Genomic DNA, 69963 nt, shown 5'->3' with positions numbered 1-69963 from the left:
CAAGCCACATAGGATAGACCCACCTTTCCTGCTGGGATACAGCCCAGGCGGAATCCCCCTTTCCTCCTCACCCAGCTCGGATGTGAGTCAGGGAAGGTCCTGTTGACATTTTTCCTCTGTCCTCCTCCCGGGCTTATGAGGGCATGGGGCAGGCGCAGCCCTACATGGTGGAGAGGAGGGGAGGAGTCAGCTGCAGCAAATGCACCCCCTGCCTTGCCTGGTAAGGTCATCCAGGAGCCTCAAACAGATGGGCATTCCTTCCTTCTGTCCCCAGGGCTCTGGCGCGATGCTGGCCCCAGACTCAGGATATAGGCCTCATAGTTAACCCCAGGGTGATCCCCGCCTCACTCGGGGCCAAGTTCAGACAAGAGGCAATCAGGGGTTTAAGTGGCTGCCAGAGCAGGCCAGCCACCTGGTTATTAAATATTAAGTGGCAGGAGCCTGGGAACATATAATTGTAAATGAGACTTTGGAGCAGATGTTGCCAACAGCTTGGACCAGGGCTCACAGTTGGGACCAATGGGGGATTTCAAGTCACCAAGCTGGGCTGCTGGCAACTGCTCTGCATTTACTGGGCACCTGCTGGGTGCCAGGCTCTGAACTGGACGCTGTATGTAGAAAGATTGATCAGGCATGGTGCTAACTTCAAGGGGTTCCTGGTCTGGTAAAGAAGACAAACACAGTAAGCAAAGACTCATGACCTAGGGCGGTAAGTTCTGGGCCAGACGTAATCCTAGCAGAGGTGTGGGCCCCAGGGAGACACCTATGAGGGGCTGGGGACTAGAAGCCTCAGAGGGGAAATTCTGAAGGATGCCTTCGATCAGTTAGTCGTTCAACAAACATTGATTGAGACCCTACGGTGTGCCAAACACTGTTGTCGATTCTGGGAAATAAAATAGTCAATAAGTCAAACTCTTTCTCTTGTGACACTTAATGTTGAGTGAGACCTTGCATTCCACGGATGGATAAGAGTTTGCATCACAACGGAGAGGTAGAGGGGAACAAGCCCGTGCAGATTTGGAGGCATGAGGAAGTTCAATAGATTCAAGGTGAGTAGGGAGTTCAGTTGGCTGGACAGGTGTGATGGGAGAGATGGGACTGTTAGCAGTCAGGGCCTGAAACTCTGCCATGCTCCGAAGCTTGGGTGAGTCCCGGAGGAGGTCAAAGTACGGTGCAGTGACCTCCCTCAGAGACAGCCCATGGCTCCCAGGATCCCTGCACTAGGACTAGCCTTTTAAGTGGCCGTCCTGGGAAGCCGTGAGAGGAAGGAGATACCCAAGTGGGCATCCTGGGGCATGTGGCTGGCTGGTAACCCCCAGGCTGGGTTACTGAGCCTCCATAGCTGAGGACCTCAGAGAAGCCCCGCCCTGGCTCTCCTCTACCTGTGGGCTGTTACATCAGCTCCCGCCTGGCTGAAAACACATCCTGGGAACACAGGCGCCTTTGTCTCTGAGGGGAACGCAGTCCTAGCAGAAGGTAAGGGTAATATGAGAGCCCAGGCCATTCCGGAGACAAGTCCTTGTCAAGGAAGATTGCAGTTCAATATCCCCAAGAATGTCCTAGCTGAGTGGGCCAGCTTCTCTCCACTGCCCGGCCCAGGGCCAGGGGGTGGACAGGATGAACATTCAAGGTCATTCCTTGGCCATGGTTCTCTACAAAAAAGGCCAAAGAACAGGGAGAAAGAGAAGGTCTGTGTTTGAAGATCCTAAGATCCCAGGAGGATTAGAGTCCCTGAACATGGTTCTAAGAGTCTGGAGTTACATGACGCTGAGATTCGAGAATCCTGTAGATCTAAAATTCTAGAATTCTAGAGTCCTGTGACTCTAACACTCTAGCTTGACTAGAAGGAAAATATCATAGACATCACATGCTCATGATAAAATCCGTGCTTCTGGAGAGAACCCTCCACCCCTAATTCCAAAGCCAAGCGGGAGTGTTTTTCCCTTTCTGCCTTTAAATTGTCTTCTCGCTCCTTGGTGTCTGCTCATCTGCACACCCCCTCCACAGTCCCTCCTCCCAGCCTGGCAGCCACACATTTGCCATCTGCATATAAGCCAGTGATTAGCACAGCCTCCGAGCAGGAGAGGAGGGGTGTGGAGCCCTTGAGGCCTGCCAGTCAGACGGCCTTCAGTCGACCAGGCTGCAGGGGAGTCACTCCTGGCTCCCCAGTAGGGCTGAGTAGGGGAGGGGAGGCATACTCATGCAGACACATACACACACAGAGGCAGACACACAAAGACACAGAGAGACTTGCACATCACACATGGACATCTGCAGACAGCATACACTCACAAACATTCAAACAAATCAAAGCAGACACACGCCCCTCCGGTGACACCCCACCCAACACACATATATACAAAGACCTAGAGAAAGACATGCACAGCACACATGGATATTTGCAGTGCAACACACACACACACGTCCATGGAGACAAAGCCACACGGAGGAACACAATAGCATGCACACAAACGTATAGACAAACACATGCAAACAAACCCATAGACACATATTACATAGACTGAGACCCTCCCAGAGGGACACAGCACTGAGTTGTTAGTGTACCCTCCAAAGGAGAATTGGCAAGAACGTCATCCTTCCCATCCCCCTCTCATCCCTCTGCCACCCCACTCATTCATGGGACATTTTTGAAGGCCTACTGTGCACACAGCCTGGCTTTTGGCTCTCGGGAGGGAGATCCCAGAGCTGTGACACAGAGGAGCAGAGCTCAGAAGCAGCTGAAACACATGTAGGCATTGAGTTCAGGAAATCATTCCCAAAGCTGAACAAAATGGATTGCCCAAAAAGGTAATGAGCTCCCTGTTGCTGGAGGCAATCTAGTATAACAGAGAGGTTTATACATCAGATAGGAGGAGGAGTGCTGGGGGGGGGGGACTGAAGGCCTTTAAAATACCTTCCAGCTCTAATATTCTCTGTTTCTATCAATTCCATTGGGTTTCAAAATAGTGATCTCCAACATTTTTACATTCCTTATCTGCAAAAACATTTTATTTTATTTTTCAGTAAAAACATTTTAAACATACACCCCCCATGTATGTTTATTTATAAATGTTTATATCCTTTTTGGATAATACGCTATATACTTCATAGACACACAGACACAAAAATAGAAAAACTTGAAATAATGAGATGAAAACACATAGATCTCTACCTGAAAGGACAGGTAGGGACTGGTGGGAAAGTGATAGAACATTTATTGCGTGCCTCCTGTGTGCTAGACTTCTGATATATATTATTTCTTTGACTCTTCAGAATCGCCCTGTAAAGAGGCTATCATGTCGTGGGGTTTTTGTTTTTTTTTTCCCCCCTTTTTACAGATGAGAAACTGAAGCACAGAGAGGCGAAGTCTCTTACCCAAAGTCACGCCACCTGTAGCTGGCAGGCCTGCAATCTGGACCCAGGCAGGCTGACCCTGAAGCCTACTGCTTCCCACGGAAGCTTGGGCATCAAGCAGTGGAGGGGTGGGACTTGTGTGGGTGGGGGAAAGATCCACTTGGTTCTTATACAAACGGTGGCAAGTGTGAGGCCCTCAGGCTGGGAGGAAGAGGCTGTAAAATGGGGCAAGGGCCTCACGTGGATTTGGGCTTGAACCTGGGCAGCAGGCAGGATTCCCAGACCAGCAGAACACCTGGGCAAAACACATAGCTTTGCTACTCAAAGTGCAGTCCGCGGACCAGCCTCTTGGGCCTCACCCGGGAGTTTGTTAGAAATGGTAGAATCTCGGGCCCCACCCCGGACCTGCTGAGTCAGAATCCGCATTTAACAAGGTTAAAGTTTGAGAAGCCCTGGGTTACATTAAATTCATCTGGTCTGTGATCCCGTCTCACCTCGACGAAGGCAAGCCAGCCCAGCCTTGGTCATTCTGAGGATTTCCTCCTCTCCAGCGTTGGCTCGGTTCTGGAGTCGTAGAGAGTCCCAGAAAATCTGAGGTGGCTTCCAGGAATCTGTCTACGCTGCTTTCCCTGTCGCTCCTGGGCCCCATCTTGCTCTAAATCAAAGCCGAAAGGCTGTTCCTATTGCCCATATTCGGGTGTGATTCTCCTTCTCACTTCCTTCTGGAAACTCTATTCCCAGAGCAAAACCCTCCCGGAGCAAGACCCTCCCGGCCACGCTTCTCCTCAGCAGCTATCACGGCCTACAGAGTCCGGGGTGTATTTCAGCCCCGCGTTTACCTTCACGCTCCCGCTCCAACGGGAATGCCCCCGGCCTGCGGTAGGTGCTCAGTCCTGCTCTGTGACTGAAGGTTGGCCCAACCACCGGCCCGCTCAAGGGGCCCCACTGGCCCAGCAGTGCTGTGCGGCCCTGGGGTCTGTGGTGAGGCCTGAGGCCTTGCAATTCAGGTCTGGCTTCCTGGGGCCACCCTGACGCTTGCCCCAAGGCCCTGGCCCTGGCCCCCAGGCCCGCTCAGCAAGGGGCAGCGTTCGCCAGGCTGGGAGCCCCCACTTCTCCACCATGTTCTTCCTCTCCCCCAACCCCGCCCCAGCTGCTCCTGATTCTCTTTGGTAATTTCTTCCGTCTGAGACTGACCAGAACACAGAGGGTCTTAAATATGGGCCACCCTTCTGCCCAAACCCTGGCAGTACCTAGTGGCTAAACCCAGTTATTGGCTTGAAGCTGGGGAGAGGAAAGCCTAGGGACACCAACTCAGGCTAACATTGCCGAATTTGGCCTGTCTCCCTCTCTGTGCCTCAGTATCCCCTGCTGATGGGGGGATACTACTTTCTCGGCTGGACAAGGGAAGACACTCAGAGAGAGAGGAAACTCGGGAGGTGGATTTCAGGCACCTGAGAGTGGGGCGGGGCGGGGGGGGGTTGGGGGTAAAGAAGACATGTAAGGGATTTGGTACCAAAGAGTCTGGTTCATGACCTCACCCCGTATCACCCAGGTGGTCTCTGCCCTTCACAGAGCCTCTGTTTGCTCAGCTGTACAAGTGGGGAGGCGTGAAAGGGGCCAACTCTGGCCAGGCGAGGCTGCTTCCAAGTCCAGCCTTCACCCTGCATGGCTGCGAGGCTCCCGTGACTTACCGAGCTCGGGGCGGGGGGGGGAGGGCCTCCCATCCCACCTTCATCCTTGCTCCAGAGGCAGTGGTGATGTGGAGGCTGGCATGGCCACCTGCTACCCTGAGACCACAGAAGCTGAGCAGAGAAAGTGGTGTGTGTCCCTTTGGCTTTCCCTGAGAGCCAGGCCAGTTCCTGCCCAGGGACAGATACTTCCTCTCGGGAACAGGAATGAGGCCAACCGGAGTCCTGGCCTCCCTGCCTGGGAAGGAAACCCAAGTTCAGTGAGGACATCTGTTCCTCGAGGAATCCCAGGCCAAGCAGGGCTGTCGGGGTAGAAGAGCCCACACCTCTCGGTCAAACGACCAGTGCCTCGTGGGCAGAGCCGCTGGCTGATCGGTGCCCTCTTTCACTCTGTCTACGTCATTTACTGAGGCCCTGCTCTGTGGGGGCACAGCTCCAGGCACTGGAGAAACAGACACAAAGACCCTGCATGGAGCTCAAATTTGAGATGGGGGAAAGCCAGAGCAACCAAGGAGTATATAATATTTACATGCTATCAAGAAAAAGAAAGTAGGGTAAGGGCATAAGAAATGAGGGGACACTCGTAGAGTGATTGGGACAGGCTTCTTCGTAGCGGGGACATGGGAGTAGAGACCCAAAGGAAAAGACAGAGCGAGACAGGTAGCTAGCTGGGGAGAGAGGGTTCTGGGCCCAGGGAGCAGCAAGTGCAAAGGCCCTGAGGTGGGCACCTGCTGAGCATGTTCGAGGAATGCGGAGGAGATGAGCATGGCTGGAGTGGAGGTGAGCCAGGGCAAGAGAAGGGGTAGTGGGTGAGATCATGCAGGGCCTTGGGGGCCCCACTGAGTCCTGGGTTTTACTGCAAGTGACAGGGACAGGGAAGGCTACTGAGATGTTTGGACTGTAGGCGGGACAAGATGGGGAGGCCAGAGAGCAAGCAGGAAACCAGGGAGGAGGCAACTGCTCGAATCCAGGTGAGAGCAGGAGGTGATGGGGCCAGAGGGTGACACAGGTTTACCGGTGGTCAGATTCTGAGTCTGTCTCAAAGGTAGAGCCAAGAGGATGCAACAGCAGCAACTGTGAGTGGGGAGGAAGAGAGAGAGAGAGAGGGCTTGAGGAGGACACCTGAGCAAGCGCATGAGCAGAGCTGAGATGGAGAAGTCGGGACAGAATCTGGCACCAAACACGGGTCTCCGAGGCCATTCCTCCCACTTTCTCTCTCTCTCTCTTTCATACACACCCCTGACCTTTCTATCTATTAATCCTGCCCTCAACCTGTTATCAGATAAGGACACTGAGGCTGGGAGGCACCCCAGATCACACAGCTGGTGCCGGCCGGAGCCTAGAGTTGAACGCACACCCCAGCCTGATCTATACTGTCCCATCACCACTGGGAAGAGTGATGCCTCTCTTCATTCATTATTTCATTCATCATTCAGATGCTCGTGTGCCAACAGGCCCGGGGCTAGGCGCCATAGAGGGGCCTGGAAACCACGGAGCCAGCCCTGCAGCGGTGAGGGAGACCCCGAGATAGCAGCACCGTGGGGCCCCAAGGCTCTCAGCAAAGTAGAAGCCAGAACATGCAGAGGTTGGGAGCAGGGCCTGGGGAATGAGAACTCCTGGATTCAGAGTCTAATGCTGTAGCTCACAGGCTTACCCTTAACCTCCCTATGGCTCAGTTTTCTCATCTGTGAAATGGGGATAAGAATCGTGGTCATGTGAGTCAGAGTGAAGAGCACGAGAGAATCTGCTGAAGTCCTTCAAGCCTGGGGCTCAGTAGGTGCTCCTACACTTTAGCTGTATGAGTATGATTATCGGGCAGAGTCCGCACTTGAACTCAGGTCTCTCGGCGAGCGCCAAAGCAATCAGCTCTCTGTCCTGACGCCAGCCCTTGCATCACCAGCTTGCAGGGCACCCCCACCCAGAGGTGTTGGGGGAGGCTTGGCTCCACACAGCTGGGCTCAGCTCCTGGCACAGCCAGAGCCCCAGAGCCTGAGAACAGTGTTTAGGGCCTGACAGCTTGGTCCCACCCCTAAGGAGCTCAGGCGAGCTGCCTGCCTGCTTGCCTGCCAAGATACTTAGTTGCTGACTTCCCTTGGAAAGCACTAATTACAGCATGGCTCCCCCAGGCCCTGGCTCCGTGATCTGTCACAGCCCCTCAGCTCCAGGGCACTGGCTGCAATCTCTGAGCCATGCTGTTGCCCTCTCTGCTCTCCCCTGGGCAGGGAGGACAGGAAACAGAAAGGTAGACAGGACCCACCAACGGGAACGCTGGGACTGGGCTCAGTGGTCCCCGGACCGCAGCATCAGCATCGCCTGGGACCTTGTTAGAAATGCAAATTCTCAGGCCTTACCTAAGACCCACTGAATCAGAAACTCTGGGGCTGGAGCCCTGGGATCAACGTATGAACAATCCTTCCAGATGACGACGATGCCTGCTCACCAGGAAAACCACAGTTCTGATTCCTGTGCAGCTGTGGTGGAAAAGTGGGGTGCTGCGGAGAGGTGATTATAAGTGGGGCGGTTTGAAGCACAGGTTCAGAGAAACCCCCCAGATCCAGGCTCTGCCGATTTCTTACCCCACCATCTTGGGCAGGTCACTTTTTTTAACTGAATACATATTTACTGACAACCTACTGTTTACTGTTGAAGGCCCTGGGGTTGCAGAAGGAAGAGAAAACAACAGCAATCAGCAATATCTTCTCCTATATTAACTCATCCCTTGCAAGAGACGTTTTAGGTATGCTTCTATTAATCCCCAGTCGGGGCAAGTGAGGCGCAGATGATTGAAGTAATTTGCCCCATGGCGAGTCTGAGCCACACAGGATGTGCCTCCAGAGCCAGGCACTGAGCCCACCCGGCTGGGCTGACCTGTGGCTCGTCAAGGAGACGGACTAGATGCCATAAAGACCCCCATCCCTGGCAGGTCATGCTGTGTGCCAGGAAGACAAAATAAAGCTAGGAAGGGGGTAGAGTGCTTTGGGGTTTGGAGAGGCGACTCTTTCAACAGGGTGGTCTGGCCAGGTCATCTGTGAGCAGAGACCTCTCTAAGGCAGCTTTTCTTTCTGTAAAAAGAAGGCACCATCCGAACCCCTCCTCGGTGTGGTCTGAATATGTCACAAGAACATGCCTGTAAGGCAGAGTAGCTTCTGGACAAAGGGGACCAGTTACCATCCAGAGCACTGAGTTCGAATCTTAACAGGCCCGGCCACTCACTAGCTGCAAGTCACTCCATTCCTGTGAGCTTGGTTTGGGGGCTATGAAATGGCTGCCGGGTGGGGCACCTGGGTGGCTCAGTCATCAAGCGTCTGCCTTCGGCTCAGGTCATGATCCCAGGGTCCTGGGATCGAGCCCCGCATCGGGCTACCTGCTCGGCGGGAAGTCTGCTTCTCCCTCTCCCTCTGCCTGCCGCTCCCCCTGCTTGTGTTCTCTCTCTCTCTCTGACAAATAAATAAATAAAATCTTTAAAAAATAAAAAAATAAAATAAAATGGCTGCCGGGAGCCTTGCCCACAGCCCCACACAGGTCATGGAGCAGAGCAGGTGCGGTGAGGACACTCCGACTCCCTGCCCCCACCACGCTTGCTCGCCTGCTCACCAGGAGCTCCTCTCTCCTGGGCAGTCGGTTCCGGGGGCCAGGTTGCCCTGGAGTCCTCCCTCTTTTTATTTTTATTTTCCTGGCTCTCCAGCGGAGGCCTCTCTCTCCAAATGGTTCCTGTTGCTCCGAAAACAAGGTGGTTGGCAGCGCAGTCTCCTGACGGGCCCCATACAAAGGCAGCCTGGCAGGCCTGCCTGCTGATGCCAGCCCAGGGCTCCGGGAAAGAGCTGGGTCCCTGCAGTTTCTGGCATGCCCCGGCCGGTGGAGTGACCCTGTCCCGGTTGCTTTCTGCCTCTGGGGACACAGTGTTATTGCTGGGGCCTCGGTGAGATGACACATGACGCACATGGAGGGACCTGGCGCACACACGCAGGGTGTCCCGGGCACCTGCAGAGGCGAACTCCAGATTCACTCCCACCATGAGACTGTGACCCCTCATGCCAGCGTGGGCCTGGTTATTCCCATTTCACAGATGGAGAGACTGAGGCTCACCAAAAAAAAAAAAAAAAAGTTTCCCCGAGTCACACCAGTCAAATTGGCAAAGTCTTGGCTTCGAAGCCCCTGATTCCCCCCCCACCGCAACCCCACCCCATGCTCCCTGGAGTCTTCTTTCCAGTGGACCATGGACAACAAGGGTAGGATGTCACCTAACTTCCAAAAAGGATCCCTCTGGCTGCTGAGCGGAGAATGGAGGGGAGAAGGGGGGCCGAGGGTGGCAGGAAGGTGCCCAGGTGGAGGCGCTGAGAAGTGGTTTGGTTCTGGATGTGCCGGGAAGGTAGAGCCAGGGATTGCAGACAGGATGCCGGTGGGGAGTGACGGAGAAGAGCAGAGCAGGTACCACTCGCAGGTGCCTGAAATCTGCCTCCCGAGTTTCCAGAGCAGGGAGGCTGCCTCTGGCTTCCCTTCTCAAATCTTACAGTCTTCCCTCAAATATCATGTCCTCAGAGGCCTTCCCTGACCTGTCTCCTCTCATGGGCACTCCTGGGCCCCTTCCCTGCTTATTTTCCCCTGTAGCCTTACCCCCACCTTACTCGCTGAGCTGTTGGTTTGCCCCTGCTAGCAACTGTCAGCTCCTTGCAGACAGGGGTTTTTGTTTGGCTTTTTTTTCTCCCACTGCTGTATCCCCAGGGCCTAGCACAGTGCCTGGCACATGGTAGGTGCTTAATAAATATTGTTGCGTGCGTGAATGAAGGGTGGTTCGATTTTGATCCAGGGCAACCCGGGATGTCTCCTCTGGAGGTTGCTGATTCACCTCAATTATCTGCCATAATCTCTCCGTGTGACCTCGGGCAAACTGTCCCCCAACCTCAGCATACCCAGCTGCCTATTGGTCTCAATGACCTCCCAGCCCTGACAGTGAAGGGCGATTTTTCTGTGGTGGCTGGACCAGGAGAACAGGGCCAGACCCCCTCCTGGGGCAGAAGGGAGGATGAAGCCCCCCCACCCCACGCCCACCCCGGGGCAGCCCTGCTGGCTGCCTTTGCCAAAGGTGCACTATATAAATAGCAGGTGGTTCAATTATTATCCTTCCTAATCCGAGGCTTTCTAATCCTGGGCAGGTCTGTGTGTGTATGTGCTGGGGAACGGTGAATGGCAGAGCCTTCTGGAAGCCCAGGCCAGGAGACGGCCTGGTCTCTGACCTTCAGCAGCAGTTCTTGCCCTCTCCTTGCACCCCAGAAGGATTCGAATGATGGATTTTCCCAGGAGCCTCAGCTGGTCACCTTCATGGTCTTGGCCAGATGTGGCCTGCAGAGTCGGAGATTCCCTACTGCCTACCTCAGATATGAGGAGGACCCCAAAACCACCTCCTCGTTGGTGTTCTGATTCCATGCTCCCCTCCCTCAAGCCCACCCTCCAGTCTCCACCAGAGTGGCCTCTTAAAACACATAAAACAGACCATGGCGCCTCCCTGCTTAACACCCTCCCATGATTTCCTAGCTGTAGGATACATGCAGGCTTTTTACTAAGGTCTGCAAGGCCCCGGGGCTGGACCAGCATCTCCCATCTTCGCTTATTCCTCTCTGGCCAGGCCTTTATGCGTGCTGCTCCCTCCTCCTGGAATGGCAAGTCTTCACCTTGTTGCCCCATCTGGCTCTCAGCTCCCAGCGTCTCAGGAAGGCCCCGTGCTTATCTGAATGAGCCCTCATTTCTCCCTGTCTACGCTCAGTCTTCTGTTGTTCACAAATTATTTCTACTTGTCTACTTACCTGTCTCCCCACTAGCATGTAAATTCCTAGCCTAGGTCACTGCTGTACCTCCCACACCCAAAGAAAAGAAAATCCCCCTGCACTTCAAATACTGCTCAGAACCTTGTGGGCTCCCAAGGACCATTGTCAAGCAGTTTACTTACTTATCAAAGTGCCGTGTAGCACTTGGTACATGCTAGGCACTTTTTGAAGTGCCGTACAAATGTGAATTCATCTAATCCTCGCACCAGCCTTTTTAGGTTGATCCTCCTGTTAGCCTCATTAATGGCAGGTGAGGAAGCTGGGGCACAGAAATGGTAAGGTATTTTCTCAAGTCTATACAATCAGAAGAGATGGGTGGCAGGATTAGAACCCAGGGAGCCTGGTCCATGCTCTCAACAGGTGTACCCGGCCTGCTTCTCTGTCTTAGCACAATGCCAGGACCCGGCATTGACAGGGAGGCTGGGGTGGGGTCGCTCTGCAAAGTTCTTCAGCCTGGAAATCAGGGATTAAAATCTTTTTTTTACCCCAGGACTTGCTGTGTGGCCTTAGGCAAGTCCACTCCCTCTCTGGGCCTCAACTCCCTCTGTATTTACAGGGCTGGCCCTTCCTCCACCTTGCTTCATTCATATCCTCCTATAGGCCTTGTGAAGCAAAATTGGTTATAGCTTATTTCCAAGCCCCAATCCCTCCATTTAGCAGAGGGTCTTGGACTCTTCTGCCGCCTACTGTCTGGTACCTCCCTTTGCCAGGTGACCAGGGCATCCCCACTCCCTATCACTGATCTGGCTGCTGTTGAGGACACAGCTTTCTTTCAAGGAAAAAGAGTGACAGAGACCGAGAGGCGGGGAGAGTGGTTTCACCAGGAGGCTCTGTCCTCTGTCTCTAAGCCCCTTGCCCCTGCTCTCCTTTCCCCTCATCTTCCCCCCTGCCTGTCATTTTCTGAGAGCCCAGGCCTTCAAGCCCCACCTCTTCCCCGCACCCCTGCCTGGGCCTTCTGCACCCCCTGAATCGCCCCTGCCTGACACAGAGGCACCTGGCCAAGAGCCCACTGCCCCCAGGGGATGCCCGGACCCTTCCCCTCTGGTTTCTCGGCCACAACCCCCCCTTCTCCCTCCCTCTCCTCCCTGCTTCCCTGCGCCTCTTTTCCAGGCAGTACTGAAGTCCTTCCTACACACACGCTATTTTTGTACCATCACTCTCTCCTTCCTCTCCCCCTTCCCCCTACATTCACTTACTTCCTGCTTTTCCTTCACCTCGGCCCAGCTCTGAAAGAACCGGGCCCCTCGGGCGCGCGCGTCCACCCCCCCACCCCCGCCAGAGGGGCCTTAAGCTTTGGGGCCCAGGGGCAGGGCCACTCAGGGAGGGGCAGAAGGCAGACACCCCCGCCCCGTGCCCCCTCTCCGGTGCCGCCTCCAGCCGCTCGCCAGCCGGCGGGAAGCCGGGACTAACCGCGGCCCCGAGTCCGGAGGCGGGGGGGGAAGGAGGCCGGCCGCAACTTCCCCAGTCCACCTTAAGAGGACGATGTAGCCGGCTCGCCGCGCTGACCTTAGAAAAACAAGTTTGCGCAAAGTGGAGCGGGGGCCCCGGCCTCTGGGCAGCCCCGGCGGCGCTCCCACTGCCTCCCAGCCCTCGCCGGCGGCGCAGGTCCGAACGCGGCGGGCGAGCGGAGCGGAGCTGGGGCCTGGGGCCCGGGGCCCGGGGAGCGGAGAGGGAGCGGCGCGGGCGCGCGAACTGGCACATTGTTGCAGCCGGCGGCCCGTCCGGTCCCGGGCGCTCGCGGGGCGCGCGGGCGGCGGGGATCGCGGGGCCGCTCCCCGGGCTGCAGCCGCGGGCCTCGGCTGGGGAGCTGGGCCCGCCGCGCGGGCTAGGGGGCGACGCAGCCCTCTGCCTCCCCCCTCCTTCCCCCCCACCCTCCCCGGGCGCGCGGCTGGCGGGCTACAGTGGGCTGGCGGGCCCGAGCCCAGCAGCCTCCCCGGGCTGGCTGGAAGGAGGGAGGCGGGGAGGGCAGGCGGGAGGGGGGCCGGGCTACCAGGAGGGCGGGGGCAGCGGCCGGGACTGCGGGCAGGGAGAGAGCCGAGCTGAGCCGCCGGCGCCGCGAGGAGCCCGGGCGGGGCAGGTGGGCAGCGGCGGGGGCGGCGCGGCGGGGCTCGGCGGGCTGCCCCTCGCCCCTGCGCGCGCGGTCCTGCTCTCTCCCGCGCTGGCGGCCGCGATCTGCGCGCTGCCTCGCTCACTCCTCTCCCGCTCGCTCTCTCCCTCGCTCTCTCTCCCTCTTTCTCTCTTTCCCCCTCTTCCCCTCTCCCCCTCTCTCGCCTCTCCGTGTGTCTGGCTCTCCGCCTGGCTCCCTCGGGTCTGTTTCTCTCTCCTGCCGCCTCTCCCTGGCCGTTCCCTGGCTTTATCTCTCGCGCGCTTGGGGTCTCTCCCCCTCTCCGTCTCTCGATCTCTCGGGGTGGGGGGGTCCCTCCGAAAATCGCGGCGGTGACGGCGGCTACTAAGCCGCTCCAGGCGCCTGTTCCGGGGAGGTGGGGGGGTAGGGAAGCCCGGCCGGGAGGGGAGGTTGGGGGGGAGAGAAGGGGGGAGCCTTAGTCATTTCCCCGCTCCAGCCTGCGCCCGCCCGAGCGCGCACTCACCGCCGCTCTCCCTCCTCGCTCCGCAGCCGCGGCCCATGGAGCCCGCCGGCCCGGCCCCTGGCCGCCTCGGGCCGCTGCTCTGCCTGCTGCTCGCCGCGTCCTGCGCCTGGACAGGTAAGCACCCCTGTCCCCCGCCGCTGCCGTCCCCCAGCTGCGGGCCCAGACCTGTCAGAGCGCCACTGGGAGCCACTGGGCTAATGTCCAGCAGTAGTAAGGGGAGACACGTCTGTAACCGGGGTTACAGATGCGGAAACTGAGGCCCAGAGAGGGCCAGCCACTTGCCCAAGGTCACACAGCCATGGATAGGACCCACTCTCCCTCTCTCCGTTGACTCTGATTGTGTGCTGGGCACCTTGCTGGGCACTGGGACATACCCAGATGAGTTGGTCCACCCAGCCCCTGCCCAATCTGATGGGGGAGGCAGGCTGTCAGCAGGTTTCAGAGCTAGGTGCCCCTGGCTTCTCTGGAAGCTCTTTTCCTGGACTTACGCTTTTCGCTTGTCTGACTTCAAGGTTTGAGAGGAGGGGGTCGGGGCAGAGGTCCCCCAGGTACTGCCTGGAAGGGAACAGAAACAGGCTGTTGCAATTAGGGAAGAGTGAGCTCTCCCTCTGGTGCCCAAGCAACACGGTGTTGGTGTGTGTATGGGAGAGAGAGAGAGAGGAAGGGAGGCCGCAGTAACTCTGGGGTGAGCTGCTGTGATCAACAGATCCTGATGCGAAAGCACGAAAGCATGGGTGGATTGTCCCTGTGCTTGCCAAAGCCTCTGGCTGGATGATCTGCTCCTTGCTGTTCTCCGGCTCCCCCACTTCCTCCTGCCTGCCTTCCCTGGGCTTCCAGGCAGCTCCCTGCAGTTCAGGTGCTCTGTGGGGCTGTTACCTGTGGCTCTGAGCATGTCTTTTTGTTGGCCTACATCAAACACCTGGCTGTCTCCAGCAGGCAGGCTCTGAAGGCTACCTTGTGTGTTCGCCAAGGGGTGAGGTCACCATTCAGGAGTCCTGCTTCTTAAGGGGTTTTGCAAAACCATGGGTCTCCTGGGAGGGCACAGGCGGCAGGGTAAGGGCTTTAAAGAAGTTGGGATGGGGGAGAAGAATGGGGAATCTTGTTTTTTGTCTCCTTGAAGCTGTGTTGTAGGCCGAGGGGTCTGCGCTATCCTCCTCAAGGAGGAAGGTAAAGATGAGCTCAGTACCCACTCCCCCCCCCCCCCCCGCCTTTTGCATTTGCCTAGAGACTGGTAACCATCTGATAGCAGTGAGGAAGGGAGAACTAGCAAAGAGTGGGTGGAGGGAGAAGTGGGGGTGGACAACAGCTTCTCTCTGCCCTGCAGTTTCCCCAGAACCCCAGGAATCTACGTAGGCATCCCCCACCCCACCCCGGGTCTTCCCATTAGGTTTGGGTCCTGGCTGGATGGAAATAAGCACTGATACATTTCATGTCTGCCTGGTGAGTGGCATCTCCAATCTGATCTGCTCCTTCCTGCCCGAGCCAGCCATTTACACCCCGCAAAAGTCCTAGTTCCTGCCCCACATCCTTCCTGGATCTGGCCTGGAAATGCACAAGTGTCTCTCACAAGTACTTCATTTTCCTGAAACAGGGAACTGGGCCCAAGTTAATTTCTAAATGTCTATTCCAGACCCTTCTCCAACCAGGACCCTGTAGTTCAGTATCTGGCAAATGACCGGTGACGCTGACTAACAAGTATTCGGATGGGCAGCCTGCCTTTCCTGGGGCGCTGGCTGGGAACAGCGACACCCTTCTTGTGAGCAAATCTCCCCTTTTTGCCTATAAAAACAATCTATAAAACGGTAAAGATTAGGCCATAAAACTTCCGTTCCAATCCATTCAGCATCAATAGGCTGAAAAAGTGGGAGCAGCAGAGGGGCCAAGATTAACTTTGAAATAAATAAATCTTAGGAGGTGAGAATACATTTCTTGGCTGAGGACGGTGGGGCAGGGGTGGGGTGTCGCCTTCATAGCTGAAGCCTGCCAGCATTCTTCACTCTGTGTCCTCCGGACTCCCGGTCACACTCTGGACCCTGGCATGGGATTCACCTGGTCTGGCTGCAGGATGGGGCTTCGGGGCCCCCCCTCCCTCGGCTGCTCCCAGCATGGAGTTTATGACAAAGCAGAAGAGAGGCAGGACAGAAGGGCAGGAAGGTAGAAGGAGGCAGTTGTCCAATTTTCCAAGAAAATAGATTTGTTCGAGTGAGAAACTCAAATGTCAGGCTTAGGAAGGCGGCGTTAGATTGAATGACTACTAACGTCTTTCTGAGACTGTCAGCCTGGGAGGTGTCACATGATTGCTGGGGCTCCACATGATTGCTGTTTGCAGGGGGCTGGTCATGTGAGTTATCTGGGTTGGGGAAGGCAGGAGAAGAAGTTTCTAAAGATTGCCTTTAGCACAAATGCTGCCAAAGGGAAATTCTAAAAAGATGCCAGTGAAGTCACCAACCTGTGTTCTTGGAGCCAACGTGAGGCCTGTTTCCTAAAACAACCTCACGGAGGGAGATTCAGAGGCTGGGAGAGCAGGGCAAGGGGCCCAGGGACACCTGGGCAGCCTGACTGCGGAGTAGCCCGCAGCCCCTGCCATGGAAACTGCAGGCTCCTTGCTTGGCCCCACCGAGGTCATGGACCTCCCGGGCCCCCACTGGGCGGACCTTGGTGAGCTCCCGCTGGCTCCTCAGTCTGGCCTGGAGGAGGCCAGGCCAAGTTGGGGTTCAGGTGTTCGTGGCCAGCTGGGCTCTCTAGGGACCTTCTGACGCTTGGTAGAGGGGGACATGCTGGTCTGTGTACTTTCCTAAATGGTGAAGTTAATCTCACTTCCTCTTTCTCAAGAAGACAAAGAGGGTGGGGGGCACTTTGGCCCCAGTGCGCTCAAGCTGTTGGAAGTTTCTTTTAAAGCCATGGTGTTCTCAGGGTACTTTCTGGCCATGAAGTATTCCTTTACCAATTCCCTGGTGACCCATGGTGTGATTCATTCCTGTATTTATAGTCATTTGGCACATTTGAAGTCCTAATGTGAGCCACGTGTGGAGAGAAGGAGAACCCATGTCTTTGAAAGTTAACTGCACCCCAGACTGTGCACTGAGGGCCTCCCTGTGTCATCTCATTAATTAGCAAAGCAAAGCATGAGGTGGCTATTATCCCCATTTTGCAGATGAGGAAAATCGAGTCCCAAACTGGAGAAGTAACTTGTCTAAGGAATAAGTGGAAGAGGGTCGGGATTTTGAATCCAGCCTCTGAGGGAAGAACTTTCCTGACTTAGTCCAGGCTGGAGGGAGTGAGAGGAGCCCCCTCCGGGCTCAGACGGAGGTTTATCAAGAGTTCCTTCTGGGGCAGAAGCCCTTCCCTGAGTCATGGTCGCTTCTCGGAAGGCACACTGAAGACAGAAACATCAACGGCCCCTCCCAAGTGACGGCTCACGGGAGCGATGTGGCTTCCACCAGAGCCCCCCATCTGGGCTGCCGAGCTTTGGAGGGCCCCAGAGCTGGAATATTCCTCCTTGCATCTTCCCAGTGCCCTTTGCAACAGATGGAGAGGGGGTGTGTGAGAGGAAGGGAGTCTAAAACTGTTGTACGGAGCCCACACACACTCGCTCGCTGCTTCCAATGGCTCCGTGCGACAGGTTATTTTCTTATTTGTAGAGTCTTGGACTGATGGAAGGTTCTCCCCCCCCACTCCCTCTTTATAAATGTGCTCAGATTTCTGGCCTGTCAACACAACGCAGATCATGTCACTCCCCAGCTCCAAACTGTTGAGTGGGTCCAAGTTTTCTCCAAAAACATTTAAAAAGAAAAGAAAAGTGCAGCAGCATGGGCGGGCTTCCTCCCTGACAGGGCTTACTCTCAGCCACATGTTTTCCCAAGAGCTGACCTAAGATGTTGCAAGACGCACGGGCTTCCTCCCTGTAGACCAGAGCTTGCCTAGCCCCTCGGCTGCGTGAGCACCTAAGACCTGAGAAGCCCCGGAGTTGTAGAATCCCACATTGGACCCTGTTTACTCCAGCGTTCCCCAAACATATGAACACGAGGCGTTTGGCTTGTGTAACGCTTGTGAACATGCGGCCTGACCCAGTTTGGTAAACGCTTTTGTACCCATCCGTGCCCTCAGCTCAACTTTTTCATCTCTCTGCCTTTGCTTATGCTGTTCCCGCCAGCACAGCTGCCCTTCCCTGTACCTCCTTATCTTCATATGCCCAAACCTATTCCTCCTTCAGTTTAATCTGAGGGAGCTCCTCCTTCTCTGAACTGTCCCCACCCCCAGGATTGTCTCTGCCCCTGACTGAGGCTACTTGTTGCTCTCTCCTTGTTTTCTCACCATATGCATACGTGGTTAGCACCTGGTGGGTGTGGTGGTTCTGGATCCCCCGTGCGCGCTAAGTCACAGGCAGGCTTAGGGTGGTGGGGCGGGGGGATTGTGAATCCCAGCTCCACTGCGTATGGTGGGGGCGGGGGGGATTGTGAATCCATTGTGAATCTCCTGTCCTTGGTGTGTGTCTCAGCTCCCTCCTCTGTAGGACAGAGATGACGTCAGCAACTGTTTCAAGGATCAAGTCCACTAATACACATGTGATGCTTGCGGCTGTACCTGGCTGTACCCTCGGCACGTGCCAGCCAGCCTCGCAGCCACCTTAGCTTTGTTCTCTTTGGATTTCCTCCTCTACCAAAGTGGGGCTGCCTTTTGTAAAGTACCTGGCACAGCCTCTTGCACACAGTGGGCACAAAATAGCAAAAGCTACCAGATGGGAGTGCGTGCTATTCCGTTTGGGGTTTTTCCCTGTAGCTTTGGGGCCCTTGGGGGCTGGACAACTCGAGCAGAACCCCAGGCTAGTGGGGTTTAATTCTGTTCCTGGGACTGAGGCTGTGGGCGCAGGCTGCCTCTAGGTGTCTCTGTCCAGATCCACAGGTTTGGAATTGTGCGCTCCCAGACCCAGAAAGCCAGAGAGGAAGCCTGGGAGAGCTGTTGGGGGTCTCACTGAGCGCCTCGCTGTGCCCCACTGTGAGAGAGAGCCTGGCACTCTTGGGCTCACACAGCAGATCCACTGCAAGGCCGGGGTGGGACGCCAAGCACCCTCTCTTCCAGGCCAAGGCTTTTTAAAACTGAGCTCTGCTGGAAGTTTCCATCGTTAAAGCCAGAAATCTGACAGGATCCCGAATTCCATGGAAAAATACTAAAGTAATAATAATGGGAATGATTGTTTCCAGCCACTTACTGGGCTGAGCACTTGGCCTGTAGGACCCCGGTGGTACTCACCGTTAGGTGGTGTGCACAGTAGGACCCCAGTGGTACTCACCGTTGGGTGGTGTGCACAGTTATCCGATCCAGTGGACCAATGAGGAGACTGGGCTCAGAGAGGTGGAGCAACTTACCCAAGGCCGCAATAAGTGGCAGAGTTGGGATGACAGCCCAGATCAGCCTGACTGCGGAGTGCAGGCTGTTAGGTAGACATGGCTTAACCTTGTTTGACAGGTGGGGAAACCGAGGCCCAGGGGAGGGGGGACTGGCATCCTGCTCTCTTGGAGCTCCTCTCATATTTCTGTCAATCAATGTATCCTCCCAGGAGGCGGAGGTGGCCGGTGTTTCCAAGATGGGTTTCCGTCCCATACTGGCGAAGGAAACATCTATTTTCACAGCTGAAACTGCTTTCCTGTTCCTTTGGGCGTTGCTGGGGCAGGTCTTCGGACGGAGCCCTCCGCAAGATGGATTTTCCCCGCCAGGTGTCTGGCCAGGCCGTCCGTCCAGAGGGATGCAAAACAGCTGAGGTGGAAGTCAGGCCGTGATACAGATGGTCTCTTTGTGTCTGTGAGGTTTCCTGGCACATCCATTTGGGGTCGCAGGGGGTGAGATGGCCGCAGATTGGCGCCAGGAGCCCAGGGCATCAGGGGAGCCAGGAGTGAGCACGCGGGGAGTCTTCGCCTGGAGAGCCAGCCAGAGGGGTGGGCTCCCAGGCCCGGCTCCATTGCCGACTGACCGTGTCCCCCAGAAATGGAAGCCTCCGTGGAAGGAAAGAGTGCGCTGTGGGCTACGGATGAGCTGAGCCTCGAATCCGTGCTCTCCTTCCTTACCTTTTTATTTTGGAAGATTTCAAACATACACAAAAATGAGCAGGAATGGTGGGGCAACCCCTGGCTTCCACACTGATCTGCCACTCTTGCTTTGCCTGCCCCCCACTTTACTGGGAGTGGAGGGGTTGGGAGAGTTTTAGAAAACAAATGCTAGACATCAGGTGTCACTTCAGCCATTACTAGTCTGACATGCATCCCTCGATGTGCTCTGCAGTCTGACGCTCACAATGTGCCAACAAGCATGGGCGTCCTCCATCCGCATTTCACAGATAAGGAAACTGAGGCTTCTGAAAGCCAAGTCGGGGTCCTCCCATGGCCATGTAGCCAGTGAGAGGTAAAGCCAGATCCCAGCCTCGGTTTACTCTTAACCACTTTGCTATTCTTGTTATTATCATTTTAATTATAAATATTGGTCCAACAAATACTTTTGAGCATCTACTATGTGCCAGGGTGGTTCTAGTTGCTGGGGATACGACCATGGATAGATAAAAACACCTGTTCTCATGGAGCTGATGTTCTAGTGAGGAAGACAAACAGACCCAAGTAAATATTGCATCAGGTGGAGACAGGTGCTATAAAGAAACTAAAGCAGGATGAGGGAATAGAAGGTCGAGTGGGAATAGAGGGAGGGCCTCCGTGAGGAGTGGAGGCCTGAATAACACCGAAGGAGCAGCCATGGGAATATCAGGAGAGCGAGCCACATAGAAGGAATAGCAAGTGCAAAGGCCCTGAGGCTGGAATGAGTTTTCTTTGCTCCAGGAATAGCAAGGAGGCCAGTGAGGCTGGAGTGAAGGGAGATGGGTAGTGTGACAACAGGGAGAGGTCAGGGCCAGACAAAATACAATCTGGCTCACTGAGCACCTTGACATTGAACATGTTGGACCTTGTGATAGAATCATTACTCTGTGCATCGCCTCATTAAATTCTCACCACAGTTCTGTGATATGGGAACTATTAGTATACCTATTGGACGGATGAAGAAATTGAGATTCGGAGAGGTGCAGTGACTTGCCCAAGGTCACACAGCTTATAAGTGCAAAGCTAGGATTTGAGCCCAGGCCCTAAGGGCTGCAGCATCCTCGTCACTGCTTTCCTGCACCTCCTCCCATCTCGTCATCCAGAGCAGCCTGCTGAATCAAATCCTCTTTGTTCCTGCTCCAAACTTCTTAGTGGTTCTCACTGCCCTTAGAATAAAATCAAACTTCTTACTGTGATCCATGGGGCATGGCATTTTCTGGACCACGTCTCTCTGTCTGACCTCATCTCATACCACCCTCTCCTTCCTCTGTGGGCTTTGGCCACAGCAGCCTTCTTTCTGGCCCTCTTATGCACTAGCCTCTTTCCTGCCTCAGGGCCTTTGCACGTGCTCTTCTCTCCTGCTGGAACACCTTCCCTGGCTCTTGCTTCCTTCAGGTTTCATCTCGCCTCATCAGCAGGGCCTTTCCCAGCCACACCATTCTGAAAGCAGGTCCCCCTTGTTATTCTCAATCATGACAACACATTTGTTTCTGAGCACTCCTAGCCATTTCTTATATTTGTGTCATTCTTTCGGTCTTGTGTCTACAGCCTACATGAGGGTAGGGACTGTGTCTGTCTTACTCACTGCTGGGCCTCCTGGGGCCTGAGCACAAGGGCTGGCGGCCGTAGGCGGGCTAATACATACAGCTGAATGAAGGAACAGCTGGTGGGTAGTAAGAGCTCCATTTTCAGGAGAAGGCTCAGAGCCCTCAGGTCCCATGGGCAGTAACCCTGGCCTGAAGCACAGTCCTGCCCTCGCTACTACACAGTCCCACTTCTGTGGCTGGGGCCATGGCCACGGCACAAATCCCCGCCCATCTTGCTGTCATAGTGATCCCTAAAACGTCAAGAAGTACACAGATATCAGGGCCAGCCCGGGTGGAGGGAGGTAGCCAAGAGACCCCAGAATTGGTACTGAAAATTCTGGCTATCCGAAACGGCTTGCCCCAGTGTAGACACCGTGATGAACGAGCTGGCAAACCATGAAACGTGATGCAATTAATGCTCCAGTCTCTCAGCGGGGTTTGGTTTGGAGGGCCCAGCCCGAGGTCAGCCGCTCCCGAAGATTCATTCATTGTGCGAAGCCGCCTGGCGCAGCGGCTGACAATGCAGGTGGAGTCCGGTTGCTCCGCAGCCCCATGACCCTGAGCTTCAGTCTTGTCCTCTGGGAAACGGGAGCCCTGTCTTGCTGGGTCCCTGTGGCAGTTCAGCGAGGCCCGCAGTGCTCCTGGTACTGGCGGGGCGTGATGCCGTCCAGCCGAGGTTACTATTACTCTTATGGTTGCACGGTCATCGTGTCCTGGTTTGAGGCTGGAAATAGCAGGTGGGACCCCCATTCCAGCCTTCACTGGCAGGAAACCCAACCTCAACTGCTCTTTCTGTGAAGCGGAGGCTCACCTTGGTTGCCCTCCCGCGGGCCCCTACCAGCTCCGATGCTCCAACCCAGATGCCCTCCCCACCCTTTGTCTTGCTGACACCCCAGGCCCCCTTCTCCAGCAGGGGTGGCAGTGGAATGGGTGCCCGCTCTGGGGCCCATTCCTGAGTTCGAATCCAGCATGTGCCTCTTAGTCCATAAGCATGTGCTCCGGAGCAAGTGCCTTTCCCTGTTCTGGGCCTCACTTTCTCCATCTGCAAAATGGAACCTCTGCCCGTTTCCTCTTGCGCAGGGACTGTTGAGGGTTAAAGGGAATGAGGAGCTGTGGAAAGTGTTTTGTGAGCTGCAAGGAGCGCTATAAAAGGCATCAGTGAATGGTGTCAGCTTGGGGGAAAATCTCATCCAGAGACTGTCTGCTGTCGGCAGCAGAGTGTGCTGGAGCCTTGGCAAATGCCGTTAAATAAATGCGGGTCGCTTTTAAGGGGGCCTTTATCTCGGCTGGGAAAATGTGTGCACGTCCTTGGCAGCCTGAGAATCCAGAAGCCTGAGCTGGAGGGGACCCCATCGTCACAGGGAGAAGTGATCACGCACCAGCTCCCGGAACAGATATCTGTTTGAGCCCTGCCTCTGCCCCACTCTGCCTCGCAGCGTTACAGCTTCCTCACCTGGAGGAGGGGGACGGCGACAACAGCGCTCCCCCCTCTGGGCTGTCATCATGACAGTTAAGTGACGGCTCCCCGTTGTGTGACCTCATGCACACGTGGGACCCATGGGAGCACCCAGGCCTGTCCCTAGAGGAACAATGGGGCCTGCAGTCGAAGAACGCCCCTGGGTTCTCAGCTTGTCCAGCCCCCACCTTTGGGCCTCAGTTTCTCCGTCTGCAAAATGGGAAGGTGAGAAGAAGGTCCTTAGGTCGTCGAGGCACCAACTACAGTGGATGGTGGGGTGGTGTCCCCTCTCTGCTCTCCCGACCTCAGCGGGGCCTCCTAGGCCTGCTAGACACAGAGCGTGTTTACAGTACACGTACTAATAGTTCCTTCCCTGCTGCTTTGCAAACAGGGCCACATTGCAGGCATGGCTTCATCACCTCCAGGTCCCTCCTACACCCCGCAAACGCTCACTAGGGCCTTTAAGCCGCCCCACCTCCGGGCCTCCTAGCAAGCAGTCGGCTCAGCCTGCTCACAGGTGCCGCGGTGAGTGGTCTCGTGCATATGTCGGGCAGAGCTGGTTCTGCTTCGGAGAGAATCCTTAGCTTCTCAGTCCTAAAACTGGGATCATCCGTCACCCCCTCCATCCTTAAATGTCTGCTGCACGGTCACGGCTGTCCAGCTTTACGTGCTTCCTCTCTGCCAGGTACCAGACTGAGCTCTTCACGCTCGTTAACCTGTTTCATTCTAAATAGCCCTAGTGTTATTATCACCCTCCCCATTCTACAGATGGGAAACCACAAGTCCGGAGGGGTTAAGACATTGCCTGGAGTCTCATAAGGGGCAGAGTTAAGAGCTAAACCTGAACATACACTCAGTGAATACCAGGCACCGACATAAAGCTGGAGGATCCTGCAGGGAACAGAACTAAGTGCTCTCAAAGGGCTTAGAGGTAAATCTAGGGTAGGCAGATGGCGCTGATGAAACTGACAAATACCTGTGTGATATGTCGCTTGGTGGGTGATATGTAGGAAAATAAAACAGCAAGGGCCATGAAGGGGGTAGTGTTTTATACAGAGTGGCCAGGGAAGGCCTTTCAGATAGGCCTGAAGGAGGTGAAGGAGCCAGAGGGTAGATATCTAGGGGATGAGACTACGAGGCAGAGGCAGTGGCAAGTGCAAAGGACCTGAGGTGCTTAAAGACTCTGGCATGATTTCGAGCAAGCTGTGGTGCTCTGGCAGCCACCAGAAGGATTCTGGGTCTCACTCAGAGTGCAGTGAAGGCTACAGGAGGTTTTGAGCAAAGGAAGATGTTATCTGGCTTAGGTTTTAGAGGCACCTCTGGCTGCAAGGAGAGCATGTATTGTAGAGAAACGAGGCGGAGGCAAGAAGGCTAGCTTGGAAGCCGAGGTGAAGATGCAGGTCAGGGACGGTGGTGCGGTCAGGTGGCTAGAAGAGATCAGAGTCTGGCCAGATCCTGGCAGTAGGGCTGGCAAGATCTGCTCGTCGATGGGCTGTGGGACAGGGCGGGGAGGAGGACAGTCCTCAGTCCAGTTCTTCTGACCACTCACATCTGACCTTGGGGAGAGAGATAGTTGGACCCCCTTGTTTACAGGTTCGAGAAAGTGGAGGCTCAGAAAAGAGTGACTTTGCCAAGTCTCCCCGCTGGGGGTGAGACATAGGGGTCTTCTGGCCCAAGAGCCAAAGCTCTGGACTGTTGGCCCCTCAGGAGTTTCCCTGCTGCGTGGAGGGGGCTGCCGGGGTCTGCCCGCTCCCTGCAAGGATATGGCACAGTGCCCAGTTCCCAGAGTTGCCTGGAGTGGGGGTGGAGGAGAGAGTACCCCTGTTTTATTTACAAGGCCATGTGCATCCCCATTTGCGCCGGTTCCGATACAGCTGGTAGTTTCTACTGCAGCACGATGGGTCTGTCCGGCAGCACCAGTGCCAGCCTCCTGTGCAGATGGTCCCCCGAAGCCCAGTCCTAGGCTAGCCCCATCCCAGCTTGCTCGTGGCCCACAAGCATGTCCCAAGGACTCCGCCCTGGTGCCTGGATTGTGCAGAGCCCTTTCCTCCTCTGCACCTTTACTCCTGTGGTCCCCCTTTCCTGGGATGCCTTCCCATCTCCCCAGCCTCTGTCAGCCTTCATGACCCAGCTCAGGGGCCACCACCTCCAGTAGGTCTTCCCACATCCCACCCCTCTCCCAGGGCCCGGTCCCCAAGCCCCTCTTCACTCACTGATCTCCCTCCAGGTGGTCAGTGCCTTGTGTCAGGGACTCGGCCCCACGAGAGCTGGGACCCGTCGTACTCAGCTTTATGTCCTGTAGCTTCGAGGACTGGGCCTGGCATTGGCGTGGGGCTCGAGAGGGCACGAATGCACCAGACCCCCTGCAGAGAAAGTCAGGGCCTCGCTGTGGTTGTCAGAGCCACCACACACTTGCGTCGAGCCCTGAGCCCCCTTCTTGGGAACCGTAGGATCCACAAGCCCTCCACCCAGGCAGCCCCCCATGGATCGGCCCCAGGGTCTGTGTGCTCCCTGCCTCGGGGCGTGGGGTCCAGAGTTTGGAGCTGGCCTCTTGAACCCTAAGCACGTAGGAAGCAGGTGCCCTGGGCCTCGCCCACCAGCAGCTGATGGCAGAGGCAGTGTCCTGCCCCTTCTCTCACCACCCTTGTGTGTAGAAACCCGTGCGTGCCCGACACCGTCACAGCTGGGCGTGTGGACACACAGGTGTTATGCCGACAGTGGTCCCCACACACACTCGCAGTCCTCTGCCAGTGCACACACTCACATTCACACTCGCGTGTACACCATCACCCCCGCACACTATACACATGCACGCACACGCCCGTGCACAGCCCACTCCTGAGCTCCCCTGCCCGCACACTCTTGAGCAACACTATTGCACTCGCCTGCACATGTGTGCACACTGCTGCGTCTGCTCCTTCGCTCCTGTGTGCACGCTTATCCACACTCCTGCATTGCACGCTGTCAAACACAACCCTTAAATCATAACCCAGAAGACGCCAAAGGCAGCCCCTGACAAGGTGTGTGTGGGGGTCATAAACCAGCAACCCCCCTCAAGGAGGGCCAGGAGCGACAGTGGTCTGGGAAGGGGCCACTGAGCGCCCCTGCTGCGGGGCCCGGGTGTGGGCTGCGCCTTCACGTGGTCCTGAGGCCCCGGCACGGCCAGAGCTCTGGCCATGGCCTCCCAGGCCCCTGGGCTCCTTGAGTTTGTGGAAATCTGAGGGTGGCCTCCAGGCTGTCTCACAACAGATCCAGGGGGCCGTCACCACCCACTGCGCTGACTGCTTCTGTTAGGGAACTTACTCGCAGGTTTTATTTCACGACTTTAATTTTGTTCCAAAAGGAGTAAATGTTCACTGAAGACATAAGATTTTAATATATTGTTTACTCTAGAGTGAAAAAGAAAATGGGCCAACCCCTGGCCTCATTTCCCGGACATGGCGCTCCTCAGCATCATGGTGTTTGTCATGCTAGATCGTTTTCTCGAGACATTCCAGTGATCAGTCAGTAGCTGCAGACAGTTTCTCGAGCGTCGAGTCCGTGCCGAGCACCGTGTCAGGAGCTGGGGGAAAGCAGCAGTGAACAAAACAGACAAGGTTCCTGGAGGGGAGGCTTATTTAAACAGTAAACATAATATATAACATAGGTATTAGATGTAGAGATTTTTCTTATTATGAAATAGAATACTATAAATATTCAATACTCATCCAGTTTAGGAAATCTGAAAAATACCCAAAATAGAAGGAAAAACCCCTCAGTTTTAGTTAGATTCATGATCCAGAGACAGTTGGCGTTTTATAGCCTTGTATATGTAGTACCTTGCTGTTGTTTATTTAAATACAGTTTTATTTTATTTTACAAAGTCATAATCATACCGAAAGCACAGTTTTTCTTATTTTTTTATTGTACAAGTCATGCAAACGGAAAACATAAAAACAAAATCCCTTGCAAATCTATTACAGAATTAACCACTGCTAATCTTTAATATGCACTTTTTTTTTTTTAATTTAGCAGTCTGAGATCACACTGAATGTGCCACTCGGTAACTGATCTCATAATACATTTTTGCGCTGATAATTGTCATTCTACACCATCATTTTTAATGGCTGTAGACTCAGTCCTCGTGTGGCGTCACCATCACGGAATCAATCAGTCTCCTTCTCTTGGACATTAGGACATTTCCAACTTGTTATTTTTTAAGAACACCTGAGTGAACAAAGCAAAATGTTTGCTCATATTCTTAGTTATCTGAGTATGATTTTACATTGTTTTTACTCACTCATATTTTAACGACATCAAAATGTGGATTGCAGTTACCTTTGATGGTAATCTAGGAGATTATTGTTGTGTTTTTATACTTCTTCATTTTCTCTAAATGCTTTGCAATGAACAGGTTTTATTTGCACAATCACAATATCATTTATAATTATGCCCTGCAAAAAATGTCCAGATTACCAGTTTTCATGGTGGTGCCTCTTTAGGCCTCCGTGTAAGTCCACGTAGGGGATAGGCCGTAATTCACTTAGCCATCGCCTCTCACGGGCCGCCCGGGTTTTTTCCCCAGCTTTTTCAAGATCATCATGTGGGAACCCCATGCCCAGTTTAGGGTTATGTCCTTGCGGAACAGCCCTGCAAAGGCTGGTGAACAGCTTTCACACCTTTGGTACATCCTGCCAAACTGCCTTCCCAAGAGGATGTTCCAATTTCCACTCCCACCAGCAGCATGCAAGAATGCCTGCCCAGCCGCCCTACTCTCCCAGAGATGGTTCAAGCTCCTGGACCGCGGCTCTCCCTTGCCAGGGAGGGCAGGGAGAGAGCAGGAAATGGTTTTGTCCACGATGCCAGCATGATGACCCCAGGCCCAGAACCGCAGCAGTGGTTTTTAACAAGCCCGGTTCCCAGAACAGAACCTGCCGAGAAAAAGAGAAGCAAAGCAAGCAAGGGAAAAAAAAAACCTCTCTGCTGGAAAAAACACACATATACACAGATTAAAATAATATTTGGCACTTACGTCGCACTTTTAAAATTCTTCAAACGCTTTATAAACACTAGCTAATTAATTAAGCCACCTAAATCTGGCTGCAGTGGTGGAGAGAGCTCAAGAGGAGCTAAAAAAAGGGGGGGGCCAGCCCTCCCCAACTCCAGATTTTATTGTCGCCTGCCTGGGGTGTGATTACAGGCCTCCGGCTGCACCCCAAGAATAGCCCTGCTCCAACACGTTGCACGCCTGGTTCTGCAACCATCTCCTGCTCGCGCCGCTCCCCTCACCAGCTGCTGACTCACGGCCCTGCGCCACGTTATTGATAAGGATAATAATAACTGGCATCTATTCCGTATGCCTGGGGGGGCTGTGCCAGGCGCAGTCCCGGGCTCCCAGCTCATACCATCTCCTGGCTATGCCTGTGGCAGCTCCATTCGACAGATGAGCAAAGACTCAGAGAGGGGCTTTGCCCGGGAGCAAATGCAGTCCCTCCTTCATTCATGAGTGCGTTCATTGAGCACGTAGTTATTGAGGGCCCGGAGTGTGTCAGACACAGTTCCAGGCAGGGGGTTGGAAACAGTTCCTTGTGGATGCTACATCCTGGTTGGGGGGAAACATGACAATCAAGTATATAAATGTATCTGTGATAATAACAGGAACAGAAACTAAAATTTACCCAGCCCCTACAAGGCAAGCGCTTATGTCCCACTGTGTCCTAGTGCTCAGGACAGTCCTGGGGGGTGGACGCCGGTACCCCCACTTTGCGGATGATGGGATGGAGGCCCAGGGAGGGCGGGTGTTGAGCGGGTGCGAGTGATGTTCTTGGCCCAAGTGATGGCCGGCTAAGAGGGGAACCAGCGCCTGTGCTCTCCCCAAGCAGCATTTCCAGTTCCTCCAGTGGCCGGTGCTGGAAAGCGGACCCGTTGGGGGTGTTCTTGGCTGCATGCTGCTGGTAGCGACTTGTGGTGTCTTGGGGTGGCCGGCTGCCTCTGGGGGCCTCCTCCGTGTGCTTGTCACACACCTGGCCACCAGCTCCACCCTGAGCCCCTGCCCTCTGTGGGCTCTGGATTCCTCCCTGCACAGGGAGGGTCAGGCCGCCGTCTGGCTGAAGCTCTGCCTCTCGGGCACTCGCCAGGAGAACCGGGTGACCCCCAGCCCGGGAGTCAGGCCTGGGACAATGGGCACAGGGGTAGAGAGGCCTGTTCTGAGGCCCTGGGCTTGCCAGCAGCGAGGGCAGACTGGAGTCTGTGGGCTTCCCAGCCTTTGGGCGCCCTGCCCCTGGCAGCAGGTGGTGCCAGGCCACGGGCCGGTGGCAGATTCCCAGCTCTCTCCTGCCCAGCTGGAGCCAGAGGGCATCGGCGGCCCCCTGTCTGGTGTACAAGGCAAAGGTGGCCTAGGACAAGGTGTCAGGATAGGACAAGGTCACACTGCGGGTCAGTGAGTGACCAGGAGGAGACAGATTGACCGTCAGTACCTGCACCGGTTGCCACGACCCCAGGTCTGTCTCTTATTCTCTCTTCCCATACTCCGTCCCCCTGCCTGTCCGCCTCTCCCTCAGCCTGTGTCTGTAGTCCCCTCTCTCTGTCTCCCGGCCTCTGTGTTTTTCCAAGGGCTTTATGATCTCTCCTCTCTCCCCCACCCCAACCTGGGTCAGAATCAGGCCCTGGGTGCACTGTGACCTGAGTATCTCGGCGGCTTCTCTCGGCAGCTTCCCACTGCCTGGTCACCTTCCTGGCTGTGTCCCTCTGATCCCCCACCACCATGTCCTCTGTCCGGAGTCCCTGCTCACGTGCCCCACTGCTCTCCACTTTGGGGCTCAGGCCCCTCCCTTTCACCATGCCTAGGAAGCCTTCCAGCTACCCAGCCCAGAGCCCTTGAGGCCTGACATGCGTCCAGCCCCTGTGTGTCCCCAGCATCCAGGATGGCCTGGCCTGCAGGTGCATTAGCAAGGGTGGGAGGGAAGTTCGCACAACAGAGCCCCCCCCCCATTTTTTTGTTGTGTGATGACAGTAGCTTCCCTGTGCCCCCACGTGGTGCTAAGTAACTTCTATGTGTCATTGCATTTTCTTCTCAGAACAAAGCAGAGGGCTAGGGGATGCTCTACCCATCTTGTAGATAAGGAAACCGAGTCTTAAAACCAAGGGATAAACTCGGGTCATGTGTGAATAAAAGGCGAGCCAGATTTCAGACCGGCTCAGATGGCTCCAAAGACCAGATGCTTCTTTTTGACGCTGTCCCTGGCCAGGGTTGTTGTTTGGTCCTGCCAGAGATCCATCGAGATGGGGTCACAGTAACTGACTGACAGATGAGGAAACTGAGGCTCGAGAGCCATGGAGGGACCTGCTCAGACTAAGGGTAGCACTCCCATCCACATCCACATCCTGTTGGATGTTCTTGGCCAAGTGATGGCCATAGTCATGGAGCAGTAAGGCCTGAGCCAGGACTCAAATCCAAGTCCTCCTGCCTCATGACTCCACAGCCTGGACAAGTCCCAGTTGCTCGGTGTGGCTTCCCTGCTCAGGGCCTGCTTCCTGGGCCAGGCCCAAAGGAACCTAAGCTCCCCATAGAGCCCCACGCACACCGTGCTGCCCCCCACCTCTGAGCCCCTGCCCTGCTGTGCCCTCTGTCAGGAACACTATGCCCCTTACATCCTGGGAAGTTCAGAGCTCAGCTCACACATGACTCTCCTGGTGAGGACTCAGGACCTCCAGCCTGCTCCCTGGCACGTCATGAACCTCAGTTTCCTCAGTTGTGATGGGGTCTCACATTACAGGCTCGTGGTGAGGGCTGCATGCCATGTACATGCAACGTGCCGAGCTCAAGTCCCGTTCACAGTGCGCAGTCAGTGAGCAGTGGATACACACGTGAGGAGACATCCAGGATCACGTCAGGATGATCTTGTTTTCCCTCCAGGTGTGGCAGGTGAGCCGGAGCTGCAGGTGATCCAGCCTGAGACGTCAGTGTCTGTCGCAGCCGGACAGCCAGCCATTCTGCACTGCACCCTGACCACCCTGCTCCCCAGTGGGCCGGTTGAGTGGTTCAGGGGAACAGGGCCAGCCCGGCAGTTAATCTTCAGTTTCAGAGGAGGCCACTACCCGCGAGTGACGAATGTTTCAGACACCACAAAGAGAAACACCACGGACTTTTCCATCCGCATCAGTAACATCACCCCAGCAGACACCGGAACCTACTACTGTGTGAAGTTCCAGAAAGGGACCCCTGATGTGGAGTTTAAGTCTGGACGAGGCACCCAACTCATAGTGAGCGGTGAGTATGGCCTGGGCCTCTTTGTCTCCTGGTTATGACAAGTGAATAAGAATGCCCTCCATTGTCTGAGTAACAGCTAAGAATCAGGTGTTGTGGTGGGTGCTCCTGACTTCAGCACCTTCCACAGATCAGGAAAGTTGAGGCCTGGAGAGGTCATGCTATTTGCTCGAGGCCCCACAGCTGATAAATGGTGAGAAAATCTAGAACCCCAGTCTGAGGGCTCCACAACTCTCACCTTTTCCTATTCTGACCAGCCCTCTGGTTCCAGGGATGAGGGACTAATAGTCTGAGTGACTTGCCCAGTCAGAAGGTCCCACCTCACTCTTACCTCCAGAGAGCACCCCCTCCATGTGGGTGACTCTTCTCTTTACTCAGCACTTACGGAGCACCTGCTGTGTGCAGGCTCTGTGCTGAGTGCTAGGGAAGCAGCAGGGAACAAAACAGGCAAGGGCTCCTCTCTCATGAAGCTTACGTTCCCTTCTGTTCCAATGAGGACAGACCCATCCAGGGCAGAGAGAAGGAAGAACGTGTTTCTTTATTTCATCTTCAGGAACATCACACAGAAAAGACATGCCTGAGAGGTACAGACGCACTGTTTACTCTGACAGCCCAGGTTGGAAGAGATGCCAGAGATTGGGCCTTTGCTGTGGGTCTGTCCAGAAACAATGGAGCCTGGTTCAGGGACCGACTCACACAGTCGCTGCAGGCTCCGAGCAGACCTGGGGCATCCAGAATGTCCTCACCCAGGGAAGATGGGCCTATGTGGGTGAATAGGGTTGTCCCGTTGGCGCAAAGATGATCATTTAGGGTTTTCTGCCAGGGGCCCACGATCTGGAACCCTGGGCTGTCAGCACGCAAAGACCCCATCCAGCCCAGCCCCCGTGTGCACATTCAGGGCCTGTCACGAGATGACAGGGTCTTGCTCATGTTCATGTATCCAGTGAGTGGGGAGATTGTTCCAGAACCCATCTGATTCCTGGCAGGTTTCTTCCTGCCCCAGCTTTGGATACTGTTTCCATGGAAGAGCCTGGTACATAGTAGGTGCTGAATAAAACTAAGTTACACTGACCCTTTGAACAGGGAGCCAGTATTTCTCCTTTTCATCATTTTTCCAGAGGTTCAGAATGGTATAGCCCTCTCCTTTAAAATACCGTATTCTGTTCTTCAACAATACGCGTTAAAAAGAAGAGTCCTTGGGGGAGGTGGGTTAGCTTTGCACCCCCAGATGAGACAGATATGCAAACATCTGATGAAGTGTTGAGCCCGTTCCTGGAGGCCATGGTTCCACATACATAAGAACATCAGGAGTCTTTCCCCGTTGTGTGATGTTGCTCCTTCACTGAACAGCCTGGGGCAGTGGCCTGGCTAGAGCAGAGGGGCCCCCGCAATCCCAGCAACACCAGGCACCCCATTTCTGGCTCTGCACACTGAGGATGATGGGGAGGCACTTCCCGGTGGGTGTCTGGAGCCCTGTGAGCAAGGGTTCATATTCTAGACTCAGCTGTTGGGACCCCACATCTTCCCTCAGTTGCTACAGGGTCAGCAGCTCTGGGTGCCCAGAGGGACCCCTCCCCATAAGTGCTTGCAGTGGAGAATGTCAGAGGGACAAGGAAGGTGGTGGTCACTGTTGGGCTAAGGAAGGTGCTCTGTTGTGAATGTGAGGGCTAGGGGCCACAGGAAATCCCCCCCGGGGTTACAGTGGGGAGTGAGGAGGAGCCCCTTGGTTTCCCTCAGCCTCAGTCTCCTCACCTGTAAAATGGTGATATCATGGACTCCTTTTTGGAGATCTGGAAGGATCTGAGGCACTCTGCATCACCGGCACAGAGGAGGTGGCCCCAAATGTAGGTGTGCCTTCAGGGTTGTGACCCGGCTCCCCTTGCTGGGCTCTGTTGCCTCACCTGTAGAAAGTGGGTCATCACGCCAGCCTCGGTAGGATGTTAGGAGACCACAGAGAGCCGGGTGAGGGGACAGACCCTCAGTGAGCTCTGGGTGCTCCTCCCAGAACTGTACGATCCTGGGCTATTCTCCGTTTCCCTAGGGGCCTCCGTGTCCCATCTGTGGCCTGGGAATAATCAGGCTGCTGGTCAGGGGGCTGACGATTGGAGAGGAGATCCAGGAGGCCCCGGATGTGGGGGTTAGGCGATTCTTGGGCATCCGTACACAGCGGCCGAGAGCATGGCCAAGCCCCACTGCCCGGGCTCCCACCCAGCTCTGCCTCCCCTGCTCTGTGACCTCTGACAAGTCACCCACACGTTGGGCCCGGTGTCCTTGTCTGTCTGCGACCACCTGACCCCACAGAGCCGCTGCAGGGACTGAATGAGTGAATGCCTTAAAGCACCTACAGCAGGGCCTGGCACGTGGTCAGTGTCCCAGGAGTGTAGCTAGAATATGCCCGAGCCACAGGACCTTGGCCGGGTCACTCTTGCTCCCAGACCTTGAATGTAAGCGGGGTTTGGGGGGTGACGTTGGGTGCCTTGCAATCTGGGCTGCTCATTTAGAATCACCTGGGAAAAAAAGATCCCCAGCCCCTGGCTCCCCCCTAGATATTCTGACTTATTTTGTCAGACATGAGCCCGGGCAGGTGAATTTTTTAACCACTCTGCCCGGGCTGAAGAGCCCTAAGCTGGATGTTCCCCGAGGTCACAGAGGAAACCCTGAATTGTTTTCCTCCTTGTGCTCCTGGGGCTGGGAGAGGAGATTTGTGGTGGGTGGATGTTTCAGGAGAGCCCGTGCCTGCGACAGCTGTTTGGGAAATGAGCCCGAATGGAGTGGCCAGGACACCCTCCCAAGGAGCATGCCTGGGGCCGAGCTGCTCCCTGCCCTCCGGCCCAGGGAGGGGCAGCCGACACCCTGCTCAGATCCGAGCTTCACAGCTAGGGGACCTTCCCATCTTTCAGCATGCGTGCATGTGAACACGGGCCCGAGTCCCCGCAAAGACTTGCTGCTCAGCCCCAGAGCCCTCCCTGCCTCAACACACCCCAAATGTCACCGCCAAAATCTGTCCTCCCTCTTTCGAAATGCTCCCAGCTTTCTGTAAATAGCTAATCTGCAGGAATACGCCTGTGATCTCCTTCGTGTTTTGAAAGCCAGTTCGCCAAACTTATTTCCTGAGGGGATTATTAAAAGAAGAGGGAGAGAATCATACTTTGCTGGTTTCTGCTGCTTTTCTCATTCGGGGTTTTGCATGGCAGGCCTTGGGACTCTTCTTGTGTTCCCGCTAAGCTTTGGTTTTTGCCTTCTTACGGCCTAAAGGACAAATAGGTAGTATCAGAAGTAGTCACGAACAGATCTTATGATAATAATCATCGGTGTTGTTTATTAAGCACCTACTGTATGCTAGGTTCTGCGTTTTATTTTTTTTTATTTTTTTTAAGATTTTATGTATTTATTTGACAGAGAGAGACACAGTGAGAGAAGGAACACAAGCAGGGGGAGTGGGAGAGGGAGAAGCAGGCTTCCCACGGAGCAGGGAGCCCGGTGCGGGGCTCGATCCCAGGACCCTGGGATCATGACCTGAGCCGAAGGCAGACGCTTAACAACTGAGCCACCCAGGTGCCCCGCCAGGTTCTGCGTTTTATTACATACATCCTCACATGTCACCGAGGTGGTGTTTTGACCCGCTTTGTACCAAAACAGACACGGAGGTGCAGGAAGGAAAAACAGAGCAGCTAAAATGAATCAGACTTGTGTGGGGTGGGGGGAGCTCTGCCCTTTATTCACTGCATACCCTTGGCCAGGGCTGGCTGAAGGATGAAGGAACTGAGGGGCGAGGAGGAATCAGCCCAGTGTCAGGTCCCCAAGACACTGCCCATGAGTGGTAACTGAGCCCAGCACCTTGTCCCTCTAGGGGCATCCAGGCTGCTGGTGATTTTATGACTTCACTTATTGACGTGACCTCAATATGTTTGATGTGTTTTAGGAAGCAAGTTAAATATTTACAAATGTGAATATTTGTAATATTTTCTATGTTTGTTGTGGAAGGTTTTGGGTAATAATTAACAATTTGGAGACACCCCATTCTATTGGTGAAGGGCATCCCTCCCTTTTTGATTCACTGATGTGTGTGTGCTTTCAGGACGCAGGACGGCTTCTCCCTGCTTGTAGTCCCGTGTCTCTGTCCTTGAAAGTAATTCACGATTAAGAAATTAACCAACTTGGGCTTTCTCAGCACTCAGCGATCTTGGTTTTCAACCCAAAACGGACCCAAGAGAAGAACGCAGTTTCAGAGAAACATCCCGTCATTCCCTCCCTCTTGGATTCAGGGATGGCACAGATTAGACCCTATGGAATATTTGTGGAGAGAGTGAAAACTAAAGTAAATTCATAAATACCTGAGCGGAGGGCTCTGGGTGTGAATTAGGTTTGGGATAAAGATAGATCTGTGTTTGTTTGGTTCTGAGAAGCATTGTCAGTGTTTTACTCAAAGTAAAACTGCTTGCATTCCCTTACTTGCCCCTCCCTGCAACCCCAGGAAGGAGAAAGGCATGCTGTCCCACGTCACAGAGGAAGAGCCACGCGGTGCCACGGCGTGGCACCCTTCCCTTGAGCTGGCCAGCCTGGTCCCGGCTTCCATGGGGGTCCCGCCCCACCCCTGCTTCCCCTGCAGGGACTGCTGCACAGGGTCTCTGAACTCAGTGAGGTTTGCAGGGAGGCGGCTAGGATGGTTGATACCAAGAGTGAGACCCATCAGAAATGTCGTTCCTGTGCCCAGATCGGTGGGAAGTCACCTGGCAGAGACCAGAAGGGGGACTTGAACTCCGGCCTGGAACTGCACCTGGGCCCTGCTCCCCGACTCAGAGTTCAGCTCTGGAGCCTCGGGTCCTCCTCTGTGGGATGAGGAGATGGCACGGCCCTCCCCACACGATCAGAAGGGCGGAAGGTTCTCCACAGTGTCACACACGTACCCTTAGTGCTGATGACCACAGTCATGCTTACTGTTCATAAATGCTCCTCTTGTAGCCAAACCCTCTCCCCCCGTGGTGTCGGGTCCCACGGCCAGGGCCTTGCCTGAGCAGACCGTCAACTTCACCTGCAAGTCCCACGGCTTCTCCCCCAAAAACATCACCCTGAGATGGTTCAAAAACGGGAATGAGCTGGCAGCCCTCCAGACCACCGTGGACCCGGAGGGAAACAGCACTTCCTACAGCATCTCCAGCACAACCAGACTGGTGCTGGCCCCGGGGGACGTTCGCTCCCAAGTCATCTGCGAGGTGACCCACGTGACCCTGCAGGGGGGCCCTCCTCTTCGTGGGACTGCCAACTTGTCTGAGGTCCTCCGAGGTAGATGCCCCTCACCCCCAGCCCAAGCCCGGGTCTGGCCCCCAAGTCTCCGAGCCTGCCCCTCCCCCCACTCTCTGCCCCAGGCCTTCCATTGCCTGGAGTCTGACTCCTGACAGACCCTCCCAGTCACCCTGCACCTAGATGTATGGTCCCCTCCGATGGTTTTTCATGGCAGCTGGGGGGTGAACACCTATCATGTGCCAAGCACTGTGCTGGGTAGGTCATTTACTTTACCAAAGCAATTCCAATTATTGAGCACCTGCTGTAATCCTCGCCACCGTGTGCTTGGTGATGTCATTTATTTTGCTAATTATTCTATTCCGGCTGCATGCCACCGGCTGAGTATTCTTGATTTCACTCATTCTTACCCTAATAGGAGCTACCAGTCCTTGAGCACCTACTGTGTGCTGGGCACTGTGCTTAAGGATTTCAATCATATGCGAAGACTACCCTCAGTGTTTGAGCACCAGCTGCATGCCTAGCCCTGTTCTGGGTGATTCCCTTGCTGTGTGGGGGGAGCTGAGTTCTCGAGCCCCTCCCCCGTGATCGATCTGTTCCATGAGGTCAGAGCTTCTGCTCTGTGCTCTTTCAGTTCCGCCCACCTTGGAGGTTTCCCAGGAACCCGTGGCAGGGGACCAGGTGAAGGTCACTTGCCAAGTGAAGAAGTTCTACCCCCAGCGCCTACAGCTGACCTGGTTGGAGAACGGAAACGTGTCCCGAACAGAAATGGCCTCGACGGCCTCGAACCTCATAGAGAACAAGGATGGGACCTTTAACTGGACGAGCTGGCTCCCGGTGAACTCATCCGCCCACAGGGAAGATGTGGTGTTCACCTGCCAGGTGCAGCATGACGGGCAGCCTGTGGTCACCAAAAACCATACCCTCATGGCCTCTGCCCACCAGAAGGACCAGGAAACCCATAAAACCCAGGGTGAGGCCTCAATGCCTACTGTCCTGGCACTTTAAATTTTATCCTTTTTTTAACACTAAAAGTAGTAATTCCTGTTTATTATGGAATAATCTAGAGGTCTGTAGATATAAAGTCGAATTTTACAGTGAGTGCCCCGCCCCCAAAGCCCACACCTTAGCAGTGACCACCGGTAAGAGTTTGGTACATATCTTTGTAGATCTTTTGACAGAAGCATGCATTCGAGAGAGACGCGTGGGGTGGGGGAGTGGGGGGGGACATTGGCCTCTTCCTAGCTTCCTGCCTCCTGTTCCTGCACCTGACAGAGACTGTCACCTCCCAGGCCAGCCACCCCCTCCTGCTGTTCTTTCTCACCTCGGCTTTGTCCCCCTGGCTGCCTTCGCAGGCCTGCGCCCCCGGATTGGGATGGGGGCCTCAGAATCTTTGCACCTTATCTCAAGTAGAATCACTGCTGTGATGAATGACCTTGCACAGACTGTTACTTGTGCAGCTCTTTTGGGGGTACGATTTCCCAAAGAGCATTTCTGGGCCAAAGTGCATGCCCAGTTAAGATGGCGACAGCCCTGGCACTCCCCCGTTCAAGGGAGAGGTGTCGGGTGTGATTTTCTCAGCCCCTCCCAACCTGTTGTCGACATCTCTATCTTCTCTCTTCAGAGTAGCAGCTCCTCGTTGGCATTTTGGTGCCACTATGGAACGTTCCATCACTCGTCATCAGCATGGCTCTGCCTTGCATCTGGCTGAGGGTTACAATAGAGTCCAATTCTTTCCCCAGTGCATCCTGGGAAGGAATAGGGGAGCTCTGGGAGCCTTGGGGCCCGCAAGGTGTCCCTTTGATGTCACTGATGCCTGGTTTTCATAGGATGAGGCCTATACTAGGAGACAGGACGTGTGGATTTCAACTCTGGCTCTGTCACAGACGTGCTGGGTGACCTTGGACAAGTCAGTGCCTCTCTCTGGGCCCCTTCGCTTGCTCATGGCAGTGTTGGCGCTTGACCCTTCAGCTCTGAGACTCAGCTGCCAGGGGCCATGGCTGTCTTGTTCAGCATTGTAGCTTCAGGACCTGGCACATAGTACACTCAGGAAATGCTTTTAAAAAGAATGAGAGAGTGAGTGAGTGAGTTGGTTGATTGTTTAGTTAGTAGGTTAATCATCAGAGCTATCCAATGAGGTAGAGATTATTATTGGCCTCAGTAACACGAGAGGAGGGCAGTATGTAGAGGGAGGTTTGAATGACTGGCTCAAGGTCACCCGACCAGCCACACTGATATGAACCCACGTTTCTGCAGCTCAGAGCCCTGCTCCTGACTACCCACAATGCTCTAGTGCAGGATCCCCCACCTGTGCCTGGCACCAGCCCTACCCACACAGTCTCCATTACAACTGACCTGGGTTCCGAGCTCCTCTGCCCCAGTCCCCGGCACAGATGAGTAGACAACTCCTGAGAACTCTGTAGAGTCCAGTAACCAGCTGCACAAGTCTGCCATTGGTCCCCATCCCTTGACACCCCCCCTCCCAGTGTGTGACAGCCAGTTGCGACTCAGAGTTTCAGACAGACCTGGGCCGCCATGGTGGCCACTCTGGTTCATTCCAGGTGAAAAGGAACATGTTTCCATTCCTTGGGTGTGAGATTTCTGCCCATGTCCTGAGATCAGGCTTCCTCCATTGCCGTCAGCAACGAACATTTTCCCTCCTGGCACCTCGGCATGGTTTTTGCACGGCCCACGGGTGACCCACGTGGGGAAGTGTGTGCCTACCCACGAACGTGCCTGTGTGGCTCAAAATACGTATGGCCAGAGGTCCTCAGTTAATGATGCCTACCTAGCAGTGAAAAGGGGTGGTGGGTATTAAGTTTCACTGTTTTTAATTTGCATACGTGAAGCCTCTATTCCCTGTGGTCCCTAGACGCGAATGACAGCCGGAGTATCTTCATTGTGGTGGGCGTGGTTTGTGCCTTGCTGGTGGCTCTGCTGATCGCAGCCCTCTACCTCCTCCGAATCCGACAGAAGAAAGGTGCGTGCGTTCTCCTCTTCCTCCCCAGGAGTTGGGCCCTGGCTGTCCTTCCCCGAGAGAGAGGCCATGAGCGTGCTTTGGGCTAACGTAGCTGAAGCCGTGAGGAAGTCCAGTTGCTTCCACAAGAAGCCCAGCGGTAACAGTGTCGAGGCTGACAGAGACCTTCGGCAGGCTGGAATGTGGATGGTATCCCCTCCCGTCCCCCCTCCGCCCCGGGTGGGTTTTTCCCTCAGCCTCACCTTGTGGTTGCAAGATAGCCGTCACTGCTCCAGGCCTCACATCCTCCCGGGACACCTACCAAATTGGGAAGCAGGAAGATGCCGGGGCACGAAGGGGGTCTCAGGAAGGAAACAGTATTTGCCAGGAACCCCGGCAAACACCTGCTTTCCTCTTACCCATCCAGGTACATGCCCAGCCCCTAGGCGGGGGGCGGGAGGAGGTGGGATCATACGAGCACCTCCTCCAAGACTGCTGGGAAAGACTAAGTGGGCGATGTCATGTAAAATGTTCGAGAGTGCCTGGCACACGGCAGGGTGCTCAGTAAACGTTAGCTCCTGTTGTCAGTATTGTACACGAGCCCAGAAACAGGCGCCGCCTTCCCGGAAAGCTGTCGTCATGGCGGCAAGGCACACAGCCTTGGACTCCGCAGCAGGAGAGTCCAAGCGCAAATCTAGGACATCATACCCTCGTTTTGTGCATGCCTGTGTGTGGAGTTGTTGCTTTGCCAAGGCTTCTGACTTCAGAATCAGACAAACCAGGGTTCCACAGCCTTGTTATATGTTCTAAACAATCAGTTTGGCCTCTGTGAACCTCAGTTTCCACATCTGTAAAATGGGTATAGCTGTGCCTCCCTTGGAGGAGAGTCACGAAACACAAATAAGCTCACAAGTAAAATAACATTCTCAGACCTCAGAAAATATATGTTCTCTTTGCCACTCATGGAGGAGACAATTTTAAGCCAGTGTTTCTGAAACTTATTTGACTACGAGTTATAGAAACACATGTCATGTCACCACTCAAGGCACACCACACTCCTGTAGATAAAATTGGAACTCTGATATTTTCTTTTCTGTCATATTCTATACTAAATTCTCTTTAAAATGCTGGTTGTGACCCACCATATGCCACAGACCGCAAAGCGCTGTCCTGAGCTGCATTTCTGCACCCAGACCCCTGGGCTGGGCTCAGATGGGCACGTTGTTCATCAGTCACACATGTCTGTACCCCTCCCCTCTGCTCCCCAAGCTTCCCTCCCCCCTGAACTGGCTGGCAGGACTCAGCTGTGAGTACTGGCCAAGCCTTAGCCAGAAGGGCTGGCATCCGGCCCCACCTCTCTGGAATCTGGAAGAGTTTCTGCCAGGTGATCTACCTGGTGGTTTTTCCCTAAAGTCCAAGCCTTCACATCATAGGGGAAGGGCAGAGAAGCAGGCTCCACTGCCCACTGAGGGTGACAGGCCAGCCCATCAGATGGCATTCATGGTGGCCATGAGTGAAATCCCAGCCCCTCTATAGCAGGCTCATCCCTGGGCACCTTGTCAGGCTCTGGCACATGCGCACTCATTACTGTGGGCTTGGGTGTTAGGAACCGGGTGTTCCAGAAGACGAACGGGGCTTAGAGAGCTGCAGACGCTGGCGAAGGCCGCCCAACCCCTGAGTGACGGGTCTAGCTGTGTGCAGAGCCCAGCTCTCACACATAGGCTCTGGTGACAGTGACAACTAGCACTCACTCCGTTCTTCTGACGTGCCACGCACTTTTCTCACCACAGACATCTGTGGTGGTTTTACTAACCCGCTTTTACAGAGGAGCAAACTGAGGCATGGAAAAGTTACAAAATTTGCCCAGGGCCTCAGCTGCTAAGCGGTGGGGCCAAGATTCAAACGTGGTCCAAGGGACTCTGTCTGGGACCGCTCTGCACATCATCTCTGCCTTAATGAGATGACCCTTCTCTCCTCGGTGGTCCCTGGAGGGGTCTGCCCATCCTCTACATCAATACTTGCAATGAAATGTCCTGATTTCAGCTCTACTGCTTACCAGCTGGGTGGCCCGAGGCAGCCCCCCAGTCTCTCTGGTATAAAATGAGGGTGATTGGTGTCCCATGATTGGGCTCCCTGAGAGAGCTCGTGTTCCAGCACTTTGCAGCCCATCAGCTTCCATTCAGACATTGGATGCTGAGCTGCAGCCTTCCCAACTGGTACCAACTCACCTAAAAAAATCCACTACCTGCCCAGGCACCAGGCATTCACCTGGCAGGGAGAATTCTTGCATTGTGGCAGCCTCTAGCCTGGTAGAATGCAGTGCAGAGCACATTTGGTGTGCAGGTTGCTTTTTAATTACAATTTTACGGTGGGATGGGAGTCAAATAGTGGCCAAACCCCAGCAGCTTCTCTGTGGTGTGCCCCATATCATAGGCTTAAAATCTCTGAACCAGATGGACCCTTTCTTCCCACCTAAGATCCTTTTTTAGAAAGTGGTGACATGAAAATAAATAGATGTCCAGCCCAACTCCGTGAGCTGGAGAGCTGAAATCCAAGCTCAGAGAGGGGAAGTGACCAACCAGGGTCACACAGCGAGTGAGCTGGGGGCAGACGTGGGATTTGCACCTGCTCTCCCAACTCTAGCCCTGCTAGAATCTGTTCCTCAGCTGTGAAGCGCCCTGACTGGGACCCAGGCTCCCATAGGGTCTCAGATAAGGTATCTGGTGAGTGGAAGTGAGGCCAGACAGAGGCAGGGCAGATGGCCTCTCCTGGGCTAAAGGCTGCTGCGGGATCGGACCTTGGCAACCCCCAGAGGTGGGAAAGGGGGAAAGCCCAGCCCACTGGTCCTCCTGATGGAAGATACTAGACCACCCCACTGGAGTGGGCATGGCGGATTCCTGTGGTTCAGAGGAGGTGATTTCAACAATTCCTCACAACCTCCCTGGAGGCAAACTTTTGCCCCACCCCCCACCCCGCAAAAAATTATGTAAGAACAGTGTGTTTCTAGGTTAAATAACTGGTTTGGGTTTCTTTTCTCTTTCAGCCAAGGGCTCCACTTCTTCTACAAGGTAAGTGTGCCACTGGGCGAGGATCCTCAGTAGTGGGTGGTTGGTTGGTTGACAGCCCCCCAAAATTGTGAAGCGCCATCCACACCCACTGACCCTCACTCCCGTGCCGGGCAGCCTATTTCTCTCCTTTGTGTCCGTGTTTGATAATTGTCTCAAGTGAGGGGATTTGAGGGGATTTCTTTGGCACAGAGGCTCTGATTTCCTGCCTGCCGTCCGCAGACAGCGAGACCCTCCCCCAGTCCCGTTTGGATGGTGGCGGAAACCTGCCGCCCCCACACGCAGCCCCCAGATCCGAGCTGTATACTTTGCTCTTTCCTTCCTTCATCCAGTGTGTGTTGAGTACCTTGGCAAGGGCGGCCCCCAGAATGCCGGGACAAGTAGGGTAGAAACGGTCTGCCGACCAGCAGCCAAAAGCCTGCTCAGAGCCTAAGGCCGTGACGTTATAGCACAGACCGTACATTAGATTGTTACTTTTCAGTGGCTTTCTCGGAGTCCCTCCTGTGCATCAGCTCTGTCCCGGGTGCTGGGGAAACAGCAGTGAGCAAGCATCCAAGCCTTCCTGGCGCTCAGGGCCCAGGGAGAGAAGCAGACAGTTAGCACAGAGGCAAAACGACGTGTACTGTTGTGTCAGGTGGTGACAAATCAGGCCCAGCAGGGGATGGAAACTGATGTCGGGGGCTAGCTTAGGCAGGGGAGGGGGCCGCCACTGAAGAGGGGATGTGACCAGGGACCTGAGCCAAGGAGCTGTGAAGGGGGATGTGTCTGCTGGGCGAGAGAGCGGGAGTGGCCAAGGTGGGAGGTTGGGAGGAGGCCTGTGTGCTGGGGCAGAAGGAACGGGAAGGGCAGGAGAGGAGGCCGGGGAGATGCAGGCCCACAGTCTCAGCCCAAGGCCATGCAACCAGGTTTGTTACTAATTCAGACTTTCCAGCTTTTAAATGAAAGCCCCCGATATTCGCCCCCAGTGGAGAGATCCAGAACCCCATAATCTACCACTTGAATGTACCTGCCTGGAAACAACAAATAAATTGCACGGGCATGCCCCGCATGGACCATAAATAAAAGCCATAAATAGCTTCATGTTGGTTCAGGTCAGGTTTTGCTAACAAATGGGTTGCGCAGATCTTTCTTTCTTTCTTTTTTTTTTTTTTTTTTTTTTTTTTTAGAGCTTTGTGGATTTCAGAATTGCAGAGCAGGAACTAAGGTTCTGGAGTGGAGGCCAGCAGTCTAGGGTTTGAGTCCCAGTGGAACGAGGAGCCATAGGAGGGAGATGATCTGACTTGTGTTTTGAAAGTACCACCCTGAGTGGCGTGTGGGGAACAAGCTGTAGGAGGTGAGGATGGAGGCAGAGAGGCCCAGGAGAAGGCCGCTGCAGTGGTCAAAGCCCATGCTGGTAGCCTGGACCGTGGTGAAGGGATGGCTGAGAAAGGGGCAGATTCTGGATATGTTTTGGAGGTAGAGTCCAGAGGACTTGCTGATGGATTATAGAGTCAAGGACAGTCCCAAGGTTGGGGGCAATGGGAGTGGGGGGGTGTGTGTGTATGCACCAAGTACACTCTTTTCAAGGGCAAGACTTCACTTTTTTTTTTTTAAGATTTTATTTATTTATTTGAGGGAGAGAGAGAGAGAGAGAATGAGCAGTGGGGGTGGGGGGGCAGAGGGAGAGGGAGAAGCAGGCTCCCCACTGAGCGGGGAGCCCGACAGGGGGCTTGATCCCAGGACCCTGAGATCATGACCTGAGCCAAAGGCAGGCGCTTAACTGACAGCCCCCCCAAAGCGCCCCCAGACTTGACTTATGTTCTTTTCTTGAAAACCTTCAGTGGCTCCCCACGGCCCTCAACAGAGTCCAGCAGTGCCACTGAGGCCCTCAAGCCGCTCGTAGTCCGGCCCCCATTGACTTGGACAGTTTCCCTTCCGGCCACTCCTCAGCCCTCACACTCCGTGACTCAGCCACGCTGTATTCCCTCCGCAGCCTCCCACACGCCGTGTCCCCACTCTCCTCCCAGCCCTCTCCCTGAGATGCGCTCCAGCACCACCCAGGGTTTCCACCACGCCCGGGGGGGCAGCCGTCACCATGGGCTCTACAAACAGCGCCCCCTGGAGTTGTGCAACATAGGAGCTCGAGTGGGCACCCCTCCTTTCACCTGCTTACCTCCTTCCCTCCCCCCAGGGACAGGGGCCTGTCCTGGGACCTCTCCTGGTGCCCCTGCATTGACACCACAGTGTATTCAAGCTGTCTCTGCACCTGCCCCACACTATAATCCACCCCCCACCCCTGGTTGAGGGCAGGGATCCTTTCCCTCAGGTTCTCCTGAACCTGGCACCATGCCTGGAATGGAATAGGTGCTCAGTTCAGGTTTGCAGAATGAACCAAATGCATGAGGAATGAATGAATGCCATCCCAGACCACCGCCCCAATCCGCAATCTCTTCCCCTTCCGAATCCCTAAAACTCTCCTCGGTGCCTTCACGGCCTCAGATACAGGAGGATTGCTCTTTTTTATTTTGTTTTTATTGTTGTCATTATTTTTTGCTTGTCTCAACTCCCCAATTAGACAATAAGTTCCCAAAAGAAAAGGACAGCGTCAATAATAGTAACGACGGCATCGGCAGCTAACATCCATCAGGCACTTACTGCGTCCCGGGAACCGATCTATGTTTTTTCCTCGAGTGGCCCAACGGTAATTTTAATTATAGGAAAAAAACCCTCTGATTTACTATCACCCCATGTTAATTGAACAGAGCTTCTCAAACTCGAGCGTGTGGCAGAATCTCCTGGACGGCTTGTTAAAACCCAGATTACTGGGTGCCTTCTCCCCCCGAGTTTCTGATGCGGGGCTTGCATTTCTAACAAGTTCCCAGGTGGTGCTGATGCTGCTGCTTCCAACCCAGACTTTGAGAACCCCTGTTCTAGAAGGTTATTCTTGTCCCTGTGTATGCAGAGGAAACCGAGGTTCAGAGAAGTCGTGTGACATTCCCAAGGCCCCACAGCCGGCAAGTACCAGAACTCCGGCTCCAGCCCAGATTTCCCTGCCGCGGCAGCTGGTGCTGCTCATCACTGCTTTCATGCCTCCCGCTGCCTATTTTTTCTTCCCCAGAGAAGCCAACCATTTTCTGCCTGTGTTTTATTTTTCCAGCATGAACCTACCAAGGGAGCCGTGAGATTGCTTGCTCCCTTTCATCTCCCTAAACCAAAGCGCTAGCTGCTGAGTGGGGATGGTGTTTCCCATGCAGCGGCCACCTTCAGTCAGCCGGCTGGGATCACTTTCCAGAAGTTGCGGGTGTGGAAAACAACTGAGCACCCTGGAGAGGGTGCCGGGGAGGGTAGAGGGAGGCTTGCCGCTGCTTTGAGCTCAGAGAGCCCTTCAGGTGCAGGGCTGGTGGAGGGACTGGGTATCGCTAACTCCCTGGGTTAGGGACGTACCAGTAGAACATTGTCTGTAATCCTCCCCAGCTCAGACGAGAGAAAAATAGCTCTCTGCTCCCTTAATTGGGCACTGGGGTTCATTCAGTCAGCCATTTGTCCACTTGTCAGGCATTCACTGCGTTTATTCCTGGAATATTTAGGGCTTCTCTGATTCTTTCATTTATTCATCTGAACTGAGCCCAGCTCAGTGCCCCATCTTAAGCTAGGGCATTGCAAAGGAGAGCAAAAAAGACACCAGCCCTGGTCTTGTGGCCCTTTTGATTCAATGTCCATTCATTCATTCATTCATTCATTCAGCAAATACTTAGGGCGTACTGACAGTGCACCAGCCTGTTACCGGGTGTTGGGACTCTAGTGTGGAGCCCACGATCCATCAGGAGGCGGGTCACCAAACAAGCTGGGTGGGAGGTTAATACACGATGTGGTACAGGTGCTGGCTAGATAAAATAGAGCTAGGCAGGGAGCAGAGCAGGGGGTGGGGTACAGTGGGCCGTCAGGGAAAGCTGGTGTACAGAGGTGACATTCAGAAGGTAGCTGAAGGATGGGAAGGTTCCTGCCATAGGAATATCTGGGACAAGAATGGGCCAGGCAGAGGGGACAGCCAGTGCCAAGACCCCGAGGCAGGAGCAGTTGGACATGTTCATGGAACACGGAGGAGGCTGGGGCAGCTGGGCTGGAACAGGCAAGGGGAAGAGATGGGAGACTAGAGCATTCAGCGGGGGCCGACCGCGCAGGTGCGCCATTCTGGATATGGAGATGGATCTCGCTGTGTGCTGACAAGGGGTTGGGGGTTTTGAGCCGAAAATGACATGACCTCACCTATGCCTTTTCCATGTGGAGAATGGCACACTGAGGGGTAGGAACAGAAGCAGGGACACAAGGGGGGAGGCTCTTCAGGAATCTAGGGAGCTAGGATGGTGGAGGAGACCTGAGTAGCTGAGTTTGATATGGATTTTGGAAGCAGGGTCAACAAGAGTTGTGACGGGTTAACATGGGTTGTTAAGGAGGACAGAGGAGAATCAGGGATGTTTCCCATTTCTTTAGCCTGAGCACACGGATGGGTAATAGCAGTGCCATTCTGTGATGAGAGACAGACACAACAAAATGGGTAATTGCGTCTCATCCGCAATATTGCTCTGAAAGGGAGGAACCCGGTGTTCTGAGAATGGAATGTGAAGTTCAGCGAAGTTTTCCCAAAGAAAGGACTATTTGAAATAGAATCCAAAGAAAGAGAAGCAGTGAAGCAAATGAAGAGGCAAGGAGGGCTGCCCGTGCAAAGGCCCTGGGGCACTCTGAATGTCTTCATTCCAAGTCACTTTTACACACCTGTACCCATGGCCTGAGGAAGCAAGACAGGTAGGCAGCAGACGGACACATCTGCCAGACAGGAAAATAGGCAAGGAGGCTTGAAGGTATCCTGGAGGGGCAGCCCAGCCAGCCCAGCTCTGTCAGAGAAGCTTTCCCAAGGAGGTGACACCATAGTTAAGTCTTGAAGAATGCACAAAAGTTAACCAAGAGGAAAAGTGATTGAGGGTGGCTTTCCAGGCCATTGTTGACACAAAGTATATCTCATCGAGTAGCCATTGTGAAATATTTGGTGGGTGGGTATGTGGGTAAATAAGGTCAGGCAGTGAAAGGGCCTGGGGCAGTCCACAGGGGCCAGACCACACGGGGCTTATGATGGGTTGATGAGTGATGACTAGAACCAGAGGCCGTGGGGAGCCTTGGAAGCGTTGGAAGCAGTAGGGGTGTGGATAGATCTTCGTGATCTTCCTTAGCAGCCGGTGTCCCTGCCCCCAGAGGTCTGTTTCTGTGGCCACGTGGGCCTAGTCATGCCCCAGAACTGCTTTCTGAGCCAAGATCTCGTGCCAAATCCATTAATAACCCTGCTGCCAAGCCCCATTGCTCATTTCTGACATTATCCAGGCTCACATCCCCAGAGTTGCCAGCCTGAGAATTTACACAACTCCTACAGAACCGTGGCTCTGGTGTGCTCACCACCTTGACCATGACCCAGCAGTGAGCCAAGCCACAGCCTCCAATTACAGAATCAAGTGCATGAACAGCTTCTTTGATTAACCAGGACACTGTGCCTTCTCTTTTCTTTTCTTTTCTTTTTTTTTTTAATGCTAAGACCTAGATGTGTAGAATATAGAACGTGTGGAAAATATGGGAACTAAAAGGAAGAAAAAAAAAAAACCTTCCAAAGACCACTGCTGTTAGCATTTTACTATATTTCCTTCCCGTGTTATCCATACATTTTTAGAATTGAGATCATTCCATAGAGAATGTTGCCTTCTCACTTACCATTTTAATGTAATCATTTCTAATAAAAAAAAACTCTCATAAACCTTTTAAATCTTTATCTATGAACCTATCCTAATTTCCTTAACCAGTCCCAATTGGCAGAGCTGTAACATATAAACCTTCCTCCCTATCCTGCTCTGTGACAAATGCCTCTGTGCCTAACGCTTTTTCTATATTTTGAATTCCCCCCAAAATGCGCACTTATGAGTCAAAAGATGAGGACACCTTCCAAGCTCTTGATTTTGCCAAGCTGCCTCCCAAAAGGCTTATACGGGTTTGCCCTTCCCGCCAGCAATGTATGAATGTGTCTGTTTCACCATATCTTCCCCAGCACCCAGTATTTTCACTTTTAAAGATCCTTGCTGAAAAATTAGGTTAGGAAAAAAAAAAAAAAAAACAAAGAGTGCACTGCTTAAAATTCCTTCTCATTGAGATTGACCCTTTGATCCAAACATTTGATAAACAGTTGTGTTTCTGTTGTGACTTGCTCCACCCGTATAGGAAATGGAACGAAATGTTATTCTTACCAATTTGCATGAGCACTGGAGCTAGTGAGGATATTTTTATCTGTGCATCTCTTTCCTTTTTAGGTTGCATGAGCCCGAGAAGAACACCAGAGAAATAACCCAGGTACAGTCTTTGGTGAGATGCCCTTCCTGGGAATCTTGATTGTGTGATTTCCTTGCCTCAACCAGAGTTGCAGATCTTGCTCTAAATTAAGACTCCTTCCCCAGAGCGGGGGAGGGGGTATGGGATGGGGAGAGTGGGGGAGCCTGGCATTCTTGATGTCCCCTTCGTCCTCTGTGCACTCTCTCCCTCTGCCCCAGCCAGGAGAGTGTCACAGTCTCCTTGACCCAGCACACCCATTGTACAACTCCAGGGGGCACCGTCCACAGTTTGCTCACTAATTGCCTCGTGCAAGGGCATACTCCCTTTCTAGCGCCTTCTCTTCAACACTGCTGATGCAGTTGGGCAGGCAACGTGGTTGGCCTGATTCCGAGAAACCCAGCCCTGCTTCTCTCACTGGCTGATGCTGTCAGACCTTGGAGGCAGAGGGCTGCCTCTTGTAATGAGACAGGCCCTGCCCGGGAACCCGAGAGCTGTCCTTGACATTTCCCGGGCTGTTGTCATCGTTTTAGACACACTCTGTTGCAGAGAGTCGGGGCTGGTAAAAGGCACAGCGTTCGTAGGCCTAAACACCGCGGCCTACTCTCCTGACCCGGTCAGCCCCCAGTGGCCCTGGGCTCGAGCTCGAGGGGTAATTCGAAAACAAGGCCTTGTCCCCCAGTCATTTTACCTCTGGATTTCTTTCTGGGACTTTCAGGGGTCATTGAACTGGTCACTGAAACCTGCCCAGAATTTACAGCCAGCCAAGACTTCCTGAGCACCTACTGTGTGCCAGGCCCTGGGTGGTGAGCAAGACAGTCACAGCCCAGCCATTGTGGACTCGCAGCCTTGTGTTTAGAATCCCCAGGGCCAGGTGCAAGCCTCTGCCAGGGAGGGAATTTAATGCTGTTGCTGTAGTTTTCCCAGAGGGAAGTGAGGGAGTGTGCAGGGTTCGAGACTGAGGGGCTGTGTGGTGAGACCACCGCTAGAGTCCAACAGACTTTGGATCCTTTCCAGCTGTGTGACTTTGACCCAAGTACTTAACCTCTCTGGGTCTCAGTTTCTTCACTTGTAAAATGGGGTAAGTAATTCCAACAACAGGCTGAGTTGGGCCTAGAGAAGGTGCTCCGTGTGATGGCATGGAGCCGCCAAGCCCTCGGGAGCCAAGCTCTGTGGGGATCACTGTGCACCAACCAGGAGGAGTGGTTGCTGTCGCCCCCCCCACCCCGCTTCTATGGTCTAGGTGCAGGGCACAGAGGGAGCAGAGTTTGTAATTCGTGATGAGTAATTTTAAGGCGGTCATTGTGCATGATATGATGAGCACGTGGGAGACCTTTAGGTTGGCTAGATGGCGGATAATGGCTAACATTTATCGAACATACGTGTTCACTCAATATGTGCCCGGCTCTGTTCTAAGAGCTTTACCTGGGTGATCATATCTGATCCTCACAGGGACCCTGGAAATAGACACTATTATATTCCTGCTCTATAGATGGGGAAACCGAGACCCAGAGAGGTTAAGTGAATTGCCCAAAGTCCCTTAGGTAGAGAGAGCCCAACCGAGTCTCGCTGCATCTGCTCCCTGGGGACTCATTCTCACATGCTCCTCTCTTCTGTCTCCCGGACCCCAGCCTCACCCTGAATGAGGCTGAAATTGCTATCCATCCATCCATCCATCCATCCATCCATCCATCCATCCATCCATTCATTCAACACTGATCGGGCTTCTTCAATGCTGGCCTTGGTTCCTGCATTCTAACAAATACCTAGTGAATATGTATTGAAGAAATCAGTAAGTGAATGACTATCTCCACCCACTATGGGTCGGCATCTACTTGGACCCCCAGACAGAGTCACTCCTGGGTCGTGGAGAAGCATGGGTTGAGGAAGCACAGTGTGGGAGCCCTGGAGCCGGCCAAGGGCAGGGTCTTAGGATGAAGCGGTGCTTGAGCTGGAATGTACGGGGTGAATTGGGTTTCATGACGAGGAGAAGGGGGTCGGACACCAGGCAAAGGGAAGAACGCTGAAAAGGCAGGATAGAGCTTCGGGAGGAGGGACGCTGAGGCAGCTCTGTGAAGTGACCAGGCTGGCTGAGTTCAGGAAGCTTCTTCAGGCTACGTGGGGATTGGAAGGGTAAGGCTGGAGGCGGGTAACCTGGGCCAGAGACGAGCGGGTCGTGACTTAGGGCTGAACCAGTGGGGCCCAAGGACAGACAGAAGCATCCAGCCTTGGTGCCAGTGGGTGGATGAGTGGCTGGGGGCTCCAGAGTGAACGTCTCTCCACCACGTTTAGATCCAGGACAACAATGACATCACCTATGCAGACTTGAACCTGCCCAAGGGGGAGAAGTCTGCGCCTCGGGCCGCCGAGCCCAACAACCACAGAGAGTATGCCAGCATTCAGACCGGCCCACCGCCCGCATCCGAGGACAACCTCACCTACGCGGACCTGGACATGGTCCACCTCAGCCGGGCCCCCAAGCAGCCGGCCCCCAAGCCCGAGCCATCCTACTCGGAGTATGCCAGCGTCCAGGTCCAGAGGAAGTGAATGGGACCGTGGTCGTCTCTAGGGTCTGTCCTTACGAGCCTTCCTGTCCCACGCGGGACAGCCGTGATGGGGACAGCCAGCCCAGTTCCCAGAGGGCCGGGATGGCGCAGGCCCAGGGACTCCAGGGTGAGGCTGGCTCTCGTTTCCCCAACCCACTTGGCTCTCCAGCATTTCCAGGGCAGCCACCGTCCCCCCACATCGCCACACATGGAGGCCGATGGTGCCAGACCACCCGGGGGACCGACCTGGGAACTGGCCAGAGTTGCTGGGGGTCCAAGAACCCTCATGCCTGTCTCCATCGACATGTGGGTCTTGGTCATGGTCTTGGAGACCCTGACTGTCCCCTTAATGCTCTGCAGCCTGATCTTCCAGGGTGAGGAGGGAGACAACCCCATCTCCTTTCACCACCACCCAACTGGGGCTTGGGGAAGATGTTCCCTTTAGATTGAACTGCCCCATCCATGGAGAAGCTGGGGAAAAAACAAACAAACAAAAAAACCTCTGGGACACGCATCCCAAGACTTGGTGAGATTGCTGCCAACGGTCCCAGCCTCCCCATCCCCGGACTGATGAAGCCCAAGCCCTTGGGGAGGGGAGGACCCTCCAAGGAACTCCCGCACAACCACCACCACCGCCACCATCGAGGACTGAGTAACAAAACCCTTCTGGTGGCCCGCTGGGACTCCTTGAGGACCCATCATCCCAACCGCGACGCTCCACGTGGCCCCTCCTCTCCTTTCTAGACCTGAGCTTGCTTCCTCCAGCTAGCACTAACTCAGCAACATCTCGCTGTGGACGCCTGTAAATTATTGAGAAATGTGAAATGTGCAATCTTGAAACTGAGGTGTTAGAAAATTTGATCTGTGGTGTTTTGTTCTGTTTTTTCTTAAAACAACAGCAACGTTATTTTGGCTCTTTGTCGTGTGTTGAAGTCCCTGGTTGGGTCTTGTGCGGTCTAAGGTTTACCAGTTGGTGGTCCTGGAGGGATCCTCTTACAGCAGAAACGGAGTTCCTTCACGTCCCAGACCCTGAGGATGGGGAGGAAGGTTGCCGTGTGGCTGCTCCATGGAGACGCTTAGCCTTAGTCTCTCTCCCAGACGAAAGTGGTCATGCCCTCAGCCGAGCCACGTGGCTGGTACTGCTGCCATCCGCGCCCCCAGCGTGCGTGCGAAGCCCAAACCTGCCCAGGCTGTCTCCAGGCTGCGTCCTTCACAGTGCAGTCTTGTGGAGACCTGCGGCCTCAGTCTTCTCATCCAGAAAGAGGAGAGAGGAAAGATGCCCCCCCCCCCTTAGCGACTGCCCCACTTCCAGCTCTCTGAGCTGACCCCTGCAAGAAGAATCTTCTATTTCTGCTCTCAAACCCTTCCGGGATCAAACTGGAATAAATCCAAGACAGCCAGGAGGTTGGGCAGATGCTGTGACCTATTACCCCTGCCCCCCCCCACCACCCTTCTGATGGGGAGTGGGGGCCTGGCTGGGCCCAGGGCCAGCATGTGTAGCAAGCCCTGTTTATTTAGCCTCCACGTATAACCGACCGACTCTTCGAGCTGAGGGGTTCCTCCGAATGCCTCTTCGGTCCAGCCATTTGATCCCCCAGGGATTCCAGGCCATCAGAACGAGAAGCTGAGCCATCTTGCCTATCAGCAGGTCCTACACATGGAACACTGAGCTCAGCTCAGACCCAGTTCTCTGGGGACAGTGATTTGGCATTTTACATGGTGGCATCCAGGAAGCAGCTGAGCCAACAGGCCATGTGGGCAGCTTTGGCCCGATGAGCCAGAGTTTCTCTGTGGCATGTGGGAGCACAGTGGCCCAGCCACCTGGCTCGGGCCGTTTCCAAATTCCAAAAGGTTGGCTTGTAAACCTTAGTCTCCCTCGCTTCTGCCCAGAGAAGGCACATGTGTCAAGCGGGCACACGTATGCACATACACACAGAATTTTAAGAGAATGTTTTCTTGGTGCCATTTTAATTTTACTTTATTTTGAATTTTGGAAGGGGAGTAAGGGAACGAGGCCAAGGAAGTTGTGCAGCTTTAGCTCGGCCTGGCAGCCTGGAGATTCCCATACCTTGTGTATCGAAGCCCAGGAAAGGGAAGAGGTTGAAACAACACTGCGGAAGGAGCGTGGTTTCGGGAGTTTATTTTAAGACTGCTAGGAAGGAAACAGGCCCCATTTTGTATATAGTTGCAACTTAAACTTTTTGGCTTGCAAAATATTTTTGTAATAAAGATTTCTGGGTAACAACGACCACTCTGGATGTTGAGTGTCTTTATCTCTGCGCACGTGACCCCCTGTCCCCAAGAGCCTGGGAGAGGGTGCTGTGTGGCCCCGGAGCTTGGAGACCACAGGGCTTGGGTTTTCTAGACACAAAGACTTTGTTTCCCCTGGCTCAGAGCGGTGGAAGGTTGTGCCCCACACACCTGCGTAAACCAAATTCCAACAGACAATCACGTTTGAATCTCGGCTCTGCCACTTTGCAGTTCACACAGCTCACCTCCTCCTGGAGACTCAGACTCATCATGTCATCGACACAATGGGGATAGTCGTACCCCCAGCCAGGGTTCCTGTGCAGATCGAAGGAGGCCAGGGGGTGCCAAGCCCCATGCTTGGTGCGTGGCAGGCCTTCACTAAGTGTTGGTCCTTCCTCCCTGCCCTAGATGTTGCACAGCTGGGACTGATCGCCCCTCCCCACCTATGGGATCTTGGACAAGTGGGTCACCCTCTGGGAACCTCACTTCCCCCTCAACTGGCTGCGGAAATCCAGTGCTCGGTCTAGAATATCCTCGCCAGATGGTTCATGTCAAGTGCTCGCATATAAAAGGTGCTCAATGAATGTTCGCTTCCTTACATCTCCTCCATTGGAATATTAATAATAGTAATGACAATTATATAATGAGGGTCATATGATATTAACAGCAAGTGGTGCTTACTGTGTGTCAGCACTTGACCTTGATGAGCTCCTACAATCCTCACAACTGAGGTAGGAAATATTGCCGACCTCATGAATAGGTAAGGCACAAGGAAGAAGTAGAATCTATGTAGGGTCACACAGCTGACGAGTGCTGTCACTGAGTCTCAGGCTCCAGCTGTCCGACCTCAGTGCGCAGCTTCTAACCCCCGAGTCAACAGTTGAGACCTCGCGTATGGGCACTGACCGGGCCCTATGGGAAGTAATGGGCCGGCGCCTCACAGTCCTTACCTCATTTAATCCCCCCAACCACTGGACGAGGCGGGAACTCTTGTCATCCCTATTTTATGGATGAATAAACTGAGGCCCAGAGAAGGCAAGTCTATTCCCCAGTGTTCCATGGCAGAGCGAGGCTTTGAACCCAGAGAGTCTGGCTCTTCCTCATCACATCCTACCACCTCGTTCGCTTATAGCAGCCAGATAGCAGTGGCTGTGCCCATTTGGCAGGGAAGGAAGGTGGAGGCGCAGGAGACGCAGGCCACCTGGCAGAGCTCACGCAATGAACCCATAGTCGAGTTGGGACTCGCACTTGGGTCCACAAGCCCACGTCGGGATCATCCCCGAGCCCTCGGCCTGATCCCGTGTTCAGGGATCTAAGGCACCTAAGGCAAAGGAGCCTCCCGCGAGGCTCAGGGCAGTCATCTGCCTCGCAGGCCGGGCCAGAGAACTGTGACAGAGAGCTCAGCCTCCCTCGGGGCCCAACCTGGGAAATCTGTGTGCTGCTTGAGGGGATGAGGTGTTCAAGGCAAGCATCCAGGCTGAATGGGCCGGGAAGTGCCTTGCGTTTTCTGGGAAGGTCGGGGGATGACGGACGGCGGGTCGGGGCAAGGAGACTTGGGGGATGTGTTTCCTGCAGCACCTGGGCCCGCCTTCTCCACGGCCCAGATCTCCAGGGCTGTGGGTTGGCAGACAAAATGAAAGTTGATAGAGCCAAGTGACCCTCTACCTGCCCGCCAGGAAATCAGTCAAGCAGTTGGCATTTATCGGGTACCTCCTCTGGTTCTGCGTTGTGCAAAGGAGAACCACAGAACCCCACCGCACCCCCCCGCCCCCCCATATGAGGACCCAGAGGTCATTTGCAGTGCCCCACCGGCCCTTTTTACATGATCATCAGGAAAATCTCTGCCTTCTCCACAAGATTCTAACGCCCAACTGTGAAAAACCCTGCGTGTTCTAGCAAATTCCCACCAGCCAAAATTTGACCGAGGTTTGTTTATTTAAGTTTTACATAAGTACTTTTTACGTATCAGATAGTCTCCTAAACTCTGTACAAATATTAACTTATTTAAAATCAATTCAATTCACTCCATCCTCTTAACAAACCTAGAAGGTAGGTAGTATGATTATGCTCTGTTTAATAAAGACATGGAAGCACAGAGAGATTGCGTGTCTTGTTCAGGGCCACCGTCCAGGAAGTGGTGTGTCACTGTGGGTGTGGGTGGGCACTGGACGGACATGGGGGGGGGGGTTCCTGGAGACACAGCAGGGGGCACAGACAGTGGGAGCCATGAAATGCCATGTGGTCTCAACCACCAAAACATCAGAGGATGAGGGCGGCCCCAGTCGCCTGCCTGGTCACCGGTCACCCGACATATCCTCGAACTTCCTTGGGGCTCAGCCTGGCACCATCAACATCTCTACTGCCCGCCCCCGCCCTTAACCATGGCACTGTGTTTGCAGGGGTCTGGGTTTGTTTTATGCACACAGGATTTTGAAATGGAAAATACTTTCCAAAAAGATATGTGCCCCAGATGTTTGAAAACAGGCAAAACCTCGGTGACAGATCGGGGGATGGAGGCTGTCCTTGTAGGGAGGCAGCGATAGGGAGGAGTCTGAGGGGCCCTCCTAGGCGACAGGATGTTCTGTATCTCCATCTGAGTGGGGTTGCCTGGGGGCTTGCGGTTGTAAAACTCCATCCAGTGCACATTTAACATGTCTGCATTTTCCCATGTATAAGTTACACCTCAAAAAAGACAGGTTGTCCCCCTGGGGCTTCAACCCCCACCCTCAACATAGGATGCCTGCCCCAACCTAACAGTCCTGGAGCCCAGCCCCAGGTGAGGGCTCTGGGAATACTGTTGAGCAACTCGGAGAGATGGCCTCCCCATGACCAAAAGAGAACATGATAGAGTGAAACAAAAAGTACAACATGGGGAAGGCCAAGGCTACAGGACAAGCCATTTATCTGGCATCCTCTGTCCACTGAGGCTGCCTTACCAACTCGCCCCACATCCACACCCCTCCTCCTGCCACGCAGCTACGCAGGCTGCTGCCCCGTCTTCACCCTGTGGCCTTGGGCAAGTGGCTTCACGTCTGAGCCTCAGTTTGTGCTCCTGGGAAATGCGATGGACTCTTCATCTTCAGGCTCTAGGGAGGGTTCCATAGAGAATAAACTTAAGACCCTTTGCAACAGCGTGTGTGGGACAGACAGCTGTCCACACACTCCCCATTCATGCTCACACACAGACATGCTCACACGTTCACAACCCCACACCTGCAGGCATTCACACACACACACACACACACATACACACACACACACTCTCACATTCAGACCCATGCAATTCACACCTACACACCCCACTGCATTTACACACACACATCCACACTCATACATTCACACTCATAAACTCACACGCATCCATACACAATCACACTCACCCCCCTACACACACACACACACACACAGTCACACCCATACACCAAGGCCAGGTTCTTAGAGGAGCTCAATGGTGGTGGATCTCCCTTTCTGGCTGAAGCAATATTCCCAGCTCCCTCCTCCCTCATTAGCCTGGGGTGGCTCCCTCTTACCAACTTTGGGGAATCCCACACCCAGCCTGGCCTTGAGGCTCCTCTTCCTTACCCCCCACCTGACCTCTTTAAGGACACTTCCTTTTCCTCCCACGCCTGGACTGGACTGGACTCTCTGGCCAGCCTAGTCTGGCCAGGTACCCGGTGGAGCTACTTTTGACTGCCCTGGCCCCCACGGTGAGTCACCCTCCCTCCTGCCTGGCCCCCAACCAGACCACGAGCTCCCCAACACCAGAACGTCACTTCCTGCCTTTGGGACCCAGCCCCTGGGCGAAGGGGGACTGAAGCCCACCATGTGCCAGACGGGGTCCTGGGCACTTGAATTCTTTATTCCTCTGAAGCTGGGCACTGTGTTGTCCATTTCACAGATAAGAAAACTAAGGTTCAGGGAGACGAGGAGACAAGATCACTCATTCAGCCAGTCATTATTTCTCCAGCTCCTGTTGTGTGCCTGGCCCTGCAAACCTCTGGGGAAAACACGCTGAGTAAAGCTAGGCACACCCTTATGAGGTCATGGGGTGCGAGGGAGCCAGAGCATGTGGACGAGGGGATGTCCACGTGTAATTCTCAGGAAGTTACAAAACGGGAGAGATACAAATACAGAACGGCAAAGCCAAACTCAGCCACACTCCTTGTAGAGCTAACCAGGCCTTCAGTGGGCCGCCTTAAACAGTGCCCCAGGAGGCATTGAAAGGAAGTTCCACCTCCTTTGCCTTTATTTCCAAGTATCGGATACTTTTTCTTATTACGAGAAAGTACACAGGCCTCACTTAGAGTGCACAGGGCAATCGAGGCCTTCTGAAGAGGAAACCCTGAGCTGAGGCCTGAAGAATGAGTAAGAATGAGCCAGATAAAGAGGGTGAGGTGAAGCCAGCACTTCGCAGAAGCCATCCTTCCAGCCCCTGCCAAGCTCGGCCGCCTCGTCTTGCATCACTCCCCCCATCACTCCTTGTACTGGCGACACAATTCCTGGAATGAACCACAGGGCCTTTGCCCTGGCTACTCCCTCTGCTTGGAACACCTGCTGGGGACTCCTTCCTGCTTCTCCTCCAGTGCAAAGACTGGGCTGAGTTCCCCTGTTAAACACCACCGTAAGGACCCTACCCAGAACCTCTCTTGGTACCCCTGGTGACTCTTTGTAGCTTGATACTGACCTTGTGGCTCCTTGATTAACATCCCCCTCCTCCACTGCCCTGGGAGCTGCCTCAGGGCATGGAGGGTGTTGGCTTTGCTCACCAGTAACACTCCTGCGCCTAGCGCATGGGATGCATCCAATAAATACTTTTTGGATGGATGTGAGGAGGGAGAGAAGGATGGGAGGGAGGAAGGATGACTGGGTGGATGGAGGATGGGTGTGTGGGTGGGAAGGAAGGAAAGAAGGAAGCGGGGAGGGAGGAAAGGTGAGTAAGGAGAGCTTGTGGAAAAGCCCAGAAGCTGGAGACTGCGGGGCCTCTTAGGAGAACAGAAAGTGCCCCAGCTGGTAGGTTTGGAACGAGGATTCAAACCCCAAGCCATCTGACTTTCCCCACTGAGTCACTCTGCCTTTCATCATGATCCTAGGTTCAGAGCAATCACTTTTTTAAAGAATGGATGTGTGCCCCCCAACAGGCAAGGGGCCAGTGACCCTTGTCTGAGACCTTGATGCCTCCTCTGGGGAGACTGGGGCCATACTTAGAAAACATGATGAGAGATCCCAAAGATCTTCCTCTACCCTGAGATGGCACAACCCCGCGGCGGCCGGCCCAGCTTCCAAGCTGGTGGGGCTCAGCCGCCCGCCCGGCACACACATCCTCCTGGCCCCGCATCAAGGACAAGCAGCCAAGCCCTCACGGGGGAAGGTGCCGTTCCCAGCCACCCGGGCCTTCCGCCCCCACGGGCCACTCTGGGCAGGGTCCGCTGGTGTGGCTGCCGGTCGCGGTCGCATGGCCCTGGGCCACGGACCTGTCTCCAGAAGGAGGAGGGGTGAGGGCTTAACGGCGAACGGGCTGGGGTCCCCACAGAGGCTGTCGCCTCCATCCTGCCCCAGCTCCCGGGTGCCAGCAAATGGGCCCCGCGCACGTGCGATGAACACATTAGCGCCAAGATCATGTGCGGAAGGCAGAGCCGCTGCGGCGGCCGGGCCCGGACCTGCCATTACCCCAGGACCTTTCGCTGGAAAATTTTTCTTGGGGCAATTAAATCTTCAGCTGTCTCCTCGCAGGGAGTGCCTGCTTGCATTTTAATTATCCTTAAAAGAGAGAAGTAGGGGAAAGGACACAAGGCGAAGAATTAAAAAATAACAAATCTGCTTTATAAACACAGCCATCATCTTGCCGCTGTGCATCTATTCAGAGGGCTGCTCCTCAAAGCCCTTGACCCTTTGCGCTCCCGGCTCCCTGGGGCGGTGGAGGGGGCCCCTCCTGGGGGGACAGACGGGGGCGTGGGAGAGAGCACTGCTCGGGTGTGGCTGCGGGTCTTCCCTGCGGGCCGCAGCGCAGCTCAGGGTCCTGCTGGGTCCTCACCACCCGCCCTGAAGTGGAAGTTACTGCCCTAGTTTTCCAGATGAGAAAATAATCGGTAATAGGATGAGCTACAGCAATAAAAAGGAACAAAGTACTCATGCATGCAACAACACGGATGGGTCTCAAAAAACGTTATGCTGGGCGCCTGGTGGCTCAGTCATTAAGCGTCTGCCTTCTGCTCAGGTCATGATCCCAGAGTCAGGTTCCCTGCTCAGCGGGGAGTCGGCTTCTCCCTCTCCCTCTCCCTCTGTGCGTGCTCTCTCTCTCTCTCCCTCTCTCCCTCTCTCTTGCTCTCTCTCTCTCTCAAACAAATAAATAAAATCTTAAAAAAACAAAACAAAACGTTATGCTGAGCAGAAGGAGCCAGACCCTAAAGGGTGCACACTGTGTGATCTCATTGATATCAAGTTCTAGAACCAGCAAAACTGATCTACCATGCCAGAGAGAGAGAAATGGGGGCTGGGGAAGAGGAGGGGTTTGGCCGAAGGGGCAGAGGGCACTTCTGGGGAGATGCAAATGTCCTTTAGGTTGATTGAGGTGGTGCTTACGTGGGTGCATGTAGCCATCAATACTCATCGAACGGTACACTTAAAACGAGTGCATTTTATTATTTGTTATATCTCAATAAAGTAGATTCAATAATAATAAAACAATGTCAGTTAATGTTTATCTAGACTTCCTCCGTGCCAGTCCTTATAGTCAGCGCTTCCCATGTGCAAAGCTACTGGGCCCCCACGCCAAACTGTGACACAGGCATTGTGAGGGCCCCCGTTTCCCAAATGAAGAAACCGAGGCACAAGGAAAGTTACGGAATTTCCCCAAGGTGATGAGGCTAGAAAGAGGCAGAGCATGGGTTCAAATCCAGACAGGCTGACGACAGGGCCTTATAGTTTTGAAAGCAAAGTTCAAAGTCACCCAACTAATTAGTCCTAGAGGCAGGATTCAATCCCAGGGCCTTTCCAACATGGCAAAGCTGTCGGAAGCGGAAAACTCATTCATTCAAGAAAGATTTACCCAGCGTCTAACTGTAGGTTATAGTGTGGACACATGGGGAGCAAGAGAAAAGTCCCAGGCCCTTGGGCCGTCTGTGGGGGGAGGGCATCACCAGATAATCACAAAAGAGTTGCAGTCAGCGAGGTGCGTTCGGAAGGGGAGGTTACAGGGCACCCAAACGAACAGGGAGTGAGCCCAAGACCACAACCTCTTGTCTCCTCTCGTATTTGTGTGACGACAGTACTGCTCGGGCTTGCACCACATTCCTGAGCCACCTGCTCCTCACTTGGGTTCCCTTCCAAGCTGTGTATTCTGCTGATGCGGAACAAGTTCTAAAGTCTTGTCTCTCAAGAGATGTGGCAAAGGCCCTTTGAAATCTCCGCCTGCTCTGAGCACCTTGGGCCTGCAGCTCAGCTATTTTAGGAATGGCCCCTGCGCATTCCCCTGGCCCGGCAGCCCCGGGGTCACATTCCAGCCTGCTGGGAATAGAACGTGGGGCAGGGGCGACAGCTGGGAGCGCCTGGGCCCCAAAGGGAAGACCTTTGCCTTGAGCCAAGCACCCAAGTCCCTTGGAGACCCACGTTGCCTTGCCTCCAGGAAATCGAACATGGCTTTCAGCCCGTTCCCTGAACATTTACAACTTTGCTGATAGCTACCATGTGTTGAGGGCCTGAGCTGGGCACTTTGGTTACGTGATACGACTTACTCCTCTCAGGAGCCCTAGACCACCACCCAGGGTTCCCAGGTGAGCACAGAGAAGGGAGGTGACTTGCCGGAGATCACACAGTGCTGGCGTCTGGGCCCCTCTCCTGCCATCCAGCGCCTCCCGAATCTCACCTTGGCCCCTCTCCTCCTGTCGAGATCATCACTCTACTCCACTGAGTGTATATGTTTTTGGAAGTCAGACGCTCTGGATTGATTTTCTGCCCCCCCCACCCCACACACACACACTTTCCATCCAGCTGTGTGACCTTGGGCAACTTTCTCCACCCCTCTGTGTCAGGGTCCTCCTCTGTAGAAAGGCCCCTAAAACTCTCCCTACAACAGAGGATTGTCATGAAGCTCAAATGAGACGAGAAATGTAAACATGGTTATAGCCAGGCCCAGATGATTGCGAGTCCTCCACACCCGGTAGTTCTTCCTATTATCGACATAAATGGGCTCCTACCCAATGACTTTATATATCTGTGGCACCTTTCCAAGTAACACACAGAGACCGACCTCACGCTTTTAAACAGCTTCATAGTATTCTTATTTAGTTGTTCATCCATGTGTTTATTTGCCGAACAATGGCAGCTTCTAGACACCAGGCCAGGGCACGCAACACATAAAGCGGCTCTCGGTTCTAGTGGGGGAGACAATCCACAAGTACACAAACAAATACTCGACATCCATTCACCTTGTGCTGAGGGCTTGGAAGAAAATAAGAGGGGGCAGAGAGATGGAGAGGTACTGATAGGAAGGAAAAACTATTGGATACAGGGTCTGATTCCCTGAGGACATGACGGGGCACGTTCCTACTGCCACCCGCCGAAAGAGAAGGGGGAGGCAGAGGAGGAACCTGGGCTCGGAGACTCCAGGCAGAAGGAACAGCAAGGGCAAAGGCCTTGCGGCTGGACTGAGCATCGTGTGGTTTGACTGGAGGCAGAGAATGAGCATCTTTGAAATGGTGGTGGAGGGGCAGGCTGGGGCCACGGTGAGGAGCTGGGGGCTTATCTTGAGATAGTGAAATAAGAAGCCGCTAGACCATGGGAGCAGTCTGCTCTAACACGGCTTTTTGCAAACTGCCCTGGTTGCTGGGCAGGAGCGGATCACAGGTGTGGTCACGGAACAAGGAGGACTCTCACGAAGTCCCCATTGACGGAGGTCTGGGCTCCTGCTATTTTTTTCCCTACTTGCAAACAATTTTGCAGTAAACATCACAGCACAGCACTTTCTAGAAGTGGGATGGTCGGCTTTAACACGCCAACAGTTTTTATCCTGGTGTCCAGATTGCCACACCGCGTTGCGTGGCACCTCCCACCCCACGTGCAGGCGTTCCAGCTGCCGCCCCCAACCGGCTCCACCTGCTTTGCTCCAGGCTACACACTCCCCCCAGCCTTTCCAGCCCTGGCACAAACCCACGAGTCCTGAATGCATTTGTAGTTCTTGAGGCAATCTGGAAGTATACGGCGTGGAGAAGAAAATCTCAGAATCAGGCTAAGTGGCTAAAAAGACTGCCCAGGGGACGCCTTTTCTAGTAGGAGTCAGAGACAGGCCTCCAAACACTCCCAGAATGGCCAATTCGCCCCTATTCTTTCAACCACGGAGCAGTTGCTTTTTTTTTTTTTTTTTTTTTTTTCCTCCTTCTGTTCAGCCGTGAAAATCAGGCACGGCACAGAGATGACATTGAAAACAGGCCCTGGGTTTTTATACATGACGGAGGGACTATTCGGAAAACCCTCCTCTCGACCACTCTCTGAGCACCAGGTCTGGAGAGAGCAGCTGTCCCCTGAGCCCTCTGCCTCCCGCCTCGGGGGGCCCCCGTCTGTATCCCCCGGCTGCGGCCACCACCTGCCCGCGGGTCTCCCGGCTTCCATTCCAGGCCTGCTCCGCTGCCGATTTCCTTTCCATAAGTGGCCTTTTAAAAGAAAGCATTCCCTATTAATCAGCAGTGTGGAAGCACAATTTTACTATTTTTCTCACCATTTCGGGCTTGTTTCTGTTGTTTATTTTTGGGAAGGGGAAGGAGTGCTGAGATCTCAGTCACTCACAACCGGTGTGCATGATTTTCATCTTGGCCTTGGGAGATGCTTTTGAAGATGTTATCTTTCCAAGACTGACCTGGTGAGTTACTTGAGAGAAGATATTGCAACAGACTGTTCTTAATATTTTATCTTTTAAGACAAGGGACTTTTGTGGTTTGTTCTTTTTTTTTTTTTTTTTCCATAGCAAAATAGCTGGATGGCAAAGTCTTTGACACAGAGAGGAATTATTATTCATTACCTGCTTAAGAGATGTCAGCGGCCAGATGGGACGCATTGTCTCATTTTGTCTTCTCAGCAACTCTGTAAGGGAGGTGTGAGTTTTGTACACATTTTGCAGGTGAGAAACCGAGCCATCGAGGAGCTGACTTACTCAAGAGCCGGTCAAGGGCGGAACTGGGAAGCACATGGGGTGCTCCCAGGGCCCTCCCTTTGTGATCACGGTTTTCACCAGCCACGGGGCCTTGAACTGTGTCAGCCTAGCTGACTTGGAGCTGCGTGCCCCAGAATTCCTTTCCCGTATGGTTTGGGGTGATAGTGGTCCCGTGCCACATTTTGCTCAAGGTTTCGAAGACATGGGTGAGGAAGCCACCATCGTTTTAGGCTCTGGAGGTCGGTGCAGGGCTCACGCGTGTTGTCGCTGACTTGCTTGTTCATCTAGTTGGCAGGGGGTGGGGGTGAGGGGTTGAGAGGTGCGGGGTAAGGGATGGGAGGCTCAGCGCTCAGATTGCCAGGACCCCGCAGCTCCCACCCAGATCTTCAGCTCCTCCAAGTCCTGGGCCAGGGGCTCCGGCCCTCCCCTGCGACAGATCTGTAGACACAGCTGGTGCACTGTGGATGTGGAGGTGACAACTCCCACATGGTGTGAGGTCACAGCCCTGTGATGAATTCCTCCCTCCAGATCACTCATAAAGGCTCTGCTTCTCCAGTGGGACCCTGACTGATCCACAGGACGAGTTCTGATTTTATTTGGAAAGTGGCCCGCTCCCCTCCACCTAGATTCGACAGGTTTAGCAAATGAAAATACAGAACAGCCAATTAAATTTGAATTTCAGACACACAAAAATGAAGACTTTTTTAGTGTGAGTGTATCTCAGGCAATATTTGGGGGCATACTTACACTAAAAATGATTTGTTGTTTGAGATTCAAATGTCACTGGGCGTGGGCAGCCTGTATTTTATCTGGACACCCTCTCTCCATCCCCCCAATAGATGCCCTTCCAGGGAGACCCCCATAATGGAGCCTCTTCCAATTTGACAGACAGGACAAGAACATTTGAGTAAGCACTCGGTCAGCATGTGAGAGGATGTAGGACAGGCTGCATTTGGTCCTTACAGGGTCTCAGTTTCTCCCTCAGGCTACATTGTGAAGCTATGAAGTCCCCAGGGAACCCCGACTCCACATGTTGATCATCATCACCTTCAGGACGACGTCCTGGTTCCTTACTGAGGCATCCGAGGGCCCAGCCTGCCACCAGACCTCACCTGGTGCCCAGCTCACACAACCACCTTGAAAGACTTGATGTTTCCCCAAAGACAATCTTCTCACCCATAGGGCTTTACCTTGACTCTTCATGCCTTGAATGCCTGTCTCTCCCTTGAATGCTATTTTAAACTCCTATTCACCCTTTACACCGCTAATGCCACTTCCTCCCAGAAGTCTTCCCTGACCACTGCAGGCAGAGAGACACCAGCTTTCACCTCTCTGTCCCTTTGGGCTTCTTTCAAGCTTACATTACCATGGAATCACAGCTTATGCATGTTTAATATCCTCTTAAGAGAAAAGAAAGATGAATAATTAAAACACCAGTGGCCCAAGGGGCACGGGTATGTTCTGACCGGATGTGAGATACAGGTGAGAATCTGTTCTCTGGGGCTCAGTCCCCTGGGGTCGCTCATCCTAGAACTACCTGGCCTAAGTTCAGATTCCACCTCTACTATTTACTACCTGTATAACCTGAAACAAGCTGCTACCTCTGTGTGCCTCAGTCTCCCTATCTATACAGTGGGTGTAAGAATACCCACTTCATAAGGTTGGGAGGGTTTACAACACATCAGGTGCTCACAGTGGTGCCTAACGCCCACTAACATCATACCAGGCCCATGAGCTCAGGGGCGGAAGAGCAGCCTGGTCCAGCACTGCAGAAAAACCTGGCCGTGCCGGACTCACCAGGAGACATCCCCAACCCGGTGTCTCCGAAGGCTACATCAAGTGCAATTTTTATTCTACTTGATTTTTGCTTTCCAAGCTGACTCTATCAAATAGCACCTTCCGAGGAATATAACCAGCAGACAGTTCTGAGCTAAAACCTCCATCCTGCCAGTTCTAGTGGTGTGAACTTGGGCAAATCATTTCAGCCCTGCTCATTTCCACAGCCAAGTGGAGATGGTGTCCCCACCTTGCAGGGCTGGGAGGAGTTACCTACCACCTGCGCTAATACATTTGCAACCTGGCGGCTTCTAGTATTTTACTCTTCATGCAGCTGGTATCACACCGTGTCGCATTTTCAGTTCACGTGGGTTCCCCCGACAACCGGGGGGAGGATGGGCATTAGCTGCAATTAGTCTGGGCTGCCAAGGCCAATTCTGTTCTTGGAATCAAGGAGGCATCCATATATGTGGAAGGAGGGAAGGAAGGAAGGAAGGAAGGAAGGAAGGAAGGAAGGAAGGAAGGAAGGAAGGAAGGAAGGAAGGAAGGAAGGAAGGAAGGAAGAAAGGAAGGAAGGAGGAAGGGAGGGATGGAGGGAAGGAAGGAAGGAAGAGGAAAGGGAGGGAGGGAGGGAGGAGGGAGGGAGGATCGACCACTTTCTCCCCAGGCTTGTCTGACAACAATATAATAATCAGAGGAATGGATCAACAGCCCCTGTTCATTCTCATATCTCTTTTCTGGAATCACAACCTAGGTTTGTAGCTGTCTAATTTATTATTATATGGTGCAGTGCGGGGTAATTATATGCTGTGGTATAATTTGTTATAACTTGGACTGAGGCCTATAACCGTATAATTTATTATTATACAGTACAGTGTTGAATAATACGAAGAGTATATAATTTATTTCAGGCTTACGAGCCTAACCTGTAATCCAAATGCAGCACGCAGTCTATGTGGATGAGTTCATGTTTCCACAGAAGCCTCAACTTAGGGATTTCTTCATTGCCAAGTTCTTTCCTTGGGCTTCTCGGAACTCCTAGCCAAGACTTGCAGAGTTCCTGATACTGTTTGAGTGAAGCTAGAATCTCAGGCAGCCCCAGCGCATGCTGAGTGGGGCTTAGGTGTCACCCTGCCCAGCCGGGCAGCAGGTGCAGAACCATGACCAAAACCCAGTTCCCTGAATCCCCAGCAGGACCTCCTGGATGGCAGCATCTCCATGCATTTATTCGATAGCTACTTTTGTTCTGTTCTCAGCCCTGGGGATATATCGCCTTGAACCAGAAAAGGTTTCCGCTCGCACAGCTTGCATTCTGACGGCTGAGCGCTCGTTTCTCTCCGGTCCCTGTTTCTCTAAGTATGGTTCCTGGGCCTGCATCATCTGGGGGCCAGTTAGAAACACAGACTCTCAACCACCTTGATCTCCTGAATCAGAGTAACATTTTAACAGAACCCCTGGCGATTCATACACACTTGAGAAGCTCGGCTTGAGCTTCTACACAAATCAGGAAAACTGTTTCCTTCTGTACATGCCCCTGCCCTCCAAATATATACCCACTCACCGAGCTTTAAACAGCAAAGTTCCTTCTCTCCCTGGGGCTTTTTTTCTAAAGAACATCTTTTTTTTTTTTTTTTTTGTCTGGGTCACAAATGTTCATTGTGTAACTTTCTGAAAGTGACCAAAAAAAAAAAAAAAACCACTCACAAAGGAGAAAATCAAAATTACCCAGGATCCCACTACCCAGAGATAACACTGTTCATATTTTAATGGCTAATTCATCAGACATTTTTCATACATGCATAGACATTTTTTTTAACGAAACTTCAAGAACAGGTGGAACGGGGCGCCTGGGTGGCTCTGTTGGTTAAGCATCTGCCTTCGGCTCAGGTCATGATCCCAGGGTCCTGGGATCGAGCCCCACACCAGGCTACCTGCTTGGCGGGGAGCCTGCTTCTCCCTCTCCCTGCCACCCCACTTGTGCTCTCTCTCGCTAGCTCTCTCTCTCAAAAAAAAAAAAAAAAAATCTTAAAAAGGGAAAGAGCAAATGGAACAATATAGAGCAATGGTTCTCCAAATTCAGCATGCATCTGCCTAGAAAGCTTGCTCGAACACACATCGCTGGACCCCCTGCCCGCTTGCCAGAGCTTCTGGTCAGAAGGCCCTGAGTGGGCCTGGGGCTTCGCATTTCTAACAGGTTCCGGGTGACTCAGAGCTGCTGGTCCAGAGACCACGTTTTGGGATCTGCTGGCAGGGCTGTTAAGGTCTTGGCCTCTGGGGTTTAGCATTAGGGGCTGGAGTCCCGGCTCTACCCCCGACTACCTGCCCGCAGGGAAGTCATTGGGCTTGGCGCTCTGGCTTCTGCATCCGCAAGGACACCAGCTGCCTCATAACATTATGGGAAGGACTAAATGAGTTAATTACATAAGTGAAGCACACAGGAAATATTAATTATGATTAATGTGACTATAACTTTATAATTGAGTTTCCTCAACTCAACCATTGTTCATAAACATGTTTCGAGTCAATATTTTTCCACGTATTTGTTTTGAAAGGCCGCAGAGTTGTCTTTCAAATTGATGCATTTTTCAAGTCCCTGTGTTTTGACTAATATAATATCAACAGGGCTGCAATGAGCATTTTCATGGATAAATCATGGTGCACCTGTCGATTATCTCCTTTGGCTAGAATGTTCTAGATGTGAAATTGCTGAGTCAAATAGTAGGAACATACTTAAGGTTTTTGATAAGCTTTGCTAAATGGCCTTCCAGAAAAATAATACTGATTTATAATGCCATCAGCAGCATCTGAGTGCATCTTTTTCCTTCTATTTTTTTATACCCGTGTTGGGTTTTTTTTAATTATGCTAATAGTTTATTTGTTAGTTTGAATTCTTTTGATGACTACTGAAGTTGAATATCCTCTTCCAATACCCTAGGACTTATATTAAAAAAAAAACAAAAAGTCCCTCAGGGGCGCCTGGGTGGTTCCATTGGTTAAGTGTCTGCCTTCGGCTCAGGTCATGATCTCAGGGTCCTGGGCTCGAGCCCAGTGTCGGGCTCTGTGTTCAGTGGGGAGTCTGCTTCTCCCTCTGTCTCTGCAACCCCACCCCTGCTCGTGCTCTCTCTCTCTCTCTCTCAAATAAATAAATAAAAAATCTTTTTAAAAAAATCCCTCAAAAGTTGTGTTTAAACGAAGTCAACCAGGGGCGCCTGGGTGGCTCAGTCTTTAAGCGTCTGCTTTCGGCTCAGGTCATGATCCCAGGGTCCTGGGATCGAGCCCCGCATCGGGCTCCCTGCTCCGCGGGAAGCCTGCTTCTCCCTCTCCCTCACGTGTGTTCCCTCTCTCGCTGTGTCTCTCTCTGTCAAATAAATAAATAAAATCTTTAAAAAAAAAACGAAGTCAACCAGGCCTTTTGCCCTCTAATGAACCAACTATCTTGGCATGGCTCCTCAGCCTCAGCCCTGTGGCACCTCTCACGGGTAACAGCTGCCTGATTAAATCCCACCTGTGCTGCTGGTAACATTCCTCCCGCTTAATATACAGGTGTGGACTCAAGAAGGCATGAAACATGAATAGGGCAAACAGAGGGAGAGAAGTCCTTTGTTCAGCAAAAATTCCCTCATCATCTCCCACAGGTCAGGCCCTCCGCAAAACACGGAGGGGTGGGAACACGAAGACCAGGAAGTCTCAACATTTGGGGGTGAGGTGGGTGGAAAGGAAAACACAGTAAATACACACCAAACAATGTGTAATGAGGGTGCAGATGAGGACCGAAAGGTAGGAATTTCTTAGTAAGAAATGGCATGACTTTGAAGTCAGAGCGGACCTGGGTTCAAACCCTGTGTCTTCTGTCTCCTAACATCAGGCAGGTTGCCTGATTTCTCTGAGTCTTAATTTCTGCACCTGTAAAATGTGAAGACTATTTGGGGGCTTAAATTAGTCAAAATAAATAAAGAATACCTATATTTATAGAATACAGGTAGGCAATGAATCTCAAAATGGTGACCCAAGGGCCAAATATGGCCTAAAGAAGGTCTTGTTTGGTCTATCCAGTGTTTTTGAGAAAAAACCTTAGAGAGGAATTAGGATGGCTTGGGCCAATAGTCGTCCATCCTAGCTGACCAACAGAAACATCTGGAAATGTGTAGGCTCCTTGAGAAGGTATCTGGGCTTGTTCACTGACTTTGCTTCTGGCTAAGTAACATGGAATAACATGGACTGAGTTTATCCTCAAACAAAAAGCTGTGCAAAATATACAAAACAACAGTTTTCAAGACACTGGGCATCAGACAACAAGGGAGTGATCCCTGAGAGATAAAAAACCAAAGAGGGGAGCCCGACAATTGCCCCCCAGCTTACTATCTAGAGAGAGTTTTCAAGCCACAGTGCAGGAGGGGGAACGTAGGCGGAGCCAAGTGGTCTTCCTGAGGTGAGGAGATGCAACTGGGAGGCCAAAGCAGCCAGGGTTCACAGGGTAGAGTCACTCAGGAGAGAGAAAGATAGGAAGGGAGGGAGGGAGGGAGGGAGGGAGGAAGGAAGGAAGGAAGGAAGGAAGGAAGGAAGGAAGGAAGGAAGGAAGGAAGGAAGGAAAGGAGGGAAGGAATGAGAGAGGGAGGGAGGGAGGGAGAGAGGGAGGGGGAAGGGGGAGAGAGAGAGAGAAAGGAAAGATGGCTTGATCTTGAGAGAGAGAAAGAGAGAGCATGCAAAAGTTCTGGAGATCTGCAGAGAACCCCTGGAGTCTTCTTCTGAGTACTGATGAGCACATCCATATTAGCCAGAGTTTTCCAGAGAAACAGAACCAGTAGGATAGATATATCCAATAGATAAAAG

The 69963-nt window shown here is 53.6% G+C and overlaps 1 protein-coding gene across 5 annotated transcripts; it reads left to right on the top strand.

Moving 5' to 3' along the window:
- The first annotated feature begins 12372 nt into the window (after nucleotides 1-12372).
- On the top strand, nucleotides 12373-54931 carry LOC114220659 (tyrosine-protein phosphatase non-receptor type substrate 1-like). 5 transcript variants are annotated; one of them, XR_003611606.2, is made up of 10 exons: nucleotides 12846-12941; nucleotides 13479-13566; nucleotides 30469-30822; nucleotides 35782-36102; nucleotides 36695-37033; nucleotides 38933-39040; nucleotides 42060-42084; nucleotides 48405-48444; nucleotides 50052-50212; nucleotides 50713-50795. XR_003611606.2 is itself a non-coding variant. In XM_028118635.2 (9 exons), the coding sequence occupies exons 2-9, from the start codon at nucleotides 13488-13490 to the stop codon at nucleotides 50965-50967; spliced, it is 1533 nt and encodes a 510-aa protein (XP_027974436.2). In that variant the 5' UTR covers nucleotides 12373-12469; nucleotides 13479-13487; the 3' UTR covers nucleotides 50968-53214. The 5 variants fall into 5 exon arrangements, 4 of the variants coding, with proteins under 4 accessions (XP_027974436.2, XP_027974439.2, XP_027974438.2 ...); XM_028118635.2 differs by lacking the exons at nucleotides 12846-12941; nucleotides 50052-50212 and adding an exon at nucleotides 12373-12469 and having other exon boundaries at nucleotides 48405-48456; nucleotides 50713-53214; XM_028118638.2 differs by lacking the exons at nucleotides 50052-50212; nucleotides 50713-50795 and adding an exon at nucleotides 53625-54931.
- Nucleotides 54932-69963: the final 15032 nt, after the last annotated feature.

This window comes from Eumetopias jubatus, unplaced genomic scaffold (genome assembly GCF_037043125.1).
Source record: "Eumetopias jubatus isolate StellerSeaLion01/CBP00866 unplaced genomic scaffold, mEumJub1_p1.0 scaffold_9, whole genome shotgun sequence".
NCBI classification, from domain to species: Eukaryota; Metazoa; Chordata; class Mammalia; order Carnivora; family Otariidae; genus Eumetopias; species Eumetopias jubatus.
The sequence above is the reverse complement of the archived record's forward strand: the minus strand, read 5'-3'. Positions and strand labels throughout refer to the sequence as shown.

Bases quoted from the DNA above. Each gene is read 5' to 3' on its own strand.
- LOC114220659 (XM_028118635.2), top strand. From the start codon at position 13,488: ATGGAGCCCGCCGGCCCGGCCCCTGGCCGCCTCGGGCCGCTGCTCTGC. The intron at 37,034-38,932 runs GTGAGGCCTCAA...TGTGGTCCCTAG, and splicing joins GGAAACCCATAAAACCCAGG to ACGCGAATGACAGCCGGAGT. The intron at 48,457-50,712 runs GTGAGATGCCCT...CACCACGTTTAG, and splicing joins TAACCCAGGTACAGTCTTTG to ATCCAGGACAACAATGACAT.